Consider the following 72,089-nt stretch of genomic DNA (forward strand, 5'->3'; position numbering starts at 1 on the left):
TCTACAAAAAGATTCCAGGTTAATAGATGATTGGAAGGTAGAGTGTTAGATAGATGAGCTGATCATACTGGTGATTTAATTTATCATGAACAAATTGTCTCAACTGCAACATATATTTAATATGGTATAGTACAAAGATATGGAAAGTTACAGGGCCAGAACATGAAATCCTGACTCACCCTGGAGCTAAGCAAATGAGTAACTGTTCAATAATGTATGTTATATATATATATATATATATATATATATATATATATATATATATATATATATATGAGACACTTATTGAGATTTTTCACTGTACAATTCTTGTTTGAAAGTATATTTAGTCATTTTTGTCACCCTTTGATTTGGGGCCAAATGCTATACTGATTTATAACTCCCACTGAATAGAATTCTACAGAGTGTAATTCATGGCAGAATGTGACCAATTGTTTTCTTCACTACACTGTGTTTATTTACCTGTAGTCCATTTATTATAACACCAATAAACCATTTGAACTTTAAAAGTGTGCTGGGAAAGCAGTGTATCACCTCTCTTCTATTACCTTGGAAATGGATAAAATATGAGCCTTATACCTTTGTCCCCTAACTGCTGAAACTAATTCACTGGCTTTAACAGAGTCTACTAGAAAGAATACCTGTTACAATACTAGACCTATTGAAAGACCGAGAGGTAAACTACAATAAAAAGACAACTTGGAAAAGTAATAGACCTTTAAATAAATGCACTGACCTATTTACAAAAACTCATTGTTCACATTCACATTGTTCCCAATATAATAGAACCTTCTTAAATTCATTGCTGCTAAAACATTTATTTCGTGCAACAAGGAAATGTACTCCAAATTATGAAGAATATACTATCTTTTATATGGGGCAAGAGAAATACATATATTCAGTATGGAAAGACATATACCTAAATATATCTGTTCAATTAGCTATGTTTACTTAGGTCTTATCTACACATTAAAATTAATCCAGAATAAGATCGGTTGCTAATTTAAAAGTTAATCCATTTCCAAAATTAAACTATTAAACTGAACTGTTATTCCGGAATAAGAGCATCAACACAGAGTTAATAAAGAATAGCTATTCCAGAATAATTCCTGGTGTAGACAAGCCTTTAGAAGGGATACAGATTTGATCCAACACTATGACTGAAGCACCTCTGAAGATAAGAATTCCTTCTAGGGAGAGTATTAGTTTTTGTCTACCCAGCACTGAAGAGCTTCACTGCATATTTCTGTACTGTGCCTGGCATGTGGATAACTGTTGGCCTTCAGTGTTCCTGGTCTCTTCATCTTCAAAAGCAGAATATTTACATACCGAGGCACAAAATCTCTTCTCAGAAGACGAGGGTCCCAAACATGAAAAGTTTTATCACACAGCTTGGAGCAGAAGGAGTTAGAGTTTTGCTCGCTGGAAAAATTAGATTGAAATCACCTTCTGTAATTAGGATCATAAAAAACTGCCCCTCTCTCATTCTAAATCCCATCCCTGACCCCCCAAAAGTCATTCTTGAATTATATGTATTGCAAGATCTGTAATGACTGGAGACAGTAAGATTGAGCATAGCTATTCCTCATTGCCGCTCACTTGGAATTCCTTCAGCAGAAAAGTCTTTTGGAAAATAGCAATCCTCCCAGAATGCAAATACACTTGGCCAGCCCATAAGGAAGCTAGAGCATCCTTTGTTTACCTATGCACCTGCAGAGGAAAGGTAAAATCCCTGAAGCTCCACCTTTTTAGAACCTTGTGAAACTATCTGGGAACTGTGCCAAAGCCTATTCTGTTGCTATATAAGACTTGTATAAAGACAAGTGCCTCTTCAGAAGCCTATAGTTTGGTAGTTTCTACCGAACTCCAATCAAGATGGGCATAGACTGGGGGGTACGAATACCACTATGGATACCAATATTAGTGATCACCTTTATGCAGAACAAAGGTAAGAGGCTGTAGGTGCTTTTTATTTTTATTACTTTAGAGAACTTATAATTTGCTTTGCAGTTGGAAAGACTTTTCAGTGGTTTCTCTTTGCTTTGTGCAACTAATAAGGTTTTGTTTGTAAATGAGATTTCCCTGTCTTTTTCTATTCCTCTCCTTTCTAATGTTGCTTCACTGATTTCATATTGCCCTCAAGCCCAGCAAAAGCAGGTGGATGAATTGAAAAGCCATGGTCAACGGAGTTGCGTTGGCATAACTGAGAGTAGAATTTAGTCATATAATTATTCTGGCTGGTCATTTTTACCAGTTTCAATAGTTGGTTTTTTTTCAAATGTGAACATGGAAGGCTGCTAAAAACATGGCAAGTTAATAACATAGACTGCAAGCTTTACATAGTATCTGGTATTGGCTCCCTGTGATAGTAATCCTTCTGGTATTAAAACTTAAATTCACAGCTTTTTCTTTTCTGCTGCTGTTCCACTCCATTAATTCAAGATGCTTCACACTTCCACCTCTTGGTTAAAGAATTTGTATAAATGTTATGTTTGTTAATATATCACAAAATAGAGCTAAAATAGACAAAATGGTGCTTTCCACTCCTTAAAGTTAAACATTTCCTAGAGAAATATATTGCTGAGTTTTTATGACTGGATAAATACCAATATCACCAGTTCTCTTTTGCTTTCAATTTTCAAATGCTCTGAACCAGGCAAGTTCATCATAATATCATGATTATGAATAATCATATAGAAACCTACTTTCTGACAACATATGAAGCCTGTTTTTATAGACATGACAACAAATGTGGTGAATGAATTTACCTATAACAGAGCAGTTGTAGGCTATAGAGAACATACAGTGTTGGGGGAGCACATTACTCATTTGAAATATAAACTTGACTTAAATACTATAGATCATCTTAGCTGAAAAGCCTCTTGTGATGGAGGGAAAGGGTGTGATGAGAAAGATGACACAAAAAGAGCCAGTACAGCGTGTAGCATGAGAGACCATCAATGCCAAGATTCTAGTTGTAACCAGAGGCTCTTATGGAGCAAATAAATATATGAACCAAGGGCAATATTCCTGCAAAATGTCATCCTGTTAGATCCACTTTTAAAATCTACCCAATGCCATAAGAATTTTGGTTGAATGCCAGTTTGCCTGCATAAGGTCAACATAAAAACTAAGGGCCCAATCCAACTCCTGTTGAAGTCAAATGGTGTCTTTGCATTGATCTTAAGGGGAGCAGAATTGGGCCATAAGTAAAGGAATTTAGGAGGTTATCATTAACTTTTAACTGTGAACCTATCGGCAAAATAAGCTGATATTGATGTAAATGTCAGACATGATTATCATTGAGACTTTTGGTAAAGGTGCATAAGGGATTAGTCCAAAGTTTGTCTTTCAAAGGAGAATTTGAAATAAATTTATGAAACCAGGATCCAGAATGCATAGGCCTAGCCTTCTATCATCTAAGAAAGTGTTTTATATTCACATTCTGTGTAATCTTTTATTCACTATGCCCTTTATTCATTCATTCCATGGCTAAACTCATAAAATGTTAGTATCCAGTGTTTTCTGATCTGATGAATAATTTTACTTCCCATGAATAACAAATCCTAATGACAGGTTTCAGAGTAACAGCCGTGTTAGTCCGTATTCACAAAAAGAAAAGGAGTACTTGTGGCACCTTAGAGACTAACCAATTTATTTGAGCATGAGCTTTCGTGAGCTACAGCTCACTTCATCGGATGCATACCGTGGAAACTGCAGCAGACTTTATATACACACAGAGAATATGAAACAATACCTCCTCCCACCCCACTGTCCTGCTGGTAATAGCTTATCTAAAGTGATCATCAGGTTGGGCCATTTCCAGCACAATTTCCAGCACAACATTTGTGCTGGAAATGGCCCAACCTGATGATCACTTTAGATAAGCTATTACCAGCAGGACAATGGGGTGGGAGGAGGTATTGTTTCATATTCTCTGTGTGTATATAAAGTCTGCTGCAGTTTCCACGGTATGCATCCGATGAAGTGAGCTGTAGCTCACGAAAGCTCATGCTCAAATAAATTGGTTAGTCTCTAAGGTGCCACAAGTACTCCTTTTCTTTTTGCAAATCCTAATGAATAATTTTACTTCTTCCTAACTGGTATGCAGTTCCACACTAACCTTTATTAAACCTTGTTATACTTTATTACACCAAAGGATTAATTGTGCCATTACCAGCCACTGACAATGGGCATGGGATATGGCACAGGGTATACATTGTGCTGAATGTGCACTCAGAGGGAAGCAGAATGATTCTCTGGGCTAGAACGCTAGGGAAGAGCACACAGTAGGATCAAATGATACACTCTTTGAAAGTGTGCTGAGTGTGTTGTTCCAGGGACAGTCTCAGACATCCTACTAGTGCAGATGGGGCCATGGTAACCTCTCAGCCCATGTCAGCCTCACCCATTTGGGATGCCTAGCATCAGTGGTGGTGCTAGCAGTCGTTCTGTACTCAGGGAATACAGGATTCTGCCTGCCTTTTGCTCAGGTGCTCCCCATGTCTGCTCAAGAGCTACCAGAATGTGCCCTCAGTATTCTGCGTTTTCATTAAGCAATGTTTTTGGTTAAACAGGCAACCGATGAAGTGAGCTGTAGCTCACGAAAGCGTATGCTCAAATAAATTGGTTAGTCTCTAAGGTGCCACAAGTCCTCCTTTTCTTTTTATATTTTGAGATGATGGTGCAAAGGAATCAAAAGGAATATCTTCAGGGTCGTTGTTATTATTTTGAACAAGAATCAAGTTGGGGGCCCAATCAATAATCTGAAATAAATCTATCAGCTCCCCAGTTCTATCCACATTGCTTCTGGGTATGTTAGTTATTATTTTTGGTGTTTGAAGTTTTAAACCAGCGATTATGGGTCAGATTCTACTCTGAGTAACACAGCATATATGTTGACCCTCTAGCTCTAAAAAGGGTTCTTCCAGTATAAAACAAGCTTCTCTATATCCTTCTCTGGTTATTTGTTATTATTTCTATAGTGCCCAAGATGTACATAGGACTTTGCAGATGGTTCAAGTGTACAAATTCAGAAAAACAAAGACTCAAATGGAGCCTAGCTTAGAAGGGCGGAGAGGGTAGAGTAAGGCTAGCAAAGAAAGAGACAAATTCTCCACTCAGTTTTCATTGGTATAATCCAAGTGATTTTGGTAGAATTTTTATTGTTACAACCAAAAGAAAAACTTGGCTCAAGGCGTGATAGATGGGTCAGGTTCTGAGCTAGTGTCAATCAGGCTAGCTCCTTTAAGTCTACGGAGCTATACCAAGTTACACTGCTGAGGAGCTGACCCGATAGTTGGCAGACCAGGTCCTTGTTTTTAGAATGGATTTGAAGGAGGAGAGGGTGAGAGTTTGGTGGAGATTAAGTGACCAGCTAGCAGGTTGCTCAGGGGAAGCACAGGGGAAAAGCTCACTGACTATTAGCCTTCCTATTACCCTTTCCCAATAAACATGCAAACCTGTTCAGTCTCAGAGCAGAAGACTAAGAACTCCTACTCAGTTCTGACACCTAAAACAAAAATGGATAGGTTGCAAACCCCATCTCAAATGTGTGTGTTTTTCAGAGAAATTAATAACGGGGGGCTGTGATATGTATGGAGTAGGGAATGTGGGAGTGAACGGGGGTGGCAATGATTATGCACCTCAATCAAAGTCCATTAGAGTCACTTCATAGTTCAGGCCCTCTATACCACTTGTCATTGACTTATATATAACAACTGCTGTAAAAAAAAAAAAAAAGAAGAAGAAGAAGACAAAGAAGAAGAAGCATTCCAGCCATCATAACACAAGAGACCGAGAGGTCTTTTAGATCTGAACTGTAACTAGAGAGAAAAATTCTCCATTTTCATCTTTTAAAATATTTTCATCCTCACAGCCTTTGTCTCTGTGTGAATGTGTGTTTGCATTTGCCACAGTATAACAAACCACAATTACCACACAGTTTCCCTGCCTAAAAGAATGCTACTTTTGCAGATGGTATTGTTCCACCAGGTCTTACTGAAGAATTTATGAACACAATCCCCCAAAGTAACTTTTTTTTTCTACAGTTAAAGCCCAATATGAGGACCAACAAGCAAATGATGATGACTATAATTATGTCCAGCAGGGACAAGACTGTAAGTGGCTTATGTTTTATTTTATTTATTTATTTGACAATCTAAATTTAGTCAGTGTTGTCTTAGAAACTCATTGCAATGGACATAGAGTGATTAAAGTGTACTGTGCCTTTAAATGAAGGGAGAGGAAAAATTCCCTATACACAATGTTCAATTCTTTGGAATTGATTCTGTAGGGCCAGATCCTCAGCTGGTGTAAATTGGCAAAACTCCGTTGAAGTCAGTGGGGCTATGCTGATTTGCACCAGCTGAAGATCTGGCCCATTGAAGCTACACTGTTATCTAATCTATAAGTACGTAATAGGTACATACTGCAAATTTACAAGGTGTATTTTACGAGGTTTGTGTGTGCACATGTGTATCACAAAGGTATTTGATAATCGGCAATAAAAAGTACTTTTTTTTCATTCTATTGAGATAACTGCATCACTCGTGATAGGCAGAAATGAAAAGTACTGCAGTACATGCACCAGAGACAGTGCAAATTTGTGTATAAAATATATTATGCTGCTTGTTGGAACATATTAGTTACATGTAATAAGATAAGGGATGTTTATTGGCTGTTGGTATAACACTGCTATCAGAACAAAAAACACGTTGTATAAAAATTCTAACAAAATGTCCCTGGTTCCTTTCTCTGGTAAATTTATTGCACTATAATTTAACTAATCAGCCTGAAAATCTGAACCATAACCTAATCTGAAATTAGCAACCCTGACAAACCCAACAGCTGGAAGCTGAAGGTAGACAAATTCAAACTGGAAATATGGCAAACACTATTAACCTTGCATAATGACAGGTTTCAGAGTAACAGCCATGTTAGTCTGTATTCGCAAAAAGAAAAGGAGGACTTGTGGCACCTTAGAGACTAACCAATTTATAAATTGGTTAGTCTCTAAGGTGCCACAAGTCCTCCTTTTCTTTTTACTATTAACCTTGAGTGTAACTAACCATTGTAACAACTGATCAAGGGAGATGGTGGTTTCTCTATCCATTGAAGTCTTTAAATCAAGACCAGTTGTCTTTCTAAAAAAGATGCTCTATTTCAACTGCAAATCATTGATCTAGTGGAGCAACCACTGGGTGATACCATGTGGACCATGTTATTCAGGAGATCAGGCTACAGGAACATAAAGGTCCCCATTGGCTTTTAAATGTATGAATTTATTAATAAAGATATTATCCTTCATTTACTCCAGGAGTTTAAAAAAAAACACAGAAGGAGCTTTAAGGGAGATTAAAACCATTCTTGACCTTTACCTCCCAGTATACATGCAAGTGGAACCCTGTAGTGAGGATTCAGTAGTAGGTGTTGAGAAACTATATTGCAGCTTCTCTGAATCTCAAATCCATTCAATGCTGGAATCAAAGAAGAAATACTGGGGATGAACACAGCAAATTTAGGGCCAGAACCTGCAAATGGGAGTCATTGTGTGGAAAAGCACTAGGTTCGTGATTAAGTGTTTGCAGAATTCTGCAAGAATTCTTTGTTGTTTGCCTGAAGTTGGCGGTATGTGAGTGTGTGTGCATACATGTACTTCCAGCTAAGAAAAGAATATGAGATCTAAACAAGTTCTGCTGTGGTTTCTCAACCCCAACCACTTAAGCACTCCTCCAGTTTTCCACTTCTACATATACTGGGAGCCAAAAGCTGTGAATAACTTTAATCTCCATTGTGCTGCCTGAGGTTCTTTGTATAGTTCCTATCCTAGATGAAGGATTAAATCGGTATCAGCTTGCGGATACCTACTTTGGGCAGGTGGGGTCAGATTCAGTTGGGCTCCTTGTGTGAGAAAGGACTACTGACTTGAGGAAGGGTTAGCAGGATCAGGCCATTAATGACAGTTTACACTGGAAGCCAAAATTTGATGCAGTGGCATTAAGCCATCAATAGACTCCCTTGGAAACTTCCCAGTGAGCATTACTTGCAGTAAAAACCTTTAACCACTAATGAGGCTAGGAGATCCATATCTGTGTTTGCCAATGTGTTTACTGAACCTTTTGAATTAGTGATAATTGTATTTCTTTTTCTTAGATTTTTCTGTACCAGTAACTAAACCACAAGAAGTGACAATCATCCAACCACTGAGAACGACGCTGCCTGTAAAGCGTAAGTTAAACAAATGCCATGTCTTTATGGGATATTGATCAGAACTGTAGGGTAAGTGAAGAGATGTATAGACTAAAGAGAAAAGTTAACAGAATGACTGATATATACACAGATCAATAGATAGCTAGATGAGAAGATAAAACAGAGAATGGGTTTGTTGTTTAGATAGATGGATAAATATGTACATGAATTAGACAGTGAGTGACTAACGAGACTTACACCGGAATTTTCAGTACAGCCCTACAGCTTGTTTTGAATCCACAGCTGGCAACCCTGCTCACAATGAACGTGTGTGCAGCACCTGGGGCAACTTTCACTTCAAGACCTTTGATGGGGACATCTATCACTTCCCCGGGCTCTGTAACTATGTCTTTGCATCCCACTGCAAATCTGCCTACGAGGACTTCAACATCCAGATCAGGCGCACTGTGCTGGAAAGCTCTCCTGTGATCAGCCATATCACTCTGAAGCTTGACGGAGTGGTGATTGAACTGACCTCAGACTCCATTGTGGTCAATGAAAACCCGTAAGTTCAGATGTCTTATTATCTGATGAAATTGGCGCCATTGATATTGCCCCCAATGGTCTGTTTGAAAGGATGTCTGTTTCAGTCTCATTCCCTCAGGCTGCTCTAAAACAGCATAAGGGGATAGGCCCTTCTTAGAGCAGCAGCAGAAACAGGGGAGTACAGAGCTGAGCTTTATTCCACCTTTACAGATTACCTCCTGACCTATGTGCCATGAAGTTCAGTGGCCCTCCAGACCCTACTCTACTGTTGTAATTTAGAGGCCTCTAGGTGCCATAAAATAAAGGCAGAATAAAAACAAACAGAGCAAAATACCTAAATAAATCCAAGATCAGGAATACAAAAAGCTGGACACTGCAGCGGAAGGAAGGAAGGAAGGAAGGAAGGAAGGAAGGAAGGAAGGAAGGAAGACAGTACATATTAGCAAAAGAACAGAGAGTCCTAGCCTTCTCAGGACTTTGCGGGAGGGATAGCTCGGTGGTTTGAGCATTGGTGAGTTCAATCCTTGAGGGGGCCATTTAGGGATCTGGGGCAAAAATTGGGGATTGGTCCTGCTTTGAGCAGGGGGTTGGACTAGATGATCTCCTGAGGTCCCTTCCAACCCTGATATTCTATGATCCTCTCCTGAAGGATGCCACAAGTGTATATGTGAAGGGGGAAAGTATCTCAGTGATTCCAGTTCTACACTAGAAAGCCTTTCATCTTGTCCCTTCAAGACTGCATATGGGGAAGTCCAGCAATCCCAGCTCTGCCATTTCAACTGAGCTAGTCTTAGTTTCGAAGAAAGAACAAAAAAGAACAAATTGCCTCCAGAGAAGCTAGTCCTATATTATTTACGGCTTTAAAATAATCATAGCAGAGCACTTGACGTGCACTTGCTAAACTACAGACAGGCATAGCACTTTCTGAATTATATCATATAGCAGACAGACTGGCATTTTATAAATTAAAACATCATGTATAGATGTACGGAAAAGGAATGGCACCAGAAGACAACACTGGCCCCACAGCACTTTGGAGAGCAACTGCACAGGAGATTATCCACCCCACCACTGAAATTTTCCAGGTTGTTATAAACTTGTGCAGTTCATATTTAGAAATGCGTGTTACTAGCAAACTCCTTATTCAGTTGCATTAAAAATGTCTCAAAGACTGGATGTCAAATTCTGTACTCCCACTTTAATTGCACTTTGATCTCTCTCCAGAATTCAGCTGCCTTTCAGCCAGTCAGGAATCCTGATAGAGAGAAGTAGCGGCTATTTGAAAATCACTGCCAAGATGGGCCTGGTCTTCATGTGGAACCAACTGGATGGTCTTCTGGTAAGTGTATATTCCAGATGTTACAAAGAACAATTATTTTTAAATTATTCCCTTTATTGACTTTCGTGAGCCAGAGATTAGGTGATTTGGGATATTTACCCATTTTCATTGCATTGTGTTACCCTATTATGCTTTCAATTTCCTTTCTTTTCTCAGAGTTCAGTTTATAATCACCATTCTTCCCAAGCCACTAATAGATCCTTGTAGTGAAATGTAATCTTCCTCAGATACGAAATACACCACTGCTTTGATGTTCACAGCTCCTGGGCTAGATTCAGCCCAAGTTTTTACGGACATTCAGTAGCATAAACAATGGTGCAGAACTCCAGCAATGGAAGTCCACAAGGGGAGGAGACTGCTGTGAAGCAAAGTGGCCACAACTCCCATCCTGAAGTCCTGGGGTGATCATAAGAAATCAAAGATTGATAAAATAGACCAGACTTAGTTTAATCCATCATATTGTTCACCCAAACACCCATTCCTAATGAAAAATCCTGTCTGACCAAACTACTGCATGGATTTAGGTTTAATTTCACCCCTGTGTCAAGGGCCAGCACCATGTCTATGCACCACTGATTTTGAAAACTTAAGTGGGATGTATGTAGTTCATAGACTTTGTGGTGAACCTCTGCATGGTGGTGAATTCCATACTTAACATTGAATACACTGTAACTTTTAACTCTATGTGTAACTCCCTTACCCCATTTTTTTAGGTGGAACTGGATAAGAAATATGCCAATCAGACCTGTGGGCTTTGTGGGGACTTCAATGGCATTCCAATTTACAATGAGTTCACGTCAAACGGTAAGTAACAACAACATTACTAAGCACTGTGATTTGATTTTCTTTCCTTTAATAGTATTTGTTTCACATAGAATGGGGCACTGATCCACAGATAAGTTGTGAAACTATACTGACATTTAGTATTAAACTACACTGATGTTTAATATTGACATGCACTATTTTATATCCTTTGATTTAACACTTGTATAGTAGGCGTAGGGTATAAAGCTGGGACAAGTGATTTCCTGTTAGTTTGTTTTTTACATTTCAACACCAAACACTTGCCAGCTATTCACACTTTCTTCATCACTCTTTCCTTTTGCTATCATGGTGATTACCACTGCCAATGTCATAAGTGTCAGTGTTATGGAAACACCAATGTCCACACAAAATTAGCACTGCATTTTCAAAGCCAATTAAAGCACCATAATATATTTTTTAAATTGCTTATTACAGACATCAAGCTGACTGATGTGCAGTTTGGGAATATGCAGAAGATGGACGGACCCACAGAGCAATGCGAGGATCCTTCATCTTCTTCTCTTACAAACTGCTCTACTGAATTTGTAAGGATCTTTGCTGTAGTATTTTGTTTTTCATTGAAACATCTGTGCTTCTTCCTCTTACATCAATGAATTAATTTGGGGAAAATTTGGAAGAGTAGGAAAACATAACATGAATCAAAAGGAAGACAATGGGATGTCTCTGGAACAAAATCATTTAAAATATCTAAATAAAAATTAGTTCTTTGGCGTTTTGTTGCTCTAACACCACTATTTTCCCTTCTAGAGTGCTATCTGCCAGGCGGTATTGACTGGTAAAGCATTTGTGAGCTGCAATGCACTGGTGGATGTTCAAGACTATATTGACTCTTGCATACAAGACTTGTGCCGCTGTGATGAGTCTATGAGTGACTTCTGCATCTGTAACACCTTTGCTGAATACTCCCGGCAGTGCGCCCATGCTGGTGGACAACCTCTGAACTGGAGAACTAAAGAACTGTGCAGTAAGTATCTCAAGAAGATGCTTTCTCCTATGCTTGCAATTAGTCACCAAGAAATTCCAATAGTGTGAAATTTACTCCTGTGCAGACAGCCTGCAAAAGGCCTATACACCATAATTTTCACTAAGTCAATTTCAACCTGAGTGCATCAGGGCCTTACAGGAATTAAAGGTTGTCAAGGTTCCTCCCCCACTCTGAACTCTAGGGTACAGATGTGGGGACCTGCATGAAAAACCTCCTAAGCTTATCTTTACCAGCTTAGGTCAAAACTTCCCCAAGGTACAAAATATTCCACCCGTCGTCCTTGGATTGGCCGCTACCACCACCAAACTAATACTGGTTACTGGGGAAGAGCTATTTGGACGTGTCTTTCCCCCCAAAATACTTCCCAAAACCTTGCACCCCACTTCCTGGACAAGGTTTGGTAAAAAGCCTCACCAATTTGCCTAGGTGACTACAGACCCAGACCCTTGGGTCTTAAGAACAATGAACAATCCTCCCAACACTTGCACCCCCCCTTTCCTGGGAAATGTTGGATAAAAAGCCTCACCAATTTGCACAGGTGACCACAGACCCAAACCCTTGGATCTGAGAACAATGAAAAAGCATTCAGTTTTCTCACAAGAAGACTTTTAATAAAAATAGAAGTAAATAGAAATAAAGAAATCCCCCCTGTAAAATCAGGATGGTAGATATCTTACAGGGTAATTAGATTCAAAAACATAGAGAACCCCTCTAGGCAAAACCTTAAGTTACAAAAAAGATACACAGACAGAAATAGTTATTCTATTCAGCACAATTCTTTTCTCAGCCATTTAAAGAAATCATAATCTAACACATACCTAGCTAGATTACTTACTAAAAGTTCTAAGACTCCATTCCTGGTCTATCCCCGGCAGAAACCAGCATATAGACAGACACACAGACCCTTTGTTTCTCTCCCTCCTCCCAGCTTTTGAAAGTATCTTGTCTCCTCATTGGTCATTTTGGTCAGGTGCCAGCGAGGTTACCTTTAGCTTCTTAACCCTTTACAGGTGAGAGGAGCTTTCCCCTGGCCAGGAGGGATTTCAAAGGGGTTTACCCTTCCCTTTATTTATGACAAAGGTTTTAAACATTTTGCAGTGACCGGGGATGCCAGTATTCCCCAGAGTACTCAAATTGCAGATATCAGCACATCTCCTAAGAAATTCATCTTCAGATACAGATGTCACCTCTCCAAGGTTTAAATGGAAAAGCCAACACATGGGGATAAAATTAAGAACTCTTTTTCCTTTTTTCTCCTTTCAGACAAGACGTGCCCTTATAACATGCAGCACGAGGAATGTGGCTCACCCTGTGCTAACACCTGCACCAACCCTGAAAGGTCAGCCCTTTGTGAAGATCACTGTACCGATGGCTGTGTCTGCCCCCCAGGCAAGTTTATATTCATCTTTTTTTCACATATTCAAAAGCACCAGCAAAGCATCCTCTCCTAGGATATATTATACCTTTTAATGCTCTTTCCACAGCTACAGGAAGATCCATGTTCTTTCCTTGAGACATGCACATAGTTTCTATCTATATTAATGGAAACACCCTTTCAGATGACAAGGGTTTACTCAGGACATGCATCTGATGTGCAACAAAGTGACTGAAATGAGTATATGACAGCATACTAGAGATGGAACTCTCTAAACCTGGCAGCTTCCTTAGCCATTGTGTGCAGGAAGTAGATTATATTTAGTCACCTTCTGCCCACAAAAATGTTTCCTGACATTAGCAACTTTGAGCCCGATCCTGCAAGGTGATGAACATTTCCTGTGGAGTGCTGACTGTCCTCCTCTCCCTCTGTAAACATTGGGAGTTGGGAGCACTCAGCAGTTGATAAGATTAGGCCATTTTCAGGACTTATGCATGATAAATGGACATTAATCTGTAATTGTAGGTACAGTAACTGCCTGCTATCTTCATGCAAACTACATTCTCATGCTGAGAATATTTGTTGACTGGAATGAATTTATCATCATCATATTTTCCATCCCTGCTCTTCAGCCCATGCTCCATGTGTGGTCACATGTGGTGCTCCCTGGTGTCCTCATCTCTTGTCAGAATAAATTAACGAGTCTCCCTGAGACTATTATGTTCTTGTATTAGGGTGTATAGTGTTTACACTACAAATGGTTCCCATGTGAATGTACAGATTGTTTACTCTATTGCATCCTGTCACTCTGTCATCTCGCAACTCAAATCAGTGAGGCCCATCTCACAAAGGCACTTACCAGAGTATCATAGAGCAAAGGAACTCTAGGATTTCCGCCACTCTTTAATTGGTTACACAGCCACAGCAGTCAGTAGATAGCAGAGATTCCATTAGTACAATGCTTTTTATTTTTGCATTTCATCTGTAGTAAAAAAGAAACACAACATATTTTACGATGTCTTCTACAGGTGTGCTCCGAAACAACTTCTGGAAAGCATGACAAAGTGAATAACTTACTATTTCTTCTTCTAGGAACCGTGTTTGATGACATTAACAGCTCTGGCTGTGTCCCTCTCAGCAAATGCTACTGTACCTACAAAGGTGAAACGTATAGTCCAGGTGCTTCTTTTACATCCCAGTGCACTTCATGGTAACCTGCTATTTTTGTCAAATCTTTTCCTTTTTTCTGAATTACCTGATAATTGTTGGCAATGGGCAAGAAATCATTGATTACACAGGGCCTGAGAATAAATACATTAGTCTGAAGCTTCTGGCTTAAAATACTTATTAAAGTTGTTTATCTCCTTGGTTTCTTTCTGTATATGAGAACAAAAACTTGAATTTAGACAAGAGTAATCTCATTTTCAAACACAGGGACGTTAACAATATGATCAAATCCAGTCGCTGAATGCTCAAATCAGCCCTCAGTAACATAAATCCATTGGTGGACTCCAGCATGAAATATGCATGTTCTATATAAGCATCATTTTAAATTTGAAGACACAGTGTATTACATGGATAGTGAGATTATGTGTACACACATAACAGCTTCTGGATGTGAATTGATGGCTTCCCCCAGCTGCTTAAGTATTACTTCAGTGTATGTATATGTGTATATGTATATAAAAGACACAAAGTCTATTATTTGTAAAGAATTATTTAACATGCTCTGAATTTTGACCCATGCTAATGAAGGTAAGAGGCCAAAATCAATGGGAGAAAAATTCCTTGGTATTCAGTAGAATTGCTTCTACTTTCACAAGGGCTGGATTTGGTCAAAAGATTTACAATGGATAGCTTTAGATTGAAACATCATTACCATGAAGACAGAAATGCCTTTCCCTTAGTCATTCTGAGTTTTTAATGCGATATCAGTTAGTCTACTTGCAAACATTCTTTCCCCTGAAAAAGCAGTGATAAAAACAGCAGGGGGGGAAATGAAGGTGTCATCTGTCCCCATTTTCTCCCATTTTTCTTAAGCTTGTGTTACTCAAGCTTAACAAACATCTCTTGTATTTTATTTCAGTACCTGTACTGGAGGCCAGTGGAGTTGTGTCAGCCTTTCATGCCCTGGGACTTGCTCCATTGAAGGAGGTTCTCACATCTCCACATTTGATGAGAAACGTTATTCCTTCTTTGGAGACTGTAGCTACATCCTGACAAAGGTAACTATAATTGGGCATTTACTGCCAGTGCAACTTAATATAGGAAGATTCTTTAATTAGAGAGGATGCAACTTAATTAGTGCTACTCGAAGTCTCAACATGGGGCTTGATCCAAAGAACAATGAAATTAATTGGATTGTTTCCATTGACTTCAATGGGCTTTGGAACAGGCCCAGAATAAACAAATGCAAAGACTTAATCAGGTAGCTGGAAACATTAGGAATGTCTATTATTTAGGTGGTGGGATATTTCCTTATGAATTACTTTGCATTTTCCAGACCCCTCAGTATAACCTGCAGATGGTTACCATACATTTTCAAATAAATCTCCTCTGTCCTGTGTTTTGTACTTTTTTCTTTCTGAGTAAAGTTAACCCTCCTTTCTGCTTCCATTGTCACCCTTAATCCAGTTTGCCCCCAGTTTACCTTCCTTGATTAAATGTTCTTCATATCAGAAGCATCATTTATAGTTCTCATGCAAACTGACTATCAGCTTTCCTATTGCCCTTTCCCAATATACATACATAACTGTTCAGTCTCAGAGCAAAAGACTAAGAACTCCTACTCAGGAGTAGGATCTAAAATGTGTGTGTGTTTTTCAGATAAATTAATAACTGGGGACTATGATATGTATGAAATAGGGGATGTGGGAATGGTAATGATTATGTACCTGAATGAAAGTCCATCAGAGTCACTGCAAAAGTCAGGCCCTATATATCATTGTCATTGACTTATATATAATAACTTCTGTAAAAAAAAGTAATAAAGACTTAATATTAAAAATAACACACACAAAGAATTACCTTTCCCCATCTAACAGTTGTGTGCTAGAAATCCTTTTAATGAGATAAAACAACCTCACTTTTAGTAAGGTCAAGTTAAATTTTAACTGAAAAGAGAATGCCACAAAAATATCTGTTGCTAACCTAGGAATGTCTGAACATTAAGGCCCCTGAAATCTCCCCATGAGTACCTCAGGTATTTAATACCACAGTCAGCTGATACTTTTCATTGTGTTCATTGCCAGCTTACTTTGGTGAGTGTAAATGGGTGTGCATATGAGAGAGAGACAAAGAGAAGGAATGAGCAAAATTTACAATGACCCAGTTTACCGAGAATGTTATTTGATATTGATTGCTTTTCATCTAATGGGTTTGGTTTTTCTTTTTTTCAGCTCTGTGACAGCAATGCCTTCACCGTTCTAGGAGAAGTCCGCAAATGTGGCCTAACTGACACCGAGACATGCCTGAAAGGTGTAGCCATAAGCATAAGTGGAGGACAAACTGTATGTAGTAAAAACAAATACCCAACCTTTTGCCTGAATGTTTTTTAAATTGACAGTTATTGGGTAGGTAGGTGTGAGTGGGAAGGATGGGCTTAAACTGAAGACCAGAGAAAAACTTTAGTGATCTGTAGCTTGCAAAAAGTGTTTACCCATCACCAACTAGACTCACCACAACTACTGTTCCTGATGCAGTAGGAACTGTGTTCAGCCTTATGTTGTGTCCAGATGGAAAAATATTTGAACATGAATGGTCCTTGATCCCAAATCCTGTAGCAATGAACACACATATGTATTGTTTGTGGTAGATACCTGCACAAAAAAGAACAGTGCAGCTAGGAAGTCAGCATTGGTTTCTGTTCAAATAAGAAATAACCTTAATCAAGCAAAAAGAAACCGCAGTGCAAACAATGGAAGTCAAGACACTGGTAGTTCTCAGGCATTTACATTTTATACAGATTTTCTAAATAATTGCTAGTTATAACAATTATAGAAAATAGTATAGTAACAAAAAAAGTTGTGGTGAACAGTTGATTTTCAAAAAAAGAAAAGGAGTACTTGTGGCACCTTAGAGACTAACCAATTTATTAGAGCATAAGCTTTCGTGAGCTACAGCTCACTTCCTCAGATGCATATAGTTGATTTTCACTATATCAAGCGTCCAGCTTTTTTCTTCATCTTGTACAATACTAGATATGAAATATTTGGAAAGTGCTGAACAGTTCCTAAACCTGCTTGCCAATCACTGTCTTTTCCTTCTTGCCAGATCGTTGTGATCAAACCTTCTGGCAGCGTGTTTGTGAATACGATCTACACCCAGTTGCCCATCTCTGCAGGTATGTTCTTTTAAGAGACACCTGTGGCATTCGCAGACTTTGACTTGCCTAGCCTAGTGCTTTGCTTCTACTCTCAGTTACATTCTGAAGCCAGTTACCCTGCAGTAACCTCTTATTTTTAAAATAATTGTTTTTGCTCATTCAGCATTTTTTAGTTTGGAGATAATCGGATATTGTTACGTAACCATTAGAGAACTTCTTCTATTCATACATACATTATCACTCTGATATTTCCAGACCCAAGTAGTAGTGTAGGAGTAAATTTCTGATATACACTGGGACCCAAAAACCAGGCCCTACAACTTACTGAGCCATTAAGTTGCCCTGTGTCTCTTCTGCCTGTTTTCATGAATATTGTTCATCATTAAAGACTTTCACTCTATCCAGACCTCCTTAGTTTCTTCCTCATATTTACAGGAAGTACAAATACTGTATGTGTATGGAGTATTTCCAGATTGGATCCTAGGACAAAATCATGTTAGGTATTTCTCACAGAGCCAAAGTCTGTTTGGACACACAAATTCATGTTCTTCTCCTTGTTCCAAAGAAATTACTACACTGGAGGAGTGTTCTGCCCGCTTGCCACCTAGAATAAATATAGACTAACTTTGTACCAGATTTTAGATCCAGTTTAAAGTAACGCTCCTTTTTTCTGCAAGTGACAGCTTCACACTACATGGAGCAGCAGCTTAGTATAAAGAGAATCTTTGCAAATAATGGACAGTTGTTGCAATTTTTGATCACATACGAAAATGTGTTTATTGTGTTCTTTGTCCGTAGCCAATGTTACCATCTTCAGGCCTTCATCATTCTTCATCATTGTACAAACAAACTTTGGGCTTCAGCTTGAGATCCAGCTCATACCCATCATGCAACTCTTTGTAAGCTTGGACCCATCCCACAAAGGGCAGACATGTGGTAAGTGGACTTATCTAACAAGTGTCTTTCCTACTGTGGAGAAGAGACTGACTTAACTTGAAAGTGTATTATGTGAGATGTTAGTATAAGTGTTAAGCCACATTGTTGGTTGGTTTATGTTGTTGGAAGAAGACCAAAAGAACATATGCCACTGAGTGCATGCAGACACAGAGGCTTGGACTCCTAGACAGAAGCACCACCCAGACTGCTTGTTTGGGTGGGAGACAGGTAGCAGGATCAGAGACAGTCAGAGAGTTAGACTGTGCTCAGGAAGGGAAGCACTGCTGAGCTTTTATAAGATTAAGATTTCTCTCTGGGAGTAAGAAGTAGAAGGGTCACTGAATGCTATTTTTACTTTTAGGTTATGTTTACTCTGATCAAATAAAAGTGTAGTGGTTTTTCAGATCCAGAAGTCAAAACATAGCCAATCTGTGGATTTTGAAGAGTTCTGCAGGGCCCCTGAAATAAAGATAGGAAAAGTAGCCAGGTTAGTCTGATATTCACAGGAAAGTGTCCTAAGAGAAAGCTTTCAGAGGTAAAAAGGTTGTACCAGCAACCCAGAGACATGGATCTTGAAAAAGGTACATAATCAGGAAGGAGGAGGTTGTGACCCCACTCACTGAAATTACCTTTGATCTTGTATGAGAGATTCAAACTCCTTCTGCTTCCCACTAAGGTCTTTGTGGAAACTTCAACAATATCCAGACAGATGACTTCAAAGCCACAAGCGGTGTAGTGGAAGGAACAGCAGCCGCCTTTGCCAATACCTGGAAAACCCAGGCTGATTGCCCTAATGTCAAAAACATCTTTGAGAACCCGTGTACCCTCAGCGTAGAAAATGGTATGTTCGTTAAAATAATATTTTTTTCTACAATTAGAAGACAAAATACATCTGACAAAAATAGGTATCAGAAACAAATTCAGATTCTAAATTCCATGTTACGTTTAGATGATTTTAAAAATTAAATCATAGCAAAAGATTAGCTTGAAAAACAAGGCAATTATTTAACTGCAAGAAATATTAACAGGATGTTGTGACTCATTTTAACTAATCCAATCTTGCCCATCCACTTTCAGTCAGACGAGATTGAGGGTTGCTCTTCATAAATAATAATAATACTTAAGACTAATAGAGTATTTTAGAGCCTCACAATAGCCCTCTGAGTTAAGAAGTGAAGTGTTAAGATTCCCATTTTGCATATGGGGAAACTGAGGCACAGAAGAGGTTATCATTCCATCCTGTAAGATGCTGAGTGCTATCTAGAAGGTGTGGTGTGCTCAGAACTTTGCATGTTTGGACTGTATGTAACTTGCCCAGTGCTGCACAGTGAGTCATGAATCATACTTGGAATTCATTGGTTCACAGCTCTCAATCTTCTGTTCTAACCAATAAAGAACTTAAGTTTTTACAGTCCACAAGCCACTCTTTCTGCTGCTAATATGAATTGAGCCATTGGTAATCCACATTGAAAATCTCCTGTTTCAAAACACAAGTTCAAGTTTTTGCAGCTTAATAAAGGCAGCCATTGTGATTTAGCTTCAGTCAGTTTATGACACGTTCACATTTCTGTACAAAGAGAGTGGGCAGCTTTTTGTGTTTGAAGAAATACAGAGCCAAATTCTACTCTTTGTTATGCTTCTGCAACTCCGCTGAACACAACGGGGTTACAGTGATGTAACTGGGAAGAGAATTTAACCCATAAAGTGAAACATGAATTCCTTACATTTTCTGTTTTTCCAGAAAAATACGCTCAGCACTGGTGCGGATTGCTGACTGACACTCAAGGACCTTTTGCTGAATGCCACTCAACAGTGAATCCAGATGTTTACCACACGGTACTTCACTAGTTATTTCTTTCGCCTTTATAATAGCACCAGTAAGAGTCTGATCCCTGATACCAAGTGCCAGGAGAAACACGTACTGAACAGGAGGACCTGGTTTAGACACCCAATTTGCTTCTGACAAGTTCATCAGGCTACAATAACGTTTAACTGTAATTTGATTTCATGTAATCTACTCCTTCTCTAAGTAGGCATTTTTCTTTACACTATCAGGAAGATAAGTTTACTTGTTTCACTTTGTATGTGACACTGCATTGATTGCAAATATCTGATATAAAGAATAAAACTATTTTTTCCTTAAATAAAAGGAGGAACATAAAAATACAGCTGCAGACATCTATTGTACTTCCTTGTAAAGGATTGCATCTTTTTTGCAGGTACTCAGGGTAATTTCCCTTGCAGGGAAGTAATCCAAATTTGTGTGTCTGAAACACTCTTAGATAACTATGACTGCAAAGAAAGAAATGCTTAGATTTTTATACAGATATAAATATACAGACATTAATGGGCCAAATTCTGCTGTCAATTACATTGATGAAAATCCAGAATAAACCCATTGACATACTTCAGATCTATACTGGGGAAAATCAGAGCACCATTTGGTCCATTACGTTGCAAAGTGAGTACATCAAGGTAGAATTTGGCCCTATAATCCATTATAAGACTAAATAGAGCCAGTGATTTTGGCATGTGAATGCAAAAACTTCAAGGGAAATTTCTTTGGATGGGCAGTTCAGTGATTACTAACGACTCTTATCTGTATTCCTAGAACTGTCTGTTTGACACCTGTAACTGTGAAAAGAGTGAGGATTGTATGTGTGCTGCCCTCTCTACCTATGTCAGAGCCTGTGCTGCCAAAGGAGTCCTGTTGAGCGGATGGAGGACCAATGTCTGCAGTAAGTTTTAAAACCATTCACTGGTTAAAAATGATCAGCCAGTAGGACCTTTATACCAGTTTCCAAGAAATCCAGGGCTCTCCCAGTCAAATCTTAAACAAAAGTTTGATGGTGTTCTAGCACCCCTTATAGAATCTAAGGGGTATGAGTAACGGGGGATGTAATGAAAGATAAGTAGGAAGTTACCTAAAGAAGATGCTTCATGAGAATCATGCCTAAGCTGAATGAAAGTCCCAAGGAAATATCAGGGAGCATAAGGCTTTTACTGTGGTTTAATATAATTAGGATGCTTCCAGTTTTATTACTTTAATATACTGATGGTGGAAGGAAGAAGGAGGGTTAGGGTTAGGGTTTAAAAATAAACTGTACAAATCAATATGAGTTAAATTCTCCTCTTGTTTAAACTGAAGGAACCTCATTGACAGCAATGGGGTTCTCTAGTGTACCCATCCGAGATAGTAATTTGTGGGGTAAATTTTGTAGTACAAGTCCAAAAGCCATGTAAATTACATTAAAGTTGACCTCACTTCAGAATTTCATCCATTCCTTTTTAATCTGTGGACACACAGGATCTGTTTTATCATACATAATATATCCAAAATCTGGCATTTATAGCCATCATTAAATAAGCTATGAGTGTAATTTACTTTTTTTTACTCTCTCAAGCCATAACTTCATGCCCCAAATCCCTGACGTACAGCTATGTTGTCAATTCCTGCCAACCCACTTGCCGATCTTTGAGTGAGCCCGATGTCACATGCAACATCAAGTTCACTCCAGTTGATGGCTGCACCTGTGCAAATGGAACTTACATGGATGAAAATGGCAAATGCGTGCCCGCTACTAGCTGTCCTTGTTATTACAAAGGATCTGTGCTACCTTCTGGAGAGGTTGTTCACGACAATGGGGTCATATGGTAAGAGGTTCTTTAACAAAACACTGGGGCTGGACACTGGCAATCATGGAATCATATATATTTTATGGAGTCTAGTCAAGTCAAATGAGTTTCTCTCCCAGTTTAAGAATTTTCAGTGTGAAAATCACAATTATTCATGAATTTTTAGGATTGTCTTTGTTTAGAAGTCTTTCTTTAATCCAGTCAACTAACTCAATTAGCCATATTTTCTCCCTGAATTTAAAAGGTTAAAAAAGTCTACCAGTTTGATATTCCCTGTACTTAAAATGAAGAATGCTGGTGAAACGAATAATATTATGGAAGAAACATTTTAAGTGTAATAATCTATGTAGACAAACTGACTGGGTGGCATTGTCTTAGCATAAGGCACAAGCTTGTTTTCTGGACAGTTATAGCAGAAATGATATGCAAACAATGTTCACCATTCTGCTGAAAAGACACTTTCTATCTCTGGCCACAAGGTGGCATTTCAGTATCCCAGATTCCATAGGAAAGACAGGATGTATGGCAAGATAGAAGCAGCTCTCCATGTAACTAACTATGATTTGAAGCAAACATAATTTCTCTCTCTTTCTCACAGCTCTTGCATACATGGAAAGCTGGACTGCGTTAGAGTGAAACCACAACCAGGTATAACCCCTTTAAAGCTTTATTTTAATTCCCTCCCACACTTCTGAGTGAATTCTGTTTTATTACAACGATGAAGATAGCAAACATCTGAAACCCAGCAGGGAAATTAACCCATCAGAAACTATTTGCATAGCAGTTTTGTAGTATTGAGGATATAATTCTTGAAATGCAAAGTTCCATTCTTTGTATTGTGGCATAGTGGAAACAAAATATGACAAGAACTAAAGGATCTAATTCACAGCAAGATAAGATCTGGTCGCAGTTTTACATATAAAACAGAAAATTGCCCTAGGGAGTACATAAGAACCACTGAATTTCCTAAAAATAAAAAATTACTGGAAGCTTGATAAATATAGGGTGAGGGGTGTGCTTTATGAATTGTTCTCCAAAAGGCAAATTTCCATGAGACTTCTTAAAAATGAAAGTCAGCAAAAGGAAGCAAAAAATAAATAAAAATAATACAGCTGTTAATATAGTTACAAGAATCAGTTTCTTTTTTCAACAAAGAAATGATGGTTGGATGTATTTCTTAACAACTGAAAGGTGGTTCAAAGCACTTATCACAGATTTCAGTGTGTATTAGGTAAAACCCAATAGTATAACATACCACAGACTCCATTCTCCATACAGCAGAAGAAAAAACATTAAGATCCAAATATTGCTCCTGTGCCAATGGCAATTTTTGTAATGACATTCACAGCCAGGGCTCTGGCCATACTTCTGGTTCAGATGTTTAATCCTACAGCTATCATCAGGTGCTTATCCAAGACGTGGCACCCAATCCTGCAGTCGCTACTCAAACAAAAATCTCCCACTGGTGTCAGTGGGAGTTTTAACTGAATCAAGACTGCAGGATTTGGCTACAATTACCATATCTGTGCTTGCAGAGGGGGTAATTAAACATGCAGATGACCAGTTCTGTAACTAACTGGCCATTTGTGCATGCCGTTACATTGCACATGAAAGCTATGCATATGCTATTCTAAAATGCAAAGTAATGTGAGAATTAGTTGCAATTTTTTTTTCTAACTATAATTCCAAGCTTACAACCAAAAGCAATGAACTCCTATATCTGAGGTTATTTATAATTCTAAACAAAGCCTTATTCCAGCTATATGGCTAAATGATTTCAGGAGAGAGCTAAAACGCGTGACAGAGCAAATCAAGGTTATTTACCAGTAACTGGAGCGTTCCAACTAGATTGTGTTCCTTGGTTTAACTCTAAAATCAGGGCTCTTTGGAGGCATATTCATAACAAATAATTACTGTAGCAATAACTGATAACTCTGTGTTTGATCCCAAAATGTCTTATGACTTTTGTCTCCTACAGTCTGTGCAGCTCCCATGGTCTACTTTGACTGCAGCAATGTCACTGCAGGCACAATTGGATCCGAGTGCCAGAAGAGCTGTCAGACGCTGGACATGGGCTGCGTAAGTGCCAATTCCTTATGCCCACTTGAAAACATTTTCACATCCTGACCAAAATTAAATCTCTCACACTCTGTGCTGTTGTAGTTGAATGTTTCTTTCCCACTGACATGATTTATCAAATGATGTTTTCTCTGTGGTTCTTACAGTACAGCACACAATGTGTCTCTGGCTGTGTGTGCCCTAATGATCTCGTGTCTGATGGCAAAGGTGGCTGTGTAGCTGTGGGGAACTGTCCATGTGTTCACAATGAGGCCTCTTACAATCCAGGAGAAACAATCAAAGTCAACTGTAACACATGGTAGGTATATGTTGAATAATTATGGTTTTCACAGTCGTAAAGGGGGATGGGTACATGTCCATGCCACTTAAACTTGAGAAGAATCTCATTTTGCTGTAGCAGAATTAAGACTTATAGCACACACTTGAATGGGGCTCATATTCCATGCAACAGAAGGTGATGTTAGATATACACATAGCCTGTGCTCTAGAATGTGGTTGGCAATGGGATCCTTCACTGCAGGAGGGTTAGTAGTTAGTTCAGCATTGGTATCTAATGTTGAAATCTAATATTCAGCATAAAAAAAAAACAGGCTCTCCTCATTCTTTTCAAAGCCAAACAAGAATAGTTAGGAAATGATGAGGACAACGGTGGGCTTTATATCCCCTCATCTCCATTAGAGACGCACGGGAAAACTTTATGCCTGCTCACTCTACATGCAGTCCCTCAGTGGTGCATACATCTCAAAAAAATCTAAGGGGTTTTGAAATCCAAAAGGTTTTTAAATCATATTGCCCATTTAATCAGAAAATAAATTTATCTTTGAGAATTAATGGGGTCTATGTCCTGTTGGCCCAGAGCTACTATACATTACCGTTTAACATTAGTAAGCACTATTTCCCAGGATCATCGGTTTAATGTATTTTGGGGATAAACAAATTTGGAATCAAATTTACATCTGGCTATATAAGGAGAAATGAATATGTTAAAGTATTTTTGTTACAATTGACCTTTTTTCTCCCGCCTAGCACTTGTAAAAACAGAATGTGGCAATGCACCAATGAATCTTGCCTGGCAACCTGCTCAGTTTATGGAGATGGTCATTACATTACTTTTGATGGCAAACGCTTCAGCTTTAGTGGAGACTGCGAATACACACTGGTCCAGGTACTGAGCTTCTTTCCTGGGATTATTACACCACTAAAAGTATCTTGTGTTCCTACATGTGGTGACCTTACATCACTATCTTTAACTATCACTCCTGTTCTCAGGATTACTGTGGTAAAAACAGTACCAGCCTTGGAACCTTCCGAGTTATCACTGAGAACATCCCCTGTGGAACCACTGGGACCACCTGCTCAAAGGCCATTAAAGTCTTCCTACGGGTGAGTAGCTTCTTTGATAAACTGTGGGAAAGAACATGTGTATCTGGTCTCTGACATGAGTAAGATGCACAATGGACTGTCCAAGGTAGATCTCACTGTAAAAATATCCAATCAGACAGCATAACCTTTCCTAGACATCCAAACTTGCTGCCAGCAATTGCGCTATATTTTAGGAAAAAATGCTATAGAATAATTCAGACAGTTACGGATATGTTAAATCTGTTGGCTTTTTAACTGGCTTTTCTTCCTATTTCAGAACTATGAACTGGTACTCAGTGATGGAAAGTTTGAAGTGATAGAGAAGGTCCGTGGAGGGGAAGTGCCATACAAGGTCCGTTACATGGGCATCTACATGGTGATTGACACTGACACTGGGCTGATTCTCATGTGGGATAAGAAAACCAGCATATTCATCAAGCTCAGCCCAGATTTTAAGGTGAGTTTTAGAAGCTGTATGACTGGGATCAACTCCTATGGATACACTTTAGTGTTACCTCTTGAAGGAGAAAATGGAAGTGCAGTGAAACATAAGTAAGACTTTGACTGCAAGACCGAATGAACTCCTATTGCATATTTTCAATCTTTCAGTGGTGTCTCAAAATAGATCCTTTAGAGTGACAGACCGTAGTGGGGTGATAGGTTGCTTCTGAGTACATCATTCATGTACACAAATTACATAATGATTTCATAACTAACTAGTAGCAGAACACTCATTAAAGGTCATTACTAATAAGGTAGGTTCACAATTAAATAAAACTAGTTAGGATTTTTTTTAAAAAAAAGAATTAAGAACAAAATTATGTGTCTACTTCACTTCTTTCTTCAGACAGGATTCAGTACAATAAAAAAAAGGGTAAGTTTTTCGGTAAAGGTATCTGCGGGGAAAAGTGTGAGGCTGTCACTGAAGAGCCAAAGTCTACATTAAATCTGAAAAGTCAGAGTTTCAGTTAATCACAGACACTGGCAAACACATTTTATTAGCACTCATCAGTTTGTTTGTTTCTCTATGCAGGGTCAGGTCTGTGGCTTGTGTGGGAACTACGATGGCAATGGCATTAATGACTTTACCACCAGAAGTCAGTCTGTGGTAGGAGATGTGCTGGAGTTTGGAAACAGCTGGAAGGTTTCTCCGACTTGCCCAGATGCCAAGAGCAACAAGGATCCTTGCACTGCAAACCCTTACAGGAACTCCTGGGCCCAGAAGCAGTGCAGTATAATCAACAGCAAAGTATTTGCTGCCTGTCACTCTCAGGTATAGCAAATCCTTATGTGGAATCCTTCTAAGCAGGAATTATAATATATACAGAATACCTTAGTGATGCACATTGCGTTGCCATTCCCTGCAGTAAACATAAGGATGCTCTACCTGTTTTTTAATGTATATGTACATTTGATTGTGGAAGAAGCATCATGGGCTTGATCCGGTTCCACACTGAAGTCAATGGAAAGATTTGACTTCAATGGGTGCTGGATCAGGTCCTTTAAGACCAAACTGAACTCGTAGCTAATTCCAGGAGAACTATGCAGAAATTTCACTGAGATTCATTTTCTTTTTTTGCCAAGTCACCTGGTACATCAAAGAAGTATGTGACACTTGCACAGATGTCATCAGATCACCCTTTTTATATGGGACAATCACAGGATGTGTTATTCTGTCCAGCAGGATTAGCTTCTGATAATACCTTTAATTGATAACAGGATGATTGTTGTGATAGGATGTACTAATCTAATTATATTTTTTTCAATTAATTTGCAATGTCCCACAGCTGTTAGGGTAGTCACTTCTCTTACGATTACTAATGCGAGGTGTGTCCTAAACTTGATGTCTTCACTTGACTTTATAAAAAAAAATATTCTTGTAATTTCCCCCCCCAACTTAGACTCTTTTTTCCAAAAATCATAGTTTATTCTGTATGTAGTTCCATTGCTACAGGGAATGATGTTACAAGAGGAAAAGAAAAGAAAGGCATCCATTTACAAACATTTGACTGAAATTTTAGGAGGAGAGGGAATTGCTATTGCAAAGCAAGATGACAAGTGCAAGGAACAAAAATTAAATGTCATGTATTCTAACAGGTTGAACCAAATGAATATTATGAAGCATGCGTGACTGATGCTTGTGCCTGTGACACTGGGGGAGATTGTGAATGTTTCTGTACAGCGGTAGCTTCATATGCTCAAGCATGTAATGAGGCTGGCATTTGTGTTGCATGGAGAACACCATCTATCTGTCGTGAGTATTACAACATAACTTCATGGAGGGAGAGGGAGAAAAAGAAATAAAGAATGAGAAGGAAAAAAAACATAAGAAGAATTGAAGAGGAGTAAAGTACTGCTCCTGAGATGCACTACAATCTGGAAAATAGTAAAATAGCCCAAAGCAAACAGCAAATTATCAATAGAACTATCTACAAAACTTCCTTTTCCAATCTCTCTCCAATTGTAGATATGATTGAAATAAAACTGTGCCCTAGTGATTGTATTAGTTGTTAAATTACTGTATTATCTAGTTACAGATTGTGATATACCACTGCCATCCTAGTAAGTTTTATATATATATACACATACACACACACAGAGCTGTTATCTGTCACAGTGTAAGTAAATAGCAATGCATAGTGGCAGCTGAAAAATTTATGTTCCAGTTAATTGAATTTTATGCTTTCTGTCAGTGTCTTGTAGAGGCTTTGAAACATCACTGTACTCAATACAACTGTAGAAGTAAGATAATCATATTGAATTAGAAACAGGATAACTACTGTTCACTACTTGCAGAATTATGCTAGCATTATGGGATTTGTACACAGCATATGGATAGCTAAGAAGCACTTTGGAAACATTTTGTTACATGTATATTTTCATCCATTTTGCCCTCTTCCAGCTCTGTTCTGTGATTACTACAACCCGCAGGGGGAATGTGAGTGGCACTACAAGCCTTGTGGGTCCCCTTGTATGAAGACCTGCAGGAACCCAAGTGGAAAATGCCTTCATGAGTTACAAGGCTTGGAAGGTAAAATACATTAACTATATCTCACCCTACTTATAAAACCTAATTACTGATGGTGAACTAAAATTCCTACTTCTCAATATATTTAATATTTTTATTAGAAAGTACAAGCCAGGTTAGTGATTATGGAGTTTTCTGAATTGTGTGTAATTCTCTAAAGGGGTCATGATCTTCTTTGGGATTAAAATCCAAATTATTGTATTTGAACTCTGAGAGAAATTTATGCTATGGCAGCAATATCATCATGTCACTAAGGATGACATTCCACCCCTCAACAAGAAATCAATGCAGACTTTAGATAGTTGTCTAGAGACACCCGCAGTGTAAGAGATCCAGTGTCAATATAACTTTCTTTGTTACTGCAGGCTGCTATCCAAAGTGTCCAGAGGACAAGCCCTATTTCGATGAAGATGATATGGAGTGTGTTGATCACTGTGGCTGTTATGATGCCAAGGGAAAATATTACAAGCCAGGAACACCCATTCGTTCAGAAGAGAACTGTCAATCATGGTAAGCTTAGCTGTATGAGGATTTTAGGAGGATCTGAACATAATGTACTGGCCATTAAACTCCATGGTTTGCTAACAGGAATTGGTCTTGTACCTACTGTGCATAAATTACTATTGAATACATAAACACTTTTATTTCTGGGACTGGGAAGGGAAAGGATCATGATCTGAAATTCTTTCCTTTGGAGTGATTTGCTTGAAGCATATTTCTCTGTTTTATTGCGCATTGTGTATTATCCTAAAAAAGACAACCTTCTTTGTACTTCATTTAGGAAACAAATTGACAAGGTATTACTGAAATCATTATCTAAAATTGGTCTATAGCTTAATTCTGTTCATTTGTTTTTGCTATTGTCTTGGCATGTATCTGTCTAGGAGAGTTCTTCAGTATTTTTATATGTTTTATTTTTTGTAACTGATTTCTTCCTTACATAGATATTTACTTAGGGACGTATTCTGATATGCTTCTCATGCTGAATAGCAATTTACTCCACAAAGTCAATAGGACTACTTGCAGAGTACAGTGTTAGTCAGTGTGAACAAAGGTACCAGAATCTAGCCCTTAATTAGTAAGTGAGAAATCCCTATCTTTGTGCACAGCCTGAGTAAACAGACTGTGTTCTCACAGGGGCATACCATCAAGGTCTGAGGAGAGGGAATCCTCCTCACTAGGCTACAGAGCAGTTGAAGAGATTCTCTGGCAGCTATTTCAACCTAAGAGCAACAGTAATTCCGCCGCCACCATCCTTGCTGCACTTCCCCTCCACTGCGGGGAAGTGGTCAGTGGAGCTCTTCCTGCTGCCTCCAAAACCTTCTTCTGTGGCATCATGGAAGGGATGCAGTGGAGAGTATTGTTAATAGGCACAGATGGTGTTACAAATCCTGTCTGCAGATTGAAAGAAGCCTGCCCACCCTGCCTTTCTGCAGCAGAACTGTACCGGTGTGAGAGCTCAGGGCCCTCCTATCACAGGATGGATGAGAACATGACTTGGAGAAAGATTAGGTCTTTTCGAGCTTACCCACACAACTTTTCTCCATGAACTTCATTTTGTTCCTTGGGATATAAATGCAACAGAAACAGTTAAAACAGTAAAATGTATGTGGTTATCCTTTATGCATCTTCAGTCCCATATTTTTTTTCTCTTTTCCACCCACAGTGAATGCACAATGAATGGCATTAAGTGTGAATATGATGAAGATGGTATGTTGACACAGCAGCTTTTATCTGAACATGAACTTTTTGGAACAATCTATTCCATATTACAGGAAATCTAATGATGATATTCTCTTTTGATTTACAGACTGCTACTGCACATATGATGGAAAGCAATATGAGTATGAGGATGTCATCTACAACACTACAGATGGTATTGGCGGATGTATCATTGCAACTTGTGGTCACAATGGAACAATTGATAGAAAAGTCTATGCATGTTCTACACCCTTAACCACAACACCGTTTGTATTTTCCTCTTCAACACCTATATCCACCACAACAGGTATATTTTGAATGAATACATGCGCTCACTGTACTCTTACTTGCTGTTGATTGACATTTACCTACCAAACCATGCCTATAACTCTAATGAATGGATCAGAAACTCAAAAACTAATAAGACCTATTTTTATTTGCATTTTGTGTATTTTATATAGTTTTGATTATAGCTAGAAAACAAATTGAAACATGAAAATATAGAAAATAAAACCACTGTGCATGGTTTTGATATTATCTTTGCTCAAATTCAGACAGATTCATTAGAAAACAATCCCATGGGTATTTTATAAACTGTTATGGCAACTGATTCTATACCACTCTTGTTAAAACTGCTATATAGAAAATTTCCACAGATAGTAATCGGCACAGTCATAGAATCATTCCCTATTATTCATTTATTAAATTGCAGAATGACTAATTTCTCCTAAAATCCCTGTCAGTATCACAGTATTTTGAAAATGTGGTTAGTAAATGGATTGCTCAGACCGAGATACTATGCTTTTCACCTCTAGATCTCTGGTTCAATCTGTCCCAGATTGGTAATGGCTGAAAGTCATGACCATCTGATGGTTGTTTGGTAGCACACGTGAGATTAGTTAGTCATTTTATTATAGTTCTTAGTGCTACATCACAGAAACTGTCACCATAGTTGACATTAACTGGCAACTTTTCAGAAGTTTCAGAGAGGCCTGCATTGAATCAGCAAGGAGCATGAACTACTCTCTCCACCCAAGAGATGGTCCTTTACAAACAGACTTGAAGCACATTAGGACAGCATAAGAAAACTTATACCCCTGATTCAACCCTGCAGTAATTGTTCTATGAATAAATAGAGAGGAGTGCAGGCAATGTGACATGTTCATGAGCAGTAAATTTATATAACAAATAAATTATGTGCATATGTGGCCTACTCCAAAGCCCACTGAATTCAATTATGTCTTTCCATAGCTTCAGTGGGCTTTGGATCGGGACCTTAATGTTCATGAGAAAGTGCAAACATGCTGCGCAAAATGGAAAATGTTATGCAAAGATGTTTTTTCCCAAGTGTGCAAATTATGCATGTGTAAGTCAGGCAACTATTTTTGAAATTTTGGTCATTACTCTTTTTCCTAGCACATCACAAGAAATAATGGACATGCCCTTGGAAGTGATAAATCCAGGCATACCAACAAATTCATATGTTGTGGTTATTTTCACTATTTGAATGGATATTCATTATAATTTAACTAGCCTAATAAATGGATATATTTTTGAGCTGAGTATACTAGCTCATGCCCTTTGGCCAGTGCCTAGACAAGCCCATCTTCCTACAGATAGTAGACATCACACTCAGTCTATTTGGTATAACAGAAAAGAGAATATTTGCTGGAACTTCTTGGTATTCTTCATTTAAAATTGAAGGTTGAGTACTAAATTTTCATTATTTTTGGTTTTTAACTACAGTGACACCGACTACACCAGTCTGCGTTCGTGAAGTATGTCAGTGGTCACAATGGTATGATGTGAGCCATCCAGGGCCTGGGATCAACGATGGAGATTTTGACACTTTTGATAACTTAAGAGACAAAGGTTATAAAGTTTGCAAAGCTCCAAAGGCTGTTGAATGCAGAGCTGAAAAATTCCCAAACACACCATTAAATGAACTAGAGCAAAAAGTAGAATGTAGTACAACAACGGGACTAATATGTTATAATAAGGATCAGCATCAAATGATCTGTGACAACTTCCAGATAAAAATCTTATGCTGTAGCTTTGTACCATGTGATTATACAACTCCTGCCACCACAACGCCTGAGGAGACTACAACACCCATCTCAAAAACGACCACTCCAGAAACTACTGTAACCAGTATATCTTCAACAACTACAGCACTACCTACCAGCACAGAACCTAAAACAACTATTCTTTCCACAAGTACCATGACCTCCAAAACTCCTTCCACAACTCCAGTCACAGAAACAGCGAGTGTGTCCACTTCAACTCTTAGAACCACAGCTCCAACAACAACAATCCCTGAAACAACTTCTAGCCCTTCAACAGAAACTGTATATACTACAGGGGAAATCACCTCCATAACACCTTGTAAACCAAAATGCAAATGGTCTGAATGGCATGATGTCCATTTTCCCAGTCTGGACAATAAAGGAGATTCTGAAACATATGATGATATTAGAGCAGCAGGAAAAGTGATCTGCAGCAAACCTGAAAATATAGAATGTCGAGCTGAGAAATTCCCAGAAAAATCAATTGATAACATTGGCCAAACTGTCCAGTGCAATGTATCCTTTGGACTTGTCTGCAGAAATGAAGATCAGGAAGGAGTGCTCCAAATGTGCTATAACTATCAAATAAAAGTATTCTGCTGTGATGATTTTAGTCATTGTCCATCCACAACTACAGAAACTACAACAACTGCAGGCACAACTATTGTTTCAACGGAAACTTCCACCCAGACTCCTACAACTACAGAAACTACAACTTCAACAGTAAGAACTACACCTTCAACCACCACAACAACAGAAACCACAACCAAAGAAGTTACAACAGCTACTCCTTTAACAACCACCCCTGTAGAAACTACAACAATCATAACTATACCTTTCACTACCACAACCACAGAAACTACAACTACTCTAGGCACACCCATTGTTTCAACAGAAACGTCCACACTGACTTCTACAACTACAGAAACTACATCAACAGTAGGAACTACACATTCATCCACCACCAGCATAGAAACTACAACAATCACAACTACACCTTTCACTACCACAACCACACCAACTACAACAACCTCAGGTACTACAACCATGACAACCCCTCACACTACTACTACAATACCAACCACTACGCCAATAACCTCAACACCAATTCCAGACACTTTTACAACTACAACTACTTCACCAACCACTACTCAAACCACCACCACAGAATTTACCACAATAGTAAGTACAACCACTACACCAACAACCACTGAAACTACCACAGCTGCAACTACTACACCTATTTCAACAACAAAACCTACATCATCAATAACAGTAACTACTCCAGCAATAACCACAGTCTCAGAAACTACAACAGCTGTGACAACTGTTCCTATAACAACTCCTGGTTGTTTTAAAGAACTATGTGAATGGTCACAATGGTATGATGTAAGTTACCCAGGGTCTGCTATCAATGGTGGAGATTTCGATACATTTAAGAATATAAGAGCCAAAGGATACAAAGTATGCAAAGCTCCAAAGGCTGTGGAATGTAGAGCAGAAAGATTCCCTAACACAGCATTAAATGATCTGGAGCAAAATGTAATATGCAGCAAAACAGAAGGGCTGATATGTTATAACAAGGATCAACTTCCACCAATCTGCTATAATTACCAGATCAAAATTCAGTGTTGCCAAAATGTAAATGTACCATGCCCAGCCACTACAATGACAGTAACAACCACCCCAGCCACTACCCCAATTGTAACAACCACCCCAGCCACTACAACAATACTAACAACCACCACCACAATACTAACAACCACCCCAACCATTACCCCAATAGGAACAACCACCCCAGCCACTACTCCAAGAGTAACAACCACACCAACCATTACCCCAATAGGAACAACCACCCCAGCCACTACTCCAAGAGAAACAACCACCACAACAATACTAACAACCACTCCAACCATTACCCCAATAGGAACAACCACCCCAGCCACTACTCCAAGAGTAACAACCACCCCAGCCACTACTCCAAGAGTAACAACCACCACAACAATACTAACAACCACCCCAACCACTACCCCAATAGGAACAACCACCCCAGCCACTACTCCAAGAGTAACAACCACCACAACAATACTAACAACCACCCCAACCATTACCCAAATAGGAACAACCACCCCAGCCACTACTCCAAGAGTAACAACCACCCCAGCTACTACCCGAATAGAAACAACCACCCCAGCAACTACTCCAATAGTAAAAACCACCCCAGCCACGACAAAGACAGTAACAACAAGGACGACAGCAATAACACACCACATTATTACCCATATAAAAACAACAAAACCACCTCAAACAGGACCTATACATCAAGAAACGACTAAAGCAATGCACAGTACAACTAAAGAAACCACACTGGTGAGTAAAACAACACCAGAAAGAACTCCAGTCACAACAACATCAACAATCTCCACAACACTGCCAACTACCACAATTGTAGAAACCACCACTAGTGAAACAACCCAAAGCACAACGACAATTGGTACCACCTCTCTACCTACCACAGAAATCCCCACAACATCGCCAAGACCCACAACTTCACAAACATCTATTTCCTCAACTACAACGTGTCAGCCAATGTGCACATGGTCCAAATGGTTTGATGTTGATTTTCCCTCTTCTGGACCTAAAGAAGGAGACATTGAAACCTACAACAACATAAGGGCAGCAGGAGAGAAAATCTGCAGAAAGCCTGAAAATATTGAGTGTAGGGCAGAACATTACCCGGACAAGAGCATCGACCAGATCGGTCAAGTTGTGCAGTGCGATGTCAATTTTGGGCTGGTGTGCAAAAATGAGGATCAAATTGGGAAATTTAAAATGTGTGTCAATTACGAGGTACGTGTTTTCTGCTGTGAAGAAAACCCTAACTGCCCAACCACAACCAGAAGTATCGCGACCACAACTACACGTACGCCACCAACTACACTCAAAGAAACCACCATTGAAGTCACAACTTCGCCTAAACCACCAGTCACAAAAACACCAGGAACTACCACTTCTGAAACAACTCCAGTCACTACACCTAAAAGTACAACCAGAAGCACAACGGGCACCACTACTCTACCTCCCAAAGAAACCACCACAACATCAGCAATCTCCACAACACTGCCAACTACCACAATTGTAGAAACCACCACTAGTGAAACAACCCAAAGTACAACGACAACTGGTACCACCTCTCTACCTACCACAGAAATCCCCACAACATCGCCAAAACCCACAACTTCACAAACATCTATTTCCTCAACTACAACGTGTCAGCCAACGTGCACATGGTCCAAATGGTTTGATGTTGATTTTCCCTCTTCTGGACCTAAAGAAGGAGACATTGAAACCTATAACAACATAAGGGCAGCAGGAGAGAAAATCTGCAGAAAGCCTGAAAATATTGAGTGTAGGGCAGAACATTACCCGGACATAAGCATCAACCAGATCGGTCAAGTTGTGCAGTGCGATGTCAATTTTGGGCTGGTGTGCAAAAATGAGGATCAAATTGGGAAATTTAAAATGTGTTTCAATTACGAGGTACGTGTTTTCTGCTGTGAAGAAAACCCTAACTGCCCAACCACAACCAGAAGTATCGCGACCACAACTACACGTACACCACCAACTACACTCAAAGAAACCACCAGTGAAGTCACAACTTCGCCTAAACCACCAGTCACAAAAACACCAGGAACTACCACTTCTGAAACAACTCCAATCACTACACCTAAAAGTACAACCAGAAGCACAACGGGTACCACTACTCTACCTCCCAAAGAAACCACCACAACATCAGCAATCTCCACAACACTGCCAACTACCACAATTGTAGAAACCACCACTAGTGAAACAACCCAAAGTACAACGACAACTGGTACCACCTCTCTACCCACCACAGAAATCCCCACAACATCGCCAAGACCCACAACTTCACAAACATCTATTTCCTCAACTACAACGTGTCAGCCAACGTGCACATGGTCCAAATGGTTTGATGTTGATTTTCCCTCTTCTGGACCTAAAGAAGGAGACATTGAAACCTATAACAACATAAGGGCAGCAGGAGAGAAAATCTGCAGAAAGCCTGAAAATATTGAGTGTAGGGCAGAACATTACCCGGACATAAGCATCAACCAGATCGGTCAAGTTGTGCAGTGCGATGTCAATTTTGGGCTGGTGTGCAAAAATGAGGATCAAATTGGGAAATTTAAAATGTGTTTCAATTACGAGGTACGTGTTTTCTGCTGTGAAGAAAACCCTAACTGCCCAACCACAACCGGGAGTATCGCGACCACAACTACACGTACGCCACCAACTACACTCAAAGAAACCACCATTGAAGTCACAACTTCGCCTAAACCACCAGTCACAAAAACACCAGGAACTACCACTTCTGAAACAACTCCAGTCACTACACCTAAAAGTACAACCAGAAGCACAACGGGCACCACTACTCTACCTCCCAAAGAAACCACCACAACATCAGCAATCTCCACAACACTGCCAACTACCACAATTGTAGAAACCACCACTAGTGAAACAACCCAAAGTACAACGACAACTGGTACCACCTCTCTACCTACCACAGAAATCCCCACAACATCGCCAAGACCCACAACTTCACAAACATCTATTTCCTCAACTACAACGTGTCAGCCAACGTGCACATGGTCCAAATGGTTTGATGTTGATTTTCCCTCTTCTGGACCTAAAGAAGGAGACATTGAAACCTACAACAACATAAGGGCAGCAGGAGAGAAAATCTGCAGAAAGCCTGAAAATATTGAGTGTAGGGCAGAACATTACCCGGACATAAGCATCAACCAGATTGGTCAAGTTGTGCAGTGCGATGTCAATTTTGGGCTGGTGTGCAAAAATGAGGATCAAATTGGGAAATTTAAAATGTGTTTCAATTACGAGGTACGTGTTTTCTGCTGTGAAGAAAACCCAAACTGCCCAACCACAACCAGAAGTATCGCAACCACAACTACACGTACGCCACCAACTACACTCAAAGAAACCACCAGTGAAGTCACAACTTCGCCTAAACCACCAGTCACAAAAACACCAGGAACTACCACTTCTGAAACAACTCCAATCACTACACCTAAAAGTACAACCAGAAGCACAACGGGCACCACTACTCTACCTCCCAAAGAAACCACCACAACATCAGCAATCTCCACAACACTGCCAACTACCACAATTGTAGAAACCACCACTAGTGAAACAACCCAAAGTACAATGACAACTGGTACCACCTCTCTACCTACCACAGAAATCCCCACAACATCGCCAAGACCCACAACTTCACAAACATCTATTTCCTCAACTACAACGTGTCAGCCAACGTGCACATGGTCCAAATGGTTTGATGTTGATTTTCCCTCTTCTGGACCTAAAGAAGGAGACATTGAAACCTATAACAACATAAGGGCAGCAGGAGAGAAAATCTGCAGAAAGCCTGAAAATATTGAGTGTAGGGCAGAACATTACCCGGACATAAGCATCAACCAGATCGGTCAAGTTGTGCAGTGCGATGTCAATTTTGGGCTGGTGTGCAAAAATGAGGATCAAATTGGGAAATTTAAAATGTGTTTCAATTACGAGGTACGTGTTTTCTGCTGTGAAGAAAACCCTAACTGCCCAACCACAACCAGAAGTATCGCGACCACAACTACACGTACGCCACCAACTACACTCAAAGAAACCACCATTGAAGTCACAACTTCGCCTAAACCACCAGTCACAAAAACACCAGGAACTACCACTTCTGAAACAACTCCAATCACTACATCTAAAAGTACAACCAGAAGCACAACGGGCACCACTACTCTACCTCCCAAAGAAACCACCACAACATCAGCAATCTCCACAACACTGCCAACTACCACAATTGTAGAAACCACCACTAGTGAAACAACCCAAAGTACAACGACAACTGGTACCACCTCTCTACCTACCACAGAAATCCCCACAACATCGCCAAGACCCACAACTTCACAAACATCTATTTCCTCAGCTACAACGTGTCAGCCAACGTGCACATGGTCCAAATGGTTTGATGTTGATTTTCCCTCTTCTGGACCTAAAGAAGGAGACATTGAAACCTATAACAACATAAGGGCAGCAGGAGAGAAAATCTGCAGAAAGCCTGAAAATATTGAGTGTAGGGCAGAAGATTACCCGGACATAAGCATCGACCAGATCGGTCAAGTTGTGCAGTGTGATGTCAATTTCGGGCTGGTGTGCAAAAATGAGGATCAAATTGGGAAATTTAAAATGTGTGTCAATTACGAGGTACGTGTTTTCTGCTGTGAAGAAAACCCTAACTGCCCAACCACAACCGGGAGTATTGCGACCACAACTACACGTACGCCACCAACTACACTCAAAGAAACCACCATTGAAGTCACAACTTCGCCTAAACCACCAGTCACAAAAACACCAGGAACTACCACTTCTGAAACAACTCCAATCACTACACCTAAAAGTACAACCAGAAGCACAACGGGCACCACTACTCTGCCTCCCAAAGAAACCACCACAACATCAGCAATCTCCACAACACTGCCAACTACCACAATTGTAGAAACCACCACTAGTGAAACAACCCAAAGTACAACGACAATTGGAACCACCTCTCTACCTACCACAGAAATCCCCACAACATCGCCAAGACCCACAACTTCACAAACATCTATTTCCTCAACTACAACGTGTCAGCCAACGTGCACATGGTCCAAATGGTTTGATGTTGATTTTCCCTCTTCTGGACCTAAAGAAGGAGACATTGAAACCTACAACAACATAAGGGCAGCAGGAGAGAAAATCTGCAGAAAGCCTGAAAATATTGAATGTAGGGCAGAACATTACCCGGACATAAGCATCGACCAGATCGGTCAAGTTGTGCAGTGCGATGTCAATTTTGGGCTGGTGTGCAAAAATGAGGATCAAATTGGGAAATTTAAAATGTGTTTCAATTACGAGGTACGTGTTTTCTGCTGTGAAGAAAACCCTAACTGCCCAACCACAACCAGAAGTATCGCAACCACAACTACACGTACGCCACCAACTACACTCAAAGAAACCACCAGTGAAGTCACAACTTCGCCTAAACCACCAGTCACAAAAACACCAGGAACTACCACTTCTGAAACAACTCCAATCACTACACCTAAAAGTACAACCAGAAGCACAACGGGCACCACTACTCTGCCTCCCAAAGAAACCACCACAACATCAGCAATCTCCACAACACTGCCAACTACCACAATTGTAGAAACCACCACTAGTGAAACAACCCAAAGTACAACGACAATTGGAACCACCTCTCTACCTACCACAGAAATCCCCACAACATCGCCAAGACCCACAACTTCACAAACATCTATTTCCTCAACTACAACGTGTCAGCCAACGTGCACATGGTCCAAATGGTTTGATGTTGATTTTCCCTCTTCTGGACCTAAAGAAGGAGACATTGAAACCTACAACAACATAAGGGCAGCAGGAGAGAAAATCTGCAGAAAGCCTGAAAATATTGAATGTAGGGCAGAACATTACCCGGACATAAGCATCGACCAGATCGGTCAAGTTGTGCAGTGCGATGTCAATTTTGGGCTGGTGTGCAAAAATGAGGATCAAATTGGGAAATTTAAAATGTGTTTCAATTACGAGGTACGTGTTTTCTGCTGTGAAGAAAACCCTAACTGCCCAACCACAACCAGAAGTATCGCAACCACAACTACACGTACGCCACCAACTACACTCAAAGAAACCACCAGTGAAGTCACAACTTCGCCTAAACCACCAGTCACGAAAACACCAGGAACTACCACTTCTGAAACAACTCCAATCACTACACCTAAAAGTACAACCAGAAGCACAACGGGCACCACTACTCTGCCTCCCAAAGAAACCACCACAACATCAGCAATCTCCACAACACTGCCAACTACCACAATTGTAGAAACCACCACTAGTGAAACAACCCAAAGTACAATGACAATTGGAACCACCTCTCTACCTACCACAGAAATCCCCACAACATCGCCAAGACCCACAACTTCACAAACATCTATTTCCTCAACTACAACGTGTCAGCCAACGTGCACATGGTCCAAATGGTTTGATGTCGATTTTCCCTCTTCTGGACCTAAAGAAGGAGACATTGAAACCTATAACAACATAAGGGCAGCAGGAGAGATAATCTGTAGAAAGCCCGAAAATATTGAGTGCAGGGCAGAACATTACCCAGACATAAGCATCGACCAGATCGGTCAAGTTGTGCAGTGCGATGTCAATTTCGGGCTGGTGTGCAAAAATGAGGATCAAATTGGGAAATTTAAAATGTGTGTCAATTACGAGGTACGTGTTTTCTGCTGTGAAGAAAACCCTAACTGCCCAACCACAACCAGAAGTATCGCAACCACAACTACACGTACGCCACCAACTACACTCAAAGAAACCACCAGTGAAGTCACAACTTCGCCTAAACCACCAGTCACAGAAACACCAGGAACTACCACTTCTGAAACAACTCCAGTCACTACACCTAAAAGTACAACCAGAAGCACAACGGGCACCACTACTCTGCCTCCCAAAGAAACCACCACAACATCAGCAATCTCCACAACACTGCCAACTACCACAATTGTAGAAACCACCACTAGTGAAACAACCCAAAGTACAACGACAACTGGTACCACCTCTCTACCTACCACAGAAATCCCCACAACATCGCCAAGACCCACAACTTCACAAACATCTATTTCCTCAACTACAACGTGTCAGCCAACGTGCACATGGTCCAAATGGTTTGATGTTGATTTTCCCTCTTCTGGACCTAAAGAAGGAGACATTGAAACCTATAACAACATAAGGGCAGCAGGAGAGAAAATCTGCAGAAAGCCTGAAAATATTGAGTGTAGGGCAGAACATTACCCGGACATAAGCATCGACCAGATCGGTCAAGTTGTGCAGTGCAATGTCAATTTCGGGCTTGTGTGCAATAATGAGGATCAAATTGGGAAATTTAAAATGTGTTTCAATTACGAGGTACGTGTTTTGTGCTGTGAAGAAAATGTAAATTGTCCTGTTACAACCTCAGTTTTGTCAACAACGCCCACACGAGTAACCACTCCAACTCTCTCAAGTACACAAACAGGAACAACAGAAGTAACCATGACAACTACTCACTGCTTTTGCCAAATTGAGGATGCTGTTTTTGCACCTGGTAAGTCTTTTACAATCCATGAGAATATATTTAAAATAGATTTTTATATCATGTTTGAGTCGGTATTTTAATTAAAGTACAGATTAGAATTTTCTAATTATATTAAAATTTTACATAATCACATTTAACTAATGCAGTTTTTTCAATCATTATTTTATGTTTTTTCTTTGTATATTGTATTGTGTGTATTCTAATGGTTGTTTTTTTATAGGTGAAATTATTTACAACAGAACAGACAAGGATGGATGTAATTTTTATGCCATTTGTAGTAAAACATGTTCAGTGGAGCGATTTAAGGGACCATGTAGCTCAACAACTCCAGCAACAACAAATACTCCGACAACTTCAACATCTAAACCAACTACGACTCCCACTACAACAGTTAGTTCCACCACTAAAATTGAGTGTCCTGATGCTAAACCTCCCAGAAAGGTATTGATCTCTTATGATCTTGTTCAGGCTTGAAATTACTTTTAATAATAATGGGGCTCGCAGGAAAGAACATTATAAATTATTTGAAACTGAAAGACCACATATGTTTTTAAAATAATTCTTGTGGTAGATAATGTGCCCCCGTTTGTGCAAAATTGGTATAAACTCTTGTAGGACAGCCTGGGTATTACATGTTAATTTGTGCAACCTGGTATCTGCAAATTGCAAAGAGAATTAATCTTCCAAAATATTTTATTGTAACTGAAGTGGATAGCTCTTTATTCTCTCCATTCTGTAATGGCCAGTCTTGCCTCTTCTGTACACTGGAGTAGGGGATGGGGATGCCTCTTACTCCTGGGGTATATTAGCTCTACACTGGACTGATAATTCTTCAGTATACTCAAGATAGTGTGGAAAACTGTTTCTGGGCCTACTTTACACTGTAACCCACAGAGAAGCTTAGGGTGTGCTAATAGGTGACCAGGTGTCCAATTTTCAACCGGAACACCCAGTTGAAAAGGGATCCTGGCAGCTTTGGTCAGCATCACCGACCAGGCCATTAAAAGTCTGGTCTGCGGTGCTGCGGAGCTAAGGCAGGCTAGTCCCTAGCTGTCCTGGCTCTGTGCTGCACCCTGGAGATGGCCAGCAGGTCCGGCTCCTGGGCAGGCGGGGGCATAGGGTTCCACTCACTGCCTCCACCCCGAGCACTAACTCCACACTCCCATTGGCCGGGAACTGTGGCCAATGGGAGCTGCAGGCAAGAACAGCATGCAGAAATGCCTGCCGCGCCTCCGCCTAGGAGCCGGACCTGCTGACTACTTCTGGGGCGCAACACAGTCAGGACAGGCAGGAAGCCTGTCTTTGCCCCCCCCCACCCACCCCCCCGCTATGCCACTGACCGGGACTGCCGGAGGTAAGCCTGCGCCGCAGCCCCAAACCACTGCCCCCCTGACCCCCCCCAAACCCAAAGCCCCCACCTGCTCCCCAAAACCCTCATCCCCAGCCCCACCCCAGAGCCCACACCCCCAGACCGAGCCCTCATCCCCTCCCACATCACAACCCCTTGCCTCAACCCACAGCCCCCTCCGGCACCCTGAACCCCTCATCCCCAGCTCTACCCCAGACCCTGCACCTGCAGACGGAGCCCTCATCCCTGTGCCTTGACCAACATCCCTTTGCATAACCCAAGCTCTCACTCTTTCTCATGAAGATCTTTGGGCGGTAGTATCATACATGTTGCAAGGGCAAGGGGGCAATATGATTTCTCTGGGTTAAAACACACCTTCAAAATTACCTCTGCAGCCTTAGTATATGTGGGAATTTAGGGGGATGTCACTTCTCCCCGCTGTGATCATCATTAGGGAGAGATCTCTCATGCTGACATGGGTTGCTCCTCTCCTGACTGAGGTATAAAGCAGTGGAGCTCTCCAGGCTTTGTTGCTCAATTAAAGTTCACACTGGCTGAGTCTCAACAGAATCTTTTTCTCACATATGAAAAATAATGGAAGTTCTGTGCATGCACCAGTACGCTGGTGTCATCTACAAGGATTCTGTCAGGAAACGAGTAGGGTCACGAAGTCCCCTCCCCTTGCCACAGTCCAGATTTAGGGCACGTAGAGAAGCTACAGAGCTTCCCCTGCCCTCTTCAGAATTCCTGGGGTACTGTGTGTCCAAGAAACCTGATTATGCTTTGGAACACCAGATGGAATATTACCACAGAGCACCATACTGCCAGAGTTTAGTCTTAAAGGTTTTTTGTTTTGTTTTTTTGCCATTGACACAAAAGTTATAGGAATATTATCATAAGGCAGAGCAGAACAAATGCCTGTAGACACGGCTGCCTAACCCTTTCCATTATAACTGTCTGTTTTCAGTTTTTTATAAGTTTCAACATATTCCTTGATTACCTGCTTTGGGTTGAATTGTTTTAGAAAGTTTGAGCAAAGACAATTCCACTACTGCTCATCATTTTGTAGTGTAAAATGTACTGCACGATAACGGTCACCAAAATTTCCAAAACGTGGATGTCAAACATTAGAGAGAAGAAATATATCATAAGAAACATAACCACCCAAACACTGCAAGCATCATAACATTTTGGAACTAAAAATCTGTATAAAGCTCAAACCTAATTGTAAGCTCTTCGGACACCAATTCCGTTTTTTTTTTTTAAACAGACAGGTGAAACATGGAAGATATCCAACTGTACCACTGCAACTTGCGAGGGAAATAACAAAGTTGTTATACAGCAAATAAAATGCCCACCTGTAAAGAAAATTACCTGTGCCAATGGATACCCACCAGTAAAGGTCTTCAGTGAGGATGGCTGCTGTTACCATTATGAATGTGAATGTAAGTGACAACTAAATTAAGGAAGAACATCACTGAAAATATACAACACACTTAAATGGAATATATGGGGATTTGTTTTTCATGGTTCCAGGGCTATCTAGAAGGTTGAGTTACTGGCTTAACTTTCTAAATTCTTTCTTGTAGACTTATTTTAGTCTTAGCATCTACATTTTTCCTCTTTACCAGGTGTCTGTAGTGGCTGGGGTGACCCTCACTACATTACATTTGATGGAACCTATTACACATTCCTTGACAACTGCACATATACCCTTGTGAAGCAGATTACCCCTAAATATGACAACTTCCATGTTGACATTGACAATTACTTCTGTGATGCAGAAGATGGACTTTCCTGTCCTCAGTCCATTATTGTTTACTACAAGTCCATGGTTGTAGTGCTGACACGTGAACTCTACAATGGAGTGATGGCTAATAAGGTAAAATATAATTCTTTAAAGTTTTTTGCAGTGTTCCTATTAAATTTCCTATTTCAGCAAAACAGAAATAAGGTGTACCGGCATTTGTCTGAACCTCATGTGAAATATTGAGTGCATTTATGTTCATTATAGCACAGAAATGCTTAGGCAGAGGGCATCATAGGATAAAAAAAAATTATGCCAATTCTCAAGAAGCAAACATATAATAGAAAGTTTAGGGAGCTAGAGCTATCCTTACTGGAAAATTAGAAAATTATGGAAGAGGTGGATGCATTTGACAGAGTTAAATTCCCAAGAGTGAGGAAGTTCAAAAACTAGGGAATATGTCGTATTGTAAAGTATAAAAGTAAAGTCACCAAATAAAATTAATAGGCAGCAGGTTTAAAACAAATAAAAGGAAGTATTTCTTCACACAATGCACAGTCAACCTGTGGAACTCCTTGCCAGAGGATGCTGTGAAGGCCAAGACCATAACAGGATTCAAAAAAGAACTAGATAAATTCATGGAGGACAGGACCATCAATGGCTATTAACCAGGATGGGCAGGAATGGTGTCCCTAGCCTCTGTTTGCCAGAAGCTGGGAATGAGCGACAAGGGATGGATCACTTGATGATTACCTGTTCTGTTCATTCCCTCCGGGGCACCTGGCATTGGCCACTGTCAGAAGACAGGATACTGGGCTAGATGGACCTTTGGTCTGACCCAGTAGGGCCATTCTTATGTTCTTAGTAAGATTAGATTATGAGTTCTAGCATGAGTCACAAACCCATGGAGTATGTTATTGAGGCAGGTGAATAAAGCAAGATATTCTGGTTTTGGAACTGATTAAGACATAGTCTTTTGTAAGGGCTGGTGTGGAAATTAATTGCTCCTGGGGGACTTCTGTCTGAGGCAAACTCATATATTGTGTGCAAAAAATCAATACAAAGGGGTACAGATATACACCGGAAAACCAATTCTCCCTTAATGGTGCAAACCAGCACTCAGTCCACGTTAGTTGGCCGAATGGGGATCTCCCCCTGAGTATGGAGATCTTTGAATAGCATAAAGCCCCCCTAATAGCTGAAGAAAAGGGGATGAATGGTTGAAGAGAAGGGGATGAACTAGAGCATCCATTTACCCCAGTAATCCTAAATTGCTGTTGGCAGTTGGTGAAAATTAGAAGTGGCCTCATGCTGCCCTATTTTATTTTGGGGACTGACCTGGCACTCAGATGGCTCAGGATGGTGGGAGGGGAGATGCAAAGGTGTGTGCGTCTCGCCCCCATACAGAGCTGTGCCAAGCACTCATAAGCCACTGTCAGGGACAGGATAGGGAAGTGTCTCTCAACCTTTCCAGATGACTGTACCCCTTTCAAAAGTCTGTTTTGTCTTGTGTACCCCCAAGTTTCACCTCACTTAAAAAATCAGACATAAAAATACAAAAAAAAAAGGAGTACTTGTGACACCTTAGAGACTAACCAATTTATTTGAGCATAAGCTTTCGTGAGCTACAGCTCACTTCATTGGATGCATTCAGTGGAAATGAATGCATCCGATGAAGTGAGCTGTACCTCACGAAAGCTTATGCTCAAATAAACTGGTTAGTCTCTAAGGTGCCGCAAGTCCTCCTTTTCTTTTTGCGGATACAGACTAACACGGCTGCTACTCTGAAACCTAAAAATACAAAAGTGTCACAGCCCACTACTACTGAAAAAGTGCTGACTTTCTCATTTTTACCATAGAATTATAAAATAAATCTATAGAAATACAAATATGGTACTTACATTTCAATGTATTGTATACAGAGCAGTATAAACAAATCATTGCCTATGAAATTTTAGTTTGTACTAACTTCGCTAGTGCTTTTTGTGGAGCCTGTTCTAAAACAAGGCAAATATCTAGGTAAGTTGATGTACCCCCTGGAAGACCTCTGAATACCCCCAGGAGTACCCATACCCCTGGTTGAGAACCACTGGAATAGGGCATATTGTAAAATGTAGCCCAATGATTCCCAGTCAAAACAGAATGGTACTTGAGGGATCTGCAACTCTCCCTCCTCCATCCCAATCAATGAGAAAAGAGTTACGTTCCTAACATAGAAATAATTCCTGAAGAACAATATCACCAACCAAAAGTCCACACTTTTGTTAGCACCTGGAATTTGTATGTGGCAAATGTAAGTAACAGCTTAATTTCAAGAGGAAACAAATCATCATATAAAAATGATGGGTAAAATGTATATTTCAATATGAGTTCCAGGGGCTCTCCCTGAGCTAGACACCCCTCATGGTTTAGTCCATTATGATTATACAATAATGACAGGGTTATAACAGAATAATGGCATGAATCTTGCTGCAGCTTAAAAAATTACGGCCTAGTCATTTTCTGTAAGGAAAAATGCCTACAAAAAGACGCAAATGATATTTTCACTCTTTATATTTGGCCTTAAAATAATGTGTATTAGCATAGAGCCTGCCCACATGGAATATGACTAATTGCATAACAATGCTAATTGAACAGGACCACTCTGATAATTAGTCCCACAACTAAGTCACTCGGGGAGTGTAAAGCAGCACAAGAAAGGAAAAAAACCAATATGAGTTATTATTATAAAATTCTGGTGTGGGATATGAGGAACATGGGATATGATATCATAAAATGACATGATTATAAATATTAGTAAACAAATTATTTTAAAATATGTGTCTAACAAAAGAGACTCCTGCAATTACATAATTTTTAACCCCATATGCAGATTATCTTCAATAAAATGATTGTCAAACCAGGCTTCCAGAAAGATGGCATTTCTGTTTCCATGCTTGGCATCAACATGGTTGTTGAAATACCTGAGATTGGAGCTACCATCACCTTCAGTGGGTTGATCTTCTCAGTGAAACTCCCATTCAGCAAATTTGGCAATAACACTGAAGGACAGTGTGGTAAGATAGATGCATTTAATCATCCTCTTCTCACTCTCCCTATGTTTATTCCCTGAGCCAGATAGTTATTCAAGCTTACCATAGACTGAAATTCCTCAAAAGTAAAGTAAATGGATTTAGGTGAGAATTTGGATCTCATCCATTGTTACTTTTTTATATCACTTCTATCTGCTTCTAACAAATAGGTTCAAATGCTTAATATTTCAATGACCTGATTTTTGTCTTATCATTTTAACCTTACATAAACAATTATTAAGTAAACTCAAAAGAAATGATGCACTTTGAGTATCAAGCAATCTAAACTTACAAGGAGTTTGATCCATTCACTATGCATACCAGTTTTGAATTTGATATTAACGTAATGTGTTATGCACTTTGTCAGTGGCTCACACCCTTCTGATCTGGTTATGTTTGGTCTTCCAGGTACATGCACAAACATTAAATCAGATGACTGCCGCTTGCCAAGTGGTAAGATTATTCCTTCTTGTACCCAAATGGCTCCCTATTGGAAGGTTGACGATGGCAAGAAGCAATACTGTGTAGGAACACCAACACCATCACCACCAAGACCCAGCACCCCAACTCCAGCTCCCACCTGTCCCCCTTCTGCTCTTTGCAAGATAATTTTGAGCAAGTAAGATAAAAAAATGAATTATTTTACTCTTCCTTAACTAAGCAAAAGTATCCAAAAATCCTATAAAATGATGGCAATAAGAACTAGATCCCCATCAAGCCCTTATCAACAAATACAGGGCCAAATCTAGGGTGGCCTTATGCACACGTCTGAAGGCCAAACAGCTGTGTGACAGCTGCAGAGGGGGGCAAATACAATAGAAGTCCTCTGCAAGTGGAAACCACATACTTGTTTACACCAAGGAGATCTCCATGATGATTCCACAGGTCTCTGAGGAGAGGGTATAGAGAATGTCAACAAGTCAGGGGCCTGGCAAGTAATAAAACCCAAATTTTCTGACTTGCAGTTATGTGCTTTAACCACAAAATCATCTATCCCCCACATGCTTTCCATGGCACATCTATCCACACCAAGTTATATTTTTCAAACAGTAACATCACTTTACATTGGTAAGATGCCTGATGAGTCTGGTTTATGAAAACGTAGACAGAAAGACAGACGCCTTTCCCCATAAAAAAATCTAAAATGTGTATATATTGTACATAAAAAATGTTCTACATGATGGTTTCAGACTTCTCAGCCTTTCCATTCTGGAGTCTTTCTTCCACGTTTGTGCCCACTTTTAAAACAAAGCTGAGTTAAATTTCAGACAGAAACTCATCTCAAAGGAGAAGGACAGTATGCTCACACTATGATGTTCCTCTTTGACAAGAACAGATTTTGTATAGCAATGGTGGGAAATGAAACTTCTCTATTGTGTTTAAAGAGTCTTTGAAGAATGCCACAAGGTGATACCACCACAAGATTTTTACAAGGGCTGTGACTTTGATGCATGTTTCATGACCAATACATCCATGCAGTGTTCCAGCTTGGAGATATATGCCACTCTGTGTGCCACAAGAGGTGTTTGTATTGACTGGAGAGGAGAGACCAAAGGCAAATGCCGTAAGTACTGCAGCATTAACAAATACATGTGTTAATGAAATAGTAACTGGAGGCTTGTTCAGTAAGTTGGTCCTGCATCTCACACTTACTCAATGTATTTAATATCTCTATAAAAACATGAGCAGGTCTGTCTCAGTGGTTTAGTGGATAGAATATGGCAACATTAATTCAGATGATCCAGATTTGGAACAAACTTTGGATACCTAATTCGCAAATGGTAGTCAGCACGGAGCATCACAGAGGTGATACTGTAAAGGTCACATTCTCATCTCAGACCAATGTAAATCCAGTGTAGCTTCAGTGAAGCAATTGAAGCTATTGTGGATTTACACAGGTAACACTGAGACTAAGAATCTAGCCAGCTGTGTTTTGCGAAAGGTAAGCTACTACTTCGCTTCATTGTAGCACCCGCTTACTCATTACAGGAGAGAACATGAGATTTCAGAGAGGGGAAGAGAGGATTGGAAAATTACTGGTGGAAAACGATGATACAAAATGAAGGGATAAACTAAAATTCTTACATCCCAACTCAATCTAGCTCAGGATCGTTACTCACCGTTTCACTGAGTGCTCTGTTGACAGAAACACAGAATGAATGTGGGAGGGAGGTGGGGGCAGGGGGTTGGAAAGACCACTTAAAAACCTGGGACCTTAGATACATGGGACCTCTTTTGACAAAATATAACCCAAACTGAAATGCAATCTCTTAGCTTTTTAACTGTGTTATATTTTCCCCTTCCCATACAGCATATAAATGTCCAGTGGACAAAGAATATAAGCCATGTGGGCCTCTTAATCCTGCTACCTGTGATTCAAGGTATGGAAAGAACATACAAGCAAACCATTTAGTTCATTGTGTCCTTATGGATTTTTGTCACTTAGGATCCTTTATTATCCACAGTGAATAATTCATCTGGTGAATTTTGGCATTTTTCATTAATAAAATGTATCATTATTCAGCCAGATCTAGTAATTAATGAAGAATGTAACCTGTAATTCCTATTACTTCTTAAAAGTACTGAATAATTTTCCCTCTTCACATGTATCCATCATCTAAATGCTGTGACTTCCTGCACACATTGCACTTGGCTGTTTAACTGTGAGAGAACTGTACTCTAAAATATGCCCCTTTCCACTCTAGGGCTATTCACCACAATGGCACTGGCCTAACTGAAGGATGTTTCTGCCCTGAAGGACAGTTTCTCTTCAATGAAAACAGCGGTGTTTGTGTCCCACACTGTCGTAAGTATGATGTTTTTTACTTTAGGGGTAGATACGGCTCTGGACTGGGAGTCAGAAGGCCTGAGTTCATATCCCATCTCCACCACTGACGCTGGGCAAGTCTCTCCAGTTCTTTAGTCTCCCCATCTGCAAATTGGGAATAATAATAGTTATCCTCCTTTGTGAAGCATGCTGAGATCTCCTGATGGAAAATGCTTTATAAGAGATAAGCATTGTTGTTGTTTATCTAAGACTTGATCCAATGTCCAGTGAAATGAATGGGAGGCTTTCCACTGATTTCAGTGGTGTTGGATTGGGCCCTTGACAGTTTTATACAGAATGCTGAATATGGTGAATATTGCTTATGAAAGCAAGAAATTAATAATGCTTGCTAATTCCAGACCTGCTACTGCTATGGCCCATGCAAGATTCCCATATACCACTCTGCCAAAGCATCTCAACCCTGCCCTGTAGCACTCCTTCTACAGTGCTCCGCCTCTTCTCAGCACAGACTGATCATCATAATTGCCAGTTTGGTTATTTTATGGTGTGGCTAAATGTGCACTGATAACTGGGCTCAGAATTCATTTCACTTATATGACCTTAATTACAGCCATTGTATTCTGAAGTGAAAAACGAATACATTATATTTGTTCTACCATCTTCCCTGCTCCCACCTTATTGGTTCTTTTAATTTTAAAGTGTGTCCTCAGTGTATTATGAACCTGTGAAACATTCAAACTGACAAAAAGGTATATCTGATGTGTTGTTTTCCATATTTATCTGAAAATTTGCACACCTTTCATCTCTGAAGAATTGCATCAATGTTTGAATGAATCTGTCAGCCCTCTTCTTCTAGGATTTATCTGCAGGCTTTTTCTGGCTGCAGTCGCCTGACCCAACCTTATCACATTTATTTCACATCACCTCAGTAGCACTAATGTTAATATCCTTTCATTTTTGTCAGGTATCTGTATAGGACCAGATGGACTGCCCAAATTAGTGAGTACTGCAATCAGTATGTTTTACCAAATATAGATTGGTGAGCCCAAGGAACATTTCGGGGTTTATGAACATGGGGTTTGACAAACATTTTAACAGATTTTGAGGAATATTTATTTTTGGAAAATACGTGTCCCTTTTAAATTGTAGAAAAAATATGCAAGTGTCTGAATTCTGGAACCCTGTGTAATTTTATGAGTGACTAAATTATAGATAATGGGTTCATCCATTTCTAATCTTTGCATTACATTCTAAAAATACAAGAAGGACAAACAGCAGTCCTAGAGGACCAGAATATTGGTTTCCCTTATTTTCTGGAATTTGGCATGCAAAGTTTATTAGAAATGAAGGGCTGGATGGAGGAAAAATTAGTTATAGCTAGCAAACTTTGCAGTCCCAATTCTTTAATTCCATCTAATTTCTACAAGACCCATTTTATAACCTGACATATAATGCCGTACCTGATATGGGAATTTTGTTATGCATTCAGAGCACATATGGGTGTTCCCTATGCTCTTTCAATTGTATTTCTTGTATCTTTCCCACAATTTCTAGGAATTAACAGATTTATGCAAGGAAAGGTGGTCATGCTCAGATCCTTTCAGTAACATATGGGGTCCTCTTCTAAGAATTTTCAGAGTTTGAGGTTCCCCGATAAAGATTAGTCTAGAAATGACATAAACATGAATGATGCTGATGCAGCTATGCATAGCTTTAGCCCTGAACAAGCTAACTCGTGCAAATAGTCTGACTCAGTTCTAAACAATTTTTTTTAACAGCCTGGAGACCAGTGGAAAAGCAATTGCCAGAACTGTGTTTGTGACAAGGACACTCTTATAGTGCAGTGTACAAAACAACAGTGTAAACCACTCCCACCAGTCTCTTGTGATGACCCAGGGTTTGTACCTGTGCAGTCACTGACACAAGAAGACCCATGCTGTGTCCAGACTGAATGCCGTAAGAATCCTCTCAGCTCTTCCATGTGGAAAATACTGTATATATTGTGGGGAACTTCTGAGACATCTTTTCAACATTTAATTTGTACTTTACTTTCTTCATATAGTGCCCACTTGTCCCTTCATGACTCCCACACCTTTTGCGTAGCATTTACAAGATGTCTGAAGAGAGCACCTTTTAAAAGAAATACATTTCATCTCCGAGAGAGAGAAAAAAGTATTTCACCAACACAGGGAAAGCATGCCTACCAAAAAGTCATTTGAAATTTCCAATTATTTTAACTGTTGGAAGAAAACAAACTGTACCATCCCTAATAAGTAAATAATACCACCAGCAACAAAATCTCTCTAATATCACCTCATCCCACCAAAAAAAACCCACTATCACCAAAAGTTCTAAGCTATTTCACAAAATCTCTAGAACTTTTACATACTGCAGTAGAAGTTTTATGAATTCCTGAAAGTCACCAGATTCTCCATCCCTATAAATTTTCCCTTTCAAACTTGTCTCTGACTAGAGAGAGAAATTTCCACTAATCCACTCTTCTGAGCCAGAACATTAAACTTCTTGTTTTAAGAATTAAGGGTAAGAATGAAGCTCATTAACTTTAAATGAGGCTTTACAGAGGTTCTTCTAATCCCATCCTCATGCTTGCTCACAGAACTATGGTGCCCATTGAGGAAACTTCAGAAGTTCTTGTTCATACAGTACAGAATCTTCTGTACTTAACTATGTTGAACTCCTTGTTTTCTGTCTTACATTACATAGGATGTGACACTAGCAAGTGCCCTGAATCAGTGGCCAGCTGTCAACCAGGATACGAGTTAATCCCAGAAGTATTAAATGGAAATTGTTGTACTATCTTCACATGTAGTAAGTATTAAGCTCTTCTTTTGTGAATTATCCACACCTGTCAAGATGTTAAAGAAAGCAGTCTGAGCAGCACAGTGTAAAGAAGTTACATTCTGTTGTATTTTGTCGACAAAATGACGGATAGCTTTTCGTGTCTTTCTGCTTCTTTTAAAAAATTATATTTGCATCACACTGTGTTGTTTTTTCCCCTTACAGAGCTAATACCAGGCTGTGTAACCAATGGAACTTTCTACATGGTATGTTCATATGTTACTTACTCTAACACAAAACTTATTAGTTTGTAGCGCCTAACACAATGGGGTCCTGGCCCATGACTGGGGCTCCTGGGTGCTACAGAAATAAGAAATAACCACAACAATGTATTAGAACAAAAATTGTTTCAGAATCCTAGCAGGGGCCTGAAATGTATATTCTTTGCACAAAGGCTGAGTTAAACATTGTCCATTACTTCATCAAAAAAACAACATTCCATCACCCTCTGCATAAGCATAAGGAATTTGCCCCAAGAAAAATAAGGTACTCCTATCATCAACACTGGGACTCTGGTTAAAGAAAGTGGTTCAAATTTTCCAGTGTGATTAAAGAATTTAGCACAGTATTGCCAATCTGTGAGATCTGTACATGAAGCAGTTTATTTTTAGTGACTATTAATACTCCTCCTTTGACTTTGTTTAGCCTGGAGCTGTCATTCCAAAAGGTACCTGTGAAAACTGCACCTGCTCTGCTGAAGTAGAGCCAGACAGTCAGAGAAACATTATTGTCTGCCAGCCCATTCCATGTGACACAGAGTGCCCAGTGGTGAGTGCCGATTTTTGTCCCATCACACACAATTTAAAAACCTGCCTGAGAGGAAGTGAGCGTCCTTGACTCAGTGCAATTCCTTTTTTATTCCATTATAAACAGGGCTATACATATAAGATGAAATCTGGACAGTGCTGTGGTGAGTGTGTACAGGAGGCTTGTGTACTGAAGATGGAGGATAACACAGTCCATGTGCTTCAGGTAACTATTGCTTTTAAGGTTTTGTGAATTCCATTCTCCTTCCTTCCCCTTCTGTCCTTGTGTTTATCACAGTCGCTCACTGGGTCGTCTCTCATGTTAGATCTCACTCCGTGCTTGGCCAGTCCCTAGCACAATGGGGCTTCCATTCTGATTGAGGCTTCTAGGAGCTACTGCAATAATAACAATAGCTTTCAGAATTCAATGTTAAAAGCAATGTAGATGAAAATACTGGGCCGGGCTTTGCCCTCGGTATGAAAACACAGCACTCATTGCTCTCAATAGGAATCATTCTCACGTATCAGAGGGCAGAATCTGGCTGCAAGTGGCCAATCACACTTGGAAGCTTTATAATATTTCTGGGACAAATCCTGGTGTCAGTGAAGTCACTGGAAATCTTTGGTTTCAGCATAGCAGCCGTGTTAGTCTGTATCTGCAAAAGAAAAGGAGGACTTGTGGCACCTTAGAGACTAACCAATTTATTTGAGCATAAGCTTTCGTGAGCTACAGCTCACTGCATTGGATGCATTCAGTGGAAAATACAGTGGGGAGATTTATATACACAGAGAACATGAAACAATGGGTGTTACCATACACACTGTAACGAGAGTGATCAGGTAAGGTGAGCTATTACCAGCAGGAGAGCGGGGCGTAGAGGGTGGGGGGGAACCTTTTGTAGTGATAATCAAGGTGGGCCATTTCCAGCAGTTGACAAGAATGTCTGAGGAGCAGTGGGGGGAATAAACAGGGGGAAATAGTTTTACTTTGTGTAATGACCCATCCACTCCCAGTCTCTATTCAAGCCTAAGTTAATTGTATCCAGTTTGCAAATTAATTCCAATTCACTGTCTTGAACAGTATTAGGGTTTGCTCCACTGTGTATTTTCTCAAGATATCTTTACAATGGGCATGACAGGTCATTACGGACAAACACATCTCCAGCACCGGGTTCACAAGTATATACACTTTTAATACAACTTGAGGACCATGACGGATGATGAAACAAAGAGACTCTCCACAGCCAGTTTGTCTCCCTTCCAAGCCAACCTATACACTCACCACAGGTTTCTTGGTATCGCTAATTCTTACTGCACAATTATGGATTGGCTGTAAATCAGCGGTAGTTGAACAGGGGGCAGGTGAACCCATTATTAAAATGATTTTGAAAGTGTAAAGGTAGAATTATCGTCTCCTCACACTTTTAATGAACTGGGCTTTATTATTTACACAGCAGTAGCTATGCTGCTAATATGACAAAGGCCCTCAACAGAAACTCCCCTGATTTAGCCCTCAAGGTCTGTAAAATTTGCTTTTTGCACAATAATCACCCTGCCGTAGATAGTATGAACAGAAAGGGTTGTTTCAAGACACACTGCATAGATTTCTATTCATTTTTTACAAATGTTACTTACAGGCTGGAAAAGTCTGGCACGAGCCCGGTGATAACTGTACCTTCTATGAATGTGAACAAATTGAGGATCAGTTTATCCTTGTCACTGTAAGGAAAGTCTGTGGAACCACGCACCTAGAAAACTGCGACCCGGTAAGTACTCCTTAAATGTTCCTCTAATTCTCACGTTTGTTGCTTGGGGAAGGATAGGCAAAAACAGCAGGACCACTGTGTCCAAAGATTATACCTGGACCCCAGTATTATGTGGGATGCAATTCTAATTATAGCCTTTTCAAATATGGTCCCTTTGAATTTGACTTGAGCCACAGTGATGTGCTGCACTGGATTACAGAGCACGGAGTAGAGAACAGAACACACAAAAAGGAGTGGGATTTTCAAAAGTGCGAAGTGATACAGGCGCCCAAGTTCCATTGAAAGTTAATTGGCCATGTACTCCTAAGTCACTTAGGTGCTTTTGAAAATGCCACCCAATGAGACTAAGTAAGGTGAAGGAGAGTATATTATTTAGAAGGGGAATTGACTGAAATAAAGCCATCCAACTCAGTCAAGATTTTGGGATGGACTGAAACCAGGGCCACATAGGTGGAAGGTCAGTATTCTATTAACTATGTGACCAATGCTGGTTTAATCCCTTACTTGCAACACACTAACTTCAGTCACTCCGAATTTCATGTATCTGCAGCATGCAGTATTTAAAAGTTGGGTTACTATATACGACATTAGAATGCTTAACTCGGAGAGTAGAAAGAGAAAATGAGCGCCACTTAATGCCTGTTACTGATGCAGAAGTTGCCCCTCACTGGAATACCATCAAGCTCCCCAAGCCCTGCTTCGAATCAGCATCTATCTCAATGCAGATCTCTTGCTGGCACCAAGGAAACTTGGGAAGCAGGGAAAACCCCCAGATTGGTACGTACACTCCAATTCTGAATCATTTCCCCCTATTTCTGCATTCCAGGCTGATATCAAGCTAAGTGAAGATGGCTGCTGCAAAATATGCTCACCAAGCCATAAAAGTAAGTCATGCTAATTCTGTAGCGCAAAGACAAAATACATGGTCTAAATAGTGCTTTGGAGCACATTAGTCACAATGGGTGGCAGGTGCACACATATATTGGCTGAGCTGATGTGATCTGAGGCATTATGCCTGTGTAGAATACGTTCGGGCACTTTGCCTTCTGCTGGGGCAAGAGAGGGGAATAGGGAGTGGCTGGGAAAAGAACATTCCCAGCACACAGTACAGCTCCTTTGAAAACGTATAGTATGAGCTTCTCCCTCCCCACTGCTAAATGCTAGCCATTAGGGGGAAGGGGCAGGGCCATGCTCACGCTCCAGCATACCTGGACACGTTCTCTTCGAAGGATAGACTGACACACCAATCATGGTAGCCGGCCGTGCATTTAAGAGATGCCAGTGGCAACATTTTGTCTGGGCCATGCACCGGTGCTTAAGGGACAGGGAGCCACCGTTTCACCATATGTAATTAAACCAGGTGAACACATGACGTCAGCTCCACCTCTCTGTTTTCTATCAATAGCTGCATATGGTAAACAAACATATTTTCAATTATTTTGCCTGTATTACTCCAGTTTGTGGACTGCATAGTACTACCACTGTCATCAGTCACAATGAATGCAACTCTTCTGTGCCCGTTGAACTAACATACTGTGAAGGCAACTGTGATGGTTCTTCAATGTAAGTGGCTACAAGCTCATTACTCACTCTCCTTGCGTATGATTGTCCCTGTGCCCTCTTGGCATTCATTCATTATATTGGTGGCAGGGAGCAAATTATGCATTTTTAATGCATCCAATATCCACCTAACAAGCAGGTGTTTGTTTCTGCTGCGTTGAGTTGGATTTCTGATACCTGCTATGTTACAAGATGTTAATTACCTTAAGATCCATCAGTTTTTACTAGATGGAAGCTTGGTGGTACAGCGACAAATGGCTTTAACCTCTGACACCCTGACTTGAACTCTTGCCCATTTAAAAATGGGGTTGCTAGTCTCATCCTGGACATCATTTGTGCACTGACAATGTGTGACCTTGGCTCAGTCATTTAGCCCCTCTGTGCCTCAGTTTCTCCATCTGTATAATGTACATAATAATATTTAGCCACCTTTGTAAAGCACTTTGAGATTTTTGGTTGATAATGCACAGTATTAATGTAGGGTAAGATTCTGCCACTCTTCCATGCAGCACTAACTTCTTCCGCAAATAGTCTCACTGAAATTATATTTCACCACAGTATTGTCACAGTAATAATGTCAAGCCGATTGCTTCCAACAAAGAGGCACCATATTTGGTGATATCTAGCAATGAGGGTGTATTTTGTTGTTGATTTTGCAGCAGTATTTCTAAATCTTTCTTTCTTGTTGGCTTTGTTTTGTGGCCAATCAGGTATTCCCTTGAGGCGAATGTGATGCAGCACACGTGCAAGTGTTGTCAGGAGGTCAAGACCAGCAAAAGACAGGTGACCCTGAGCTGCCCTGATGGGAGCACCACTGATTACTCATACATCCACGTGGAGCAGTGCGATTGTGCGGGCTCAGAGTGCATCCCCCAAACCCTTCCCACCCCTCCAGCACAGCAGCAGGAGCAAGAACAGCAGCAACAGGAACAGCTCCAGCAGCAACAAGGGCAGTCCTAGAACCAGGAGCAGAACCAGAAAAATGAACCAAAACCAGGAAGAGTAGGCTATAGACTGAAATAAATCTTCTCACTTTTTTTCCCCTAATAATAAACAAGTATCCAAAGCAGCTAGAATCTTGGACATATGGATGAAATTCCTGTATACAGCCTAGAAATTTCTGTTTCCTAATTATTTCAGCTTCCATTATCAATGGGTCTCATTGCTTTGAGTGTCTTCTTTTAACTTGAGAGGTGCAGCATTAGGAAATCTTGAGGTTTGTTTTTTCTCGGCGATGCTATATGACTGACAGCTTTTCCTTCAATAGGGTGGAGTGGTTGGAACTGTACTCTAACTATTTCCACGGCACTTTTAGGAAGTCCTTGATGTAAACTATAGTCTCTTTTTGGCTTGAAATTTTCCCTGTGGTGATTCTGATACTGACTGCCCAAGGCCAAGCAGCCAAACATCACTGCGTCGTTAATAATTTTTCACTAGTCACAGTCATTACAATGTGTCCCACACCCAACTGACACTGACTAATCATTGCATTGAATTAGACAACTTTTCAAATCCCCTTTGATTCCAGTTCAGTTAGGCAGTGTCAACAATTCAAGTCCAGGAAAAACACAGACTATCGCTCTCACCTTCCTACCTTTTTGTTTGTTTGCTTGTTTGTTGTTTTAGCATTAAAGAGGGTTTAGGTTATAGTAACTGCATCTTCTCAAACTTTAAAGATACTGGGGGGTTTTGTGGTGTTGTAGGAAAGAAAGGAAGGAAGAAAGAAACTCTATCATACAAGGCTGCTGCAGACTATCCTATGTTTACATGAGATCATCAGCATAGTAAATGAATGAAAATTTGGATTTTTGTATTATTTGTTTTTGGTTAACTGTTTACAGAAGAAATATATTTTTTGCCAAAAGGGGTAGATGAAGGATTTTTGTAAACAAAAGTAATAATAATAGTAATATAAATTCTTTCCTAGGAAGCTGAGATTTTTTTAAAATGTTGTATCATTGCTATTTATTTTGTTTCTGGGAAAAATAAGTGTACTGGACCATTTCTTCCACAATTAATGTTGCCCCCATTTTCTAGCATCAGTGGGTATCTGGTTGTGGGATGTTTTCTTTTTCTATTTTGTTCGTTTCCTAAGAAGAAAAAAGTTATGATGATTAATAAACTTTTAGCATTTTGCAACTTTTGTGTGGTCTGCTTTTTTCATTTTGCTGAATCCTTCACAAGCAGTTTGTTTGCCCAACATAATATTTGCTTCCCCCTCTACTGTGACTGTTTCTAATCAGCCCCAGTTTAGGATGTCACTGTGTGTAGTGGCAGCCCAGTCCTGATTCGAGATTGAGAAGTGTGCTTTGTGTAGAGACTCTAGCCCTTGGTGCAATAAACACACACACTTTTTGTAAGTAACAGACGATTCTTTTCTAGGACTGGCAGAACGGAAATTGTTTCAAATGCCACCTGTTCTCAGACTTTAAGGCCTAATGTACCATATCTAAAACGCCAACAAACTGACCTTGCCACCTTTGTAATTTTAATGGATATTATTCTGACACTACACTTGAAACCAACCTGCATATTACCTGACTGCAGCCTGTGCAACACCAGTATTTCATGTACCAATATTCGAGAATTGTTGCACTAGGGTCAACACTTTATACAGTCACAATGAAAGATAATGAGTAGTCTCTAAGTTAGTCCCTGGGCAGTCCAGCAGAGGGAGCACCATGGTAACTGTGCCTCATGATAGGATAGGTAAGTACTGGAACAGGTTACCAACGGAAGCTGTGGAATCCCGTCACTGGAAGTTTATAAGAACAGGTCAGACAAACACTGGTCAGGGATGGTCTAGGTACACTTGATCCTGTCTCAGTGCAGGAGACTGCACTAGATGACCTCTTGAAGGCCCTTCCAGCTCTGCATTTCTATGATTCTATGAGTTTCCTCAGGCTTAGCCCCTGAGCTGCTCTTCTAGTCCATCTCTCTTTTACAGGACAATAAATATTGGGCTGTAGATCCCACCAATCAGAGTTCAGTCCTGTATTATCCTTAGGGACCCCCCAGCATTCTCTCCTGCTGTTGTCCAGATGTGTGGCAGACTCACCCCCCTTGCTTTCGAACTGTTCCTGTTGCATATCCTGCTGCTCCCAGCTCCCTGTCAGCCAGCTGCCTGCATCCTTGTTTGGGTCATTTTTTTTACCCAGCCTCTGTGTCTCAATGTGCAAGTTGCCTTCCTTCCATGATCAGCTCTCAGGCTACTGCCTGCAGCATTCTAGTCACCTTCACAAGCAGCACACTGTCTTTCCTTAGGCCTAATCCAAGTGTCCTCTGGATGTTATTCCCTGAGACATTTCCTGCAATAAACTTCATTGCATTACATCAAACCTTTCTGAATTAAGTTTACGTATTTTAGGAGTTCACAGTGTAAAAAATGCAAATGTTTATGATTTATTGTGGGGATTATATAGGGAGACAGGATTAAAGAAAACCTCAGGAGTGTTATGAGCCTCAAAGGACCCTTTGACAACTATGGGCCAGAGAAGATTGAATTTTTTTTTCCCCTATAAAATTCTTGGGAAGAGGGGGATGCAAATTACCCACCTCCTGACCCATCCTTGAAGCTGTGCCTTAAAGAGAAACCTACTGTCTGGCTGATTACCTATTCATGGTCTCTTCAGATCAAAGACATGATCTAGATAAAGGAGTGACTCACAGATTCAAGTACTCCTTGTTCTTTCTGCAGATTCTAGGATGTGCTTGTTTTGAACGAACAGCTGTTATGAACTTGTGACCACAGGAAAACCCCCTGGTGGGGTTTGAAGGTCAGATCACTGGCCCAAACCCTTGTTGGAATCAGGGGGTGATCTCTGGCTTATTAGCATGTATGTACATTCTGATATGGTTCTTTTAAGTTTTCTCTTTAATGTTTTTACCTTAGCAATACATTTGGTTACTTAGAAAGAGCAGCGTGGAACTGAACTGTGGCACATTTATAGCCTCTGAACACAAGGCAAAGCAGGCCGGTTTATGCAGTCTGTCTTTCTGGGAAATTCACAGTGTGGGCAGGAAACTGTGCAACCTGGAAAAACCCTAGACAGGGGGCAGAAAGACACAGGTCTCTGCCCAAGAGAGGTGATGGCTAGGAATAGTGGGTGCCCTTAGTGGACCATGAAAGGGAAATACAGGTGCTGTGGCTCTGAACTGTGACACTCCCTTTTCCTGCTTGCTCTGGGTAACACAGAGTTATCTACGGGCTAGATGTTGGGTCTCTGTTCCTCCAAGAATAACCTGTGATGCTTCTCCTCCAGCTCATTCTGGAGGAGGGGATGGAGGATACCTAGTAATGGACAAGTAGGTTAATTACACTAACCCTCTGCAGGAGAGGAAGCTACCCCATATCCAACTCAATCCACCAGCCCAACTTTGTGCCACAGGGCTGCCATATGACCCTCAATCCTTTCTCCATCCAAAGCCTGAATCTCAACAACATAATTTCTTTCATTACTTGAAAACAGTGTGTATTCAGAGTATGCCACCAGCAACTTCACATGGCTTGCTGGCAGAACAGGACTTGCTCCAGTCCTTGAGAGATTTGTGCCAGTTAGGCCATTCATATAGACTCCCAACTGCCTTAGCAAATTCCCCCTTTTGTACTTATTCTGTACCACACATTGACCCTAAATTCTCAGGTATACCCCTTACTGTGACTACAGACTGAGTGTGATGGACCATGCTTGCTTCCTTTGTCCTTAGCCTCTCAACCAAAAATCCTTTGGCAAGAGTAGCTAAGGACTGACATTGAGGTCTCCTTTGGCTTGTGCTGGGAAGTTCATTCATCCATCCTTATTACATTGTCTCAGCTGTGAGGCCACTGGATCCATGGTCTCCGACTTTATTGTGATTCCCATTTTCCAATGCCTTGCTGGACATCTTCCCCATTCCTGAGATCCTCACACTTCAGGATCACCGCTGCTCCAGTCTCTGGAATGGCTCCCTCCTATGAATTCTCTCATCCTTTATTCCTCTCCTTGTCATGCTGGTAGCTCTTTCAATCAATTATTCTGTGGGTAATGCACTGATGTTGATTGTGTCCATAATGGTCAAGACTTGGCACAGATTCACTGCTTTGCCCATTATCCCTCGTGTAGCTGTGACATTGACAGCTACTGGAGCCTACTCACCTTCAGTTACACCAAATTCTACATTCTTGCTAACCCACAATCTATTAAGTGCTTCCCTCACATTCAAGGAGGGATGATCCCTGTTCTGAGACTCTCACAACTTATGGACATTGACAAATAGACAGGCATTAAATGCAAAATTCAACCAAAAATAAAGTGGAAACATGAGTGAACTGGCAAATGATCTCTTGATGCATCCCAGCATATTGTGCAGGTCACAGCAACTCTCTACTAGATAACTATATATATATATATATATATATACACACACACACACACACACTATAGATATATAAGGTTTTTTTCTCCTGCTAATAACCCACCTTAATTGATTGGTCTCATTACAGTTGATATGGCAACACTCATTTTTTCATGTTCTCTGTGTATATATCTATATATATATCTATATCTATATATAAAAAGCCACTAGCCGTCACCTTCAGCCCCCAACTAAAACCTCTCCAGCGCATCATCAAAGATCTACAACCTATCCTGAAGGACGATCCCTCACTCTCACAGACCTTGGGAGACAGGCCAGTCCTCGCTTACATACAGCCCCCCAACCTGAAGCAAATACTCACCAGCAACCACACACCAAAAACACTAACCCAGGAACCTATCCTTGCAACAAAGCCTGTTGCCAACTCTGTCCACATGTCTATTCAAGGGACATCATCATAGGACCTAATCACATCAGTCACACCATAAGAGGCTCGTTCACCTGCATATCTACCAATGTGATATATGCCATCATGTGCCAACAATGCCCCTCTGCCATGTACATTGGCCAAACCGGACAATCTCTACTCAAAAAAATAAATGGACACAAATCAGACATCAAGAATTTTAACATTCAAAACCAGTTGGAGAACACTTCAATCTCCCTGGTCACTCGATTACAGACCTAAAAGTCACAATTCTCCAACAACAAAAACTGCAAAAACAGACTCCAATGAGAAACTGCAGAATTAGAATTAATTTGCAAACTAAACACCATTAAATTAGGCTTAAATAAAGACTGGGAGTGGATGGATCATTACACAAAGTAAAAACTATTTCCCCATGCTAATTTTTCCCCTACTGTTGCTCACACCTTCTTGTCAGCTGTTTGCAACGGGCTATCCTGATTATCAGTACAAAAGTTTTTTTCTCCTGCTGATAATAGCTCACCTTAATTGATTGGTCTCTTTACAGTTGGTATGGGAACACCCATTTTTTCATGTTCTCTGTGTATATATACATATCTTCCTACTGTATTTTCTACTGCATGCATCTGATGAAGTGGGTTTTAGCCCACGAAAGCTTATGCTCAAATAAATTTGTTCGTCTCTAAGGTGCCACAAGTCCTCCTCGGTTTTTTTGCTGATACAGACTAAAAGGGCAACCAGAACTCTCTTGTGCAGAGAATGAATATGTAATACACCTGACTTGACACTAGAGGGCACCAGGCTTACAGTTTACCCACCTGAATTCTGTTTTACAGTAACTCCCTCACTTAAAGCCGTCCCGGTTAACATTGTTACGTCACTGTTCTATTAGAGACCATGCTCGTTTAAAGTTGTGCAATGTTCGGTTTTAATGCCCTCCACCCCACTCTCCAGTGCCTCCCACCCACTGGCAGGCTCCATGGATCAGCACCTTCCACCTCCCGCTCTGTGCCTCCCACCCGCTGCAATCAGTTATTTCATGACATGCAGGGAGGCTGGGAGCGAGGAGCGAGGACACGGCGCGGGCGTGGGAGGGGCGGAACAGGGTGGAAAGAGGTGGGGTGGGGATGGCATGGAGGCAGGAAGAGGCAAAGCAGGGGTGGGGCCTTGGGCAAAGGGGTGGAGTGCGGGCGGGACCTTGGCTAAAGCCGGGGGTTGAGCACCTCCCAGCAGTTTGAAAAGTCAGCGCCTGTGGCCCCAGAAGCCTATGTCTGTCTCCAGCTCTGCAGGGATCTAGAGGGCCAGTGCCTCTGCGTTGCGTGTCCTGAGCATACCATGCAACCTGGCAGATTGGTTCCCTTAGGAGACGACTGGTCTCCCCAGCACCCTGAGGGGTGGGGACGGCGTTCAGTGACTAACTGGAGCAGAGATTTGTGTAATCTGCTCCTCAAAGTCCACCAGAGGCATCCCCATCAGGCGCTGGGGAAGGATGCAGCACAGTATCCCTTCCTATGTACTGCCGCTTGCCTGCTCTGCCTGGTTCCCGTGTCAAGCCCAAACCCGCAGAGCTTGCATGGGGAGGACTCTGCAGGCCTACGAGTGGGGGTGTTGTTGGCCCACTACCCTCAGCAGAGCTCTGAGGCCAGAGGATATTCACTTACCTAGTCACAGCTGTGAGTCAAGCTGCACCAAACTGGCACAGAGAAATTTACCAAGAAAAAAAAGGAAAGTAAAACAACAATCTCTAGATGTGTTTTTTCGAGTTGGGAAAATTCAGCAAGAGGAGCAGCTGGACAATCCACCCTCTGACTCCACCACCTCATCCAAGCTTCACAATCATCATTGCTGAGTACAGTATTAAATGGTTTGTTTTAAATTGTTTAACACTTATTCTGTATATGTATATAATGTCTTTTGTCTGGCGAAAAAAAATTCCCTGGAACTTAAACCCCCCATTTAGATTAATTCGAATGGGGAAATTGGATTCGCTTAACATCGTTTCGCTTAAAGTCGCATTTTTCAGAAACATAACTACAGCGTTAAGTGAGGAGTTACTGTATTTAGAAAAAACGAGGAGTCCTTGTGGCACCTTAGAGACTAACAAATAGTCTCTAAGGTGCCACAAGGATTCCTCGTTGGTTTTTGCTGATACAGACTAACATGGCTACCACTCTGAAACCTGTATTTAGAAAAAGGAAAGAATTACTCAAGAGTGTTATATTGTTGTTATAGTTTAAAGTCAGTAGGCCAAATTTTGCCCTTGATTAACCCTTGATTCTGACTGTGCCCGGCACAAGTAACACTGAGGACAAGGGCAGAATTTGGCGTAACTTATCAGTTATCGATAACTTGTGTCACATAAAATGATCCTGAGAATACGAAGACATCAGTTCTGAAACCTGTTCATTGAAGAAAAAAATTATTCCAACTGTAGAGGAGTCTTGCATTTCACCCTAGTTTGGAGAAATCTCACTGGAAACAGAATGGTCACCACCTCCCTCCTGAACTTTTGTAGCTAAGACTCCTCTAAAGCATACTGTTTGATTACAGTTAGAGTGACTGACAATTTTTTTGTAGTTTTCACCCAGAAATCTAAGATGTAACCAAATAATGTTTGATCATCATTATTTCCTCTTTAGAACCATGTGCAATATGTAAAATGTAAGGCCCAGCAGCCCTGTGTCAGCTAAAATTTCATTAGTCTATTCAGAGTTTACTAATCAGCAACAACTTCTAGATAACTCACTACAGTACACACACCAAAGAAACACGAACAGGTTAACCTTTAAACTAATTTACTGTATCATAAAGCACCACAAGATGGCACCAGAGAAGTCATTAAGTACCACAACAGACTGTTCTCTTCCAAAGAACTGGCATCGGATGGCATCGGATAACCTATTAGGTATTTTGAGATAGTTTTGCCACCTCTCATGACATTTATTTTTATTTTTAATGCACCACACAGTTTTAAGAGTTTTTCTTAACATCCTAGCCAATGGAGTCAAGTGATTACTTAAGAATCTTAGCTTTCACTAAAAAAAAAAAGAAAATTTCCAGCCCTCATGGTTAGAGAGAAAACCTTGAAAATATGAAGCAGGTGTCCCCTAAAGGCTCAGTACCTGAGGAAAAATAAAAAGAACCCAACATGGGTTTTTTGTTTTTATTTTTATATCTCAATCTCATTATTTTGGAGTTCCAGGCTAATTATTTAGCGCCTGGGTGTGCAATACTCTGGACTCAGGGTAAAGTCCACTTCCCTATTTTAGAGACAGCATGTTGGAGGGGGAAAGATGGCCAAAGGCTCGGTCCCTCTGCAGGATCCTTCTCTTTAAGAGACCCAGGACAGCACTGCTCAGGGATTTGGATGAGGTCAGGTTTACATCCTGGTCCCATATTTCTCTCACCATGTACTGCAGAATGGCAACAAAACAGGCCTAAACTCCTCTGACCTAAGTGTCCACTTGAGTCACTCAATTTCTGAAGATGGTAACAGAGGAGCTGGTGTGAAGTTATGAGGCAGGTCATCTCTTGTGGCCAATGCTTCTCCCACAAGGGGTGCACAGGAGACACTACTGGTGTCTCCTCAGCTATAAGGAGTGGGCAGAAGACCCCAGTAGCTTTTTTTGCCAGGAGCCTCAGACACCACCGTAGAACATATCAGGTATTCCTGGCCTGAATTAAGGCAATCCTGGCCTAGAAACAGTAAAATATCAGGTTCCCTTACCCCCTGCTTAGGGGTAATAGACAGAGGTCATTCACAAAGAACCCTCTACTTGGAATGATGGTTACTGAGGAGGGCAGTAGGGGTGGGAATAGCAGCAGTGAGCTGGGGAGAAGGAGGATCCCCACCCGTCCACACAAAGAGGTGTAGCAAAGGCAGCAGTGGTATAGGATCCCTCTTCTCCTTGGTCTAAGGCCTGCCCAAATCCTGAGACTTGTGGCTGGCGAGGGAGGTAGCAAGCCTTGGCCTGGCCAGACACTGAGACCTATAGCAGTGGGCACCCACAGATACTTCCCAGGATAGGTCTAGATGAGCCATCTCTACAATGGAGAGGAGGGCCTGGATGCAGCCAGCAGTATGCTTCTACTGTAGCGCTCTCCAGGATGTTCATGATGCTATTGCCTGTACTGTCAACCCTAGGAGTTCAAAAACCAAGCGTAAGACCACGCCAAGAAACCATGAGATTTTTAAATATAATCAATGAATTTTGGTGGTGGTTGTTTTTTGTCTGTCACCTCATAATTTACCTTTTAGGGGAAAGGCTCAGTCCTACTTGTGTGTAATTATTTGAGGCTGAAATTTCAACTTGAAATGGACACCCAGATATGCAGGCCTATCCCACCTGCTGGGCTGCTCAGAGAGGTCCTCCAATTACCCTCTTCTACCCACAAGGGAAGGGGACATTAATTCACTCTCCATACCTCTTCCCCACTCAGCTCCTCCTCTCACAGTTTCCTACCCATAGCTCCCCTTCTTTGCCCCAGCTCTGCCCCATCCCCTATTTTAGTCTCCTGCTCTGTCATGGGTCTCCCTGCCCCATCCTGCTCTGACTGCCTTCTCCCAACCCTGCTCCTTTCCCACAGAATCCCTGTTTCTCTTTACCCCCATATTCTCCTTCTCTGCACCTCCAGTTTTCTTGCTTCCCAAAGTCCCAATGCTCCCTCTGCGTTCTCTTCTCACCCTCACATTCTCCCTCCCTGACCCCCAAAGTTTCTCTAAGTTTCTCTACCTCCACAAACTCTAAAGTCTAAACAAACACCCTATCTCTCCACATTCCCTTGTCTCCTCACTGTCTCAGGTGGCTCCTTACTTAGCTGAGGAATGCCTAGCTTCAGTCCTAATAGGAATAATAAGAGCCAGGGGCCATCTTCACTATGTGCAATTCCAGCTGCAATGCTGTAGGCAAAGGGAAATCATCTTAGTTGAGGGCAGCTGCTGGCTTCAGTTCTAGAGATAACTGAAGATGGTGTCCATTTTTAGCAAGGGCAAAAACACAAAATCTAGCTCTCTCCTGACACCATGAGCAGCTTTTAAAAAAAAGTCTAAAATTGCAACACTCTGGACAGTAGTCTGAGAGTTAGCAACTCTGCATCAATACACCGTGCCATCATCTTGTATATCACATAATCCCAGAGTCAGGGGCCTTACACTCAGGGCCTATTGAATCTAGTGCTTAATCCAGCCATAGTAAGGATGTGATCATATATCAGAGGGGCTGTGGAGCAGAAGCCAGGTAGGCAAAGATTCTGAGAGGCTTCTGTAATAAATTGGGTAGAGAGATCAGGAAGTAAATAAGAACAGCATCAGCTCTATCTTCTTAAGAACTCTGAAGAAAAGACCTTCACAAATATAAGAACTGAGTTTGGAATACTACGGGTCAGATTCTGCACTTCATTTACACAATTACATATCAAGAGTAGCTCCATTGCAATTGAATTAATCCAGATTTACACAAGTGTAACCGAGAACTAAATCTGGCACTATTTTTTTTATACTTAGCACATCACTGAACATGAAACGCTGTACTAGAAAAAGCTTTGGCACCCAAACGTAGCTTATTTTGCTCGGCTTCCTACTCTCCCTTTCACACACTCTCCTCATTCCAATTCTTGACTGTAGCTCTTATTTATAACCACTGGGGGGCAGATGTTTACCTATAATATTAACCATTACCCAAATCATTACAATATAACATTTACAAATTTAGTCACTTATTTTCTGTCATATTACTCTCCTCTTTCTTGCAGATATCGCCATTTGTATAAAATAAAGCCTAATTTCCCCCCTTTTGACTTGCTTTAGTAAATATACATAAGTGCAATAGTAAATAAAAGCCAATAAACCAAGACCCATTTGATATCTGTGAATTACACAGAAATCTCATATCAAATTATAAAATGTGCACTCAGACATGTGAGGAGCAGTGGAGTTCCACAAAATGCTTCAGGCAGGTAAATTAGCATGGCAACTAATCTTGTATACCGAGCATCTGATTCTGATCTCACACCGGCATAACCACAATGACTTCCATAGAGTTACTCCTGATTTACACTAGTATGAATGGCATTCAGCCCAGAACATTTTAACTGGATGTGTGTCAAAACCAGAGCTGGTTGAAAACTGGAATTTCCATTCCTGGGAAATTCTGAAGTTATGGAAAAAATTAGTTCCAGTTCTTAACAAAAAGCGGACTGGTGAGGAGCCGAGGAGCCATGGCTAAGCTGGAAGCCTCAGAGCTTGGGATCTGGGGCTCCCAGATTTCCTGCCGCAGAGCAAAGAGTCTGGAATTCTGTGAGCCAGAGCTTGAGATAGGTCTCCCAGGGCTGTCAAGTATCAGAAGTAAGGCCCCGCAGCTGTGCCTCCTCCGTCTCCTGACAGCCTTAGGAGTCGGCTAGGCTGCCTGATGCACCTGATTGGCTGAGGAAGCTAGCGGGCTGGTTCTTTAAGCCCCACAGCAGCAGTAGCATGCTGACTACTCAATGTGCACACCCATGGACTCTCTGCTTCCCTGTGTTTGCCATACTTCAAGCTCTGCTCCAGCCTAGACCCCAACCTTCACCCAGACTAGCTCCGGCCTAGACCCTGTCCTGTCCCAGCCTTGCTCCTGCTTCTGAACCAGCTCTACTCCTGATTCTGATTCTGACCCTTGGCTCCAATTCCTGGCTCTGTCTCAATCCTTGGCTCTGGCATGTGGACTCTGACTACAATTTTCGCTCTCAGCCTGGTTCTAATTGTCTTGACCCTCGGCTCTGGCATACAGGCTCTGACTCTAGTTCTTACACCTGGCTCTGATCACTAGACCTCACTCCTGCTCCGACCACTAGGCCGGACCACCTCTGACCTGGTCTCCTGACACCAGGTTTCTGGCTCCATGGCAGACACCCTGACAGCCCCAGCTCAAGCCATAGGAACACAGGAATTTCCAGACCAGAACAGTTCAGAGGTCCATCTAGTCCATATACAGCCTCTATAATAGTGGCCAATGCCAATGCTTCAGAGGAACATAAGAACAGCCATACTGGGTCAGACCAAAGGTCCATCTAGCCCAGTATCCTGTCTTCCAACAGTGGCCAATGCCAGGTGCCCCCAAGGGAATGGAACAGAACAGATAATCATAGAGTAATCCATCCCCAGTTGCCCATTCCCAGTTCCTGGCAAACAGAGGCCCGGGACACCATAGAATCATAGAAGATTAGGGTTGGAAGAGAACTCAGGAAGTCATCTAGTACAATCCCCTGTTCAAAGCAGGACCAACCCCAACTAAATCATCCGTGCACCATCGTGGCTTTTTTGAACCCTGTTATGGTCTTGGCCTTCACAACGTACTCGGGCAAGGAGTTCCACAGGTTGCCCGTGCGCTGTGTGAAAAAATACTTCCTTTTGTTTGTTTTAAACCTGCTGCCTATTAATTTCATTTGGTGAAGATAAAAGAAACACCATAATAGGCAGTTATGGCATAACCTGCCATAAGGAATTTTTTCCTAATCCCCATCATTTAGTAATGGCTTTATGCCCTGAAATATGAGATTATTTTTCCTTATGCATTTTAACGTTATCTAACTATAAGTGCTCTCATATTTTATCAGTCATCCTAATGGAAGTTTAGCCCATTATTCAGTTACTATAGGTAATAAACAGCACGTAATATCTGGTTTGTGCTGAATGGAGATAAATTTAAGTCTACACTGAATGACGTACCTTGTGACAAGGTACAGTTAAGCAATATACTTATCTGAATGAGACATCTCCACAGTTCTGCCTGAACTGATCCTAAAGTTTAAGAAACCTTTGTCTTAGGAAGGAAGTTACTGGATTGATAGGTCCAACAATTAAAGACAACCCCTTTTGTCAATATTCCCATGCAGAGTTTCTAAAGCACAATAGGTAACTTTAGATTGCACTTTCTTTTCCAAGAAAGGTAATTTTTCAGCATAAACCATTCTCTATTTCTCAATGTACTTGCTGGCTTTTATAAAGGCAAAAACTTGGCAGCAGCTATGGGGTAGAATTCAAGACAAGCACAAGGATATAATGCGTCAATTTTCGAACAACTCTCCTTGCAATTTATCAAACAGCTATCCCTTCCTATCAGTGTAAAATTGGAAGCAAAGCAAAACCTTTCAAAGTTTTTCGCAAAAATACACAGAATATAGACTAGGCAGGTGGCTAGGTCACTCACTTGGATTGTGAGATTCAAGTCCCTTCTCTGAATCAGCATTTCTGAATCAGAAGGGACTTGACCCTGCGTCTCCCACCTCCATGCTTAATGCCCTAACCACTCACCTGCTGGCTATTCTGGGAGGGGAAGGAGGGATGTCATAGATTGTTTTGACCAGAAAGTTCATCCCGGACCTGAGACACCTTTCCCAATTAAAGGTTTGTCTAAGCTGATACATTCCCATAACATGTTTTGGTTTTGAGGCATCTGCATTTTCTGCTGGGAAAAAAATTCATTTGCAAATCCCCAACCAGCTCTAATCACTCAGAGTATGTCGATCCAGACTGCCTGGTGATTGGACACTTCATAAAGGCCTGTGTCTTGGCTCCAGCAGGTCTGAACAAGAGACATCACAGAAGTAAACTTCCTGACGTCATCCTCACGTGGTAAAGGTTCTTACCAGAGACCTCACAGAAATCTGGCCCTTCCCATAAGCCTGAAGGTTGAGGCAATGTCACAGTGACCTCCAATAAGCCTAGATAACTAGATATGCTGAATCAATAACCTTGACATCAAGCCCATCAAGCTGCATATGTTAACCAGTAACTCTCAGAGGCTGATGCCTTGGCATCAAACCAC

General features: G+C 40.7%; 1 protein-coding gene across 1 annotated transcript; it reads left to right on the plus strand.

The window, feature by feature from the left end:
- The first annotated feature begins 1,850 nt into the window (after window positions 1-1,850).
- On the plus strand, window positions 1,851-59,645 carry LOC140912581 (mucin-5AC). The gene is made up of 49 exons (XM_073347198.1): window positions 1,851-1,948; window positions 6,051-6,119; window positions 8,155-8,229; window positions 8,494-8,755; window positions 9,961-10,075; window positions 10,789-10,879; window positions 11,315-11,424; window positions 11,648-11,864; window positions 13,149-13,274; window positions 14,353-14,470; window positions 15,347-15,485; window positions 16,659-16,769; window positions 17,533-17,602; window positions 18,383-18,520; window positions 19,197-19,361; window positions 20,262-20,356; window positions 21,132-21,258; window positions 21,925-22,174; window positions 22,755-22,804; window positions 24,135-24,235; window positions 24,382-24,533; window positions 25,262-25,400; window positions 25,505-25,618; window positions 25,875-26,054; window positions 26,631-26,870; window positions 27,695-27,851; window positions 28,500-28,628; window positions 28,991-29,135; window positions 30,292-30,335; window positions 30,436-30,633; window positions 32,073-41,630; window positions 41,842-42,062; window positions 44,240-44,414; window positions 44,601-44,851; window positions 47,589-47,772; window positions 48,196-48,406; window positions 49,173-49,351; window positions 50,099-50,168; window positions 50,493-50,593; window positions 51,540-51,574; window positions 52,354-52,531; window positions 53,300-53,404; window positions 53,600-53,640; window positions 54,080-54,202; window positions 54,308-54,406; window positions 55,818-55,946; window positions 56,773-56,830; window positions 57,404-57,509; window positions 58,217-59,645. Exons 1-49 carry the CDS (start codon window positions 1,876-1,878, stop codon window positions 58,464-58,466), a joined length of 16,074 nt encoding a protein of 5,357 aa, XP_073203299.1. The 5' UTR covers window positions 1,851-1,875; the 3' UTR covers window positions 58,467-59,645.
- The last annotated feature ends 12,444 nt before the right edge of the window (window positions 59,646-72,089 follow it).

This window comes from Lepidochelys kempii, chromosome 6 (genome assembly GCF_965140285.1).
Source record: "Lepidochelys kempii isolate rLepKem1 chromosome 6, rLepKem1.hap1, whole genome shotgun sequence".
NCBI lineage: Eukaryota > Metazoa > Chordata > Testudines > Cheloniidae > Lepidochelys > Lepidochelys kempii.

Bases quoted from the DNA above. Each gene is read 5' to 3' on its own strand.
- LOC140912581 (XM_073347198.1), top strand. From the start codon at position 1,876: ATGGGCATAGACTGGGGGGTACGAATACCACTATGGATACCAATATTA. The intron at 49,352-50,098 runs GTAAGTACTGCA...CTTCCCATACAG, and splicing joins AGAGACCAAAGGCAAATGCC to CATATAAATGTCCAGTGGAC. The intron at 57,510-58,216 runs GTAAGTGGCTAC...GTGGCCAATCAG, and splicing joins AACTGTGATGGTTCTTCAAT to GTATTCCCTTGAGGCGAATG.